Source organism: Rutidosis leptorrhynchoides, chromosome 3 (assembly GCF_046630445.1).
Source record: "Rutidosis leptorrhynchoides isolate AG116_Rl617_1_P2 chromosome 3, CSIRO_AGI_Rlap_v1, whole genome shotgun sequence".
Taxonomy (NCBI): Eukaryota; Viridiplantae; Streptophyta; class Magnoliopsida; order Asterales; family Asteraceae; genus Rutidosis; species Rutidosis leptorrhynchoides.
In genome coordinates this window covers 372,034,073-372,106,161 of record NC_092335.1, presented here as the reverse complement: position 1 = coordinate 372,106,161, position 72,089 = coordinate 372,034,073, and the positions used below count along the sequence as shown (strand labels likewise).

The window sequence follows — 72,089 nt, the reverse complement described above, 5'->3', positions numbered from 1 at the left end:
CTCCGAAACACATACGCCAGTTTTTAGGACTAGCTGGTTACTACAGAAGGTTCATCCAAGACTTTTCTAGAATAGCAAAACCCTTGACTGCATTAACGCATAAAGGGAAGAAATTTGAATGGAATGATGAACAAGAGAAAGCGTTTCAGTTATTGAAGAAAAAGCTAACTACGGCACCTATATTGTCATTGCCTGAAGGGAATGATGATTTTGTGATTTATTGTGACGCATCAAAGCAAGGTCTCGGTTGTGTATTAATGCAACAAACGAAGGTGATTGCTTATGCGTCTAGACAATTGAAGATTCACGAACAAAATTATACGACGCATGATTTGGAATTAGGCGCGGTTGTTTTTGCATTAAAGACTTGGAGGCACTACTTATATGGGGTTAAAAGTATTATATATACTGACCACAAAAGTCTTCAACACATATTTAATCAGAAACAACTGAATATGAGGCAGCGTAGGTGGATTGAATTATTGAATGATTACGACTTTGAGATTCGTTACCACCCGGGGAAGGCAAATGTGGTAGCCGATGCCTTGAGCAGGAAGGACAGAGAACCCATTCGAGTAAAATCTATGAATATAATGATTCATAATAACCTTACTACTCAAATAAAGGAGGCGCAATAAGGAGTTTTAAAAGAGGGAAATTTAAAGGATGAAATACCCAAAGGATCGGAGAAACATCTTAATATTCGGGAAGACAGAACCCGGTATAGAGCTGAAAGGATTTGGGTACCAAAATTTGGAGATATGAGAGAAATGGTACTTAGAGAAGCTCATAAAACCAGATACTCAATACATCCTGGAACGGGGAAGATGTACAAGGATCTCAGGAAATATTTTTGGTGGCCGGGTATGAAAGCCGATGTTGCTAAATACGTAGGAGAATGTTTGACGTGTTCTAAGGTCAAAGCTGAACATCAGAAACCATCAGGTCTACTTCAACAACGCGAAATCCCGGAATGGAAATGGGAAAACATTACCATGGATTTCATCACTAAATTGCCAAGGACTGCAAGTGGTTTTGATACTATTTGGGTAATAGTTGATCGTCTCACCAAATCAGCACATTTCCTGCCAATAAGAGAAGATGACAAGATGGAGAAGTTAGCACGACTGTATTTGAAGGAAGTCGTCTCCAGACATGGAATACCATTCTCTATTATCTCTGATAGGGATGGCAGATTTATTTCAAGATTCTGGCAGACATTACAGCAAGCATTAGGAACTCGTCTAGACATGAGTACTGCCTATCATCCACAAACTGATGGGCAGAGCGAAAGGACGATACAAACGCTTGAAGACATGCTACGAGCATGTGTTATTGATTTCGGAAACAGTTGGGATCGACATCTACCATTAGCAGAATTTTCCTACAACAACAGCTACCATTCAAGCATTGAGATGGCGCCGTTTGAAGCACTTTATGGTAGAAAGTGCAGGTCTCCGATTTGTTGGAGTGAAGTGGGGGATAGACAGATTACAGGTCCGGAGATTATACAAGAAACTACCGAGAAGATCATCCAAATTCAACAACGGTTGAAAACCGCCCAAAGTCGACAAAAGAGCTACGCTGACATTAAAAGAAAAGATATAGAATTTGAAATTGGAGAGATGGTCATGCTTAAAGTTGCACCTTGGAAAGGCGTTGTTCGATTTGGTAAACGAGGGAAATTAAATCCAAGGTATATTGGACCATTCAAGATTATTGATCGTGTCGGACCAGTAGCTTACCGACTTGAGTTACCTCAACAACTCACAGCTGTACATAACACTTTCCACGTCTCGAATTTGAAGAAATGTTTTGCTAAAGAAGATCTCACTATTCCGTTAGATGAAATCCAAATCAACGAAAAACTCCAATTCATCGAAGAACCCGTCGAAATAATGGATCGTGAGGTTAAAAGACTTAAGCAAAACAAGATACCAATTGTTAAGGTTCGATGGAATGCTCGTAGAGGACCCGAGTTCACCTGGGAGCGTGAAGATCAGATGAAGAAGAAATACCCGCATCTATTTCTAGAAGATTCGTCAACACATTCAACAGCTTAAAATTTCGGGACGAAATTTATTTAACGGGTAGGTACTGTAGTGACCCGAACTTTTCCATGTTTATATATATTAATTGAGGTTGATATTTACATGATTAAATGTTTCCAACATGTTAAGCAATCAAACTTGTTAAGACTTGATTAATTGAAATATGTTTCATATAGACAATTGACCACCCAAGTTGACCGGTGATTCACGAACGTTAAAACTTGTAAAAACTATATGATGACATATATATGGATATATATATAGTTAACATGATACTATGATAAGTAAACATATCATTAAGTATATTAACAATGAACTACATATGTAAAAACAAGACTACTAACTTAATGATTTTTAAACGAGACATATATGTAACGATTATCGTTGTAAAGACATTTAATGTATATATATCATATTAAGAGATATTCATACATGATAATATCATGATAATATAATAATTTAAAATCTCATTTGATATTATAAACATTGGGTTAACAACATTTAACAAGATTGTTAACCTAAAGGTTTCAAAACAACACTTACATGTAACGACTAACGATGACTTAACGACTCAGTTAAAATGTATATACATGTAGTGTTTTAATATGTATTTATACACTTTTGAAAGACTTCAATACACTCATCAAAATACTTCTACTTAACAAAAATGCTTACAATTACATCCTCGTTCAGTTTCATCAACAATTCTACTCATATGCACCCGTATTCGTACTCGTACAATACACAGCTTTTAGATGTATGTACTATTGGTATATACACTCCAATGATCAGCTCTTAGCAGCCCATTTGAGTCACCTAACACATGTGGGAACCATTATTTGGCAACTAGCATGAAATATCTCATAAAATTACAAAAATATGAGTAATCATTCATGACTTATTTACATGAAAACAAAATTACATATCCTTTATATCTAATCCATACACCAACGACCAAAAACACCTACAAACACTTTCATTCTTCAATTTTCTTCATCTAATTGATCTCTCTCAAGTTCTATCTTCAAGTTCTAAGTGTTCTTCATATATTCTACAAGTTCTAGTTACATAAAATCAAGAATACTTTCAAGTTTGCTAGCTCACTTCCAATCTTGTAAGGTGATCATCCAACCTCAAGAAATCTTTGTTTCTTACAGTAGGTTATCATTCTAATACAAGGTAATAATCATATTCAAACTTTGGTTCAATTTCTATAACTATAACAATCTTATTTCAAGTGATGATCTTACTTGAACTTGTTTTCGTGTCATGATTCTGCTTCAAGAACTTCGAGCCATCCAAGGATCCATTGAAGCTAGATCTATTTTTCTCTTTTCCAGTAGGTTTATCCAAGGAACTTAAGGTAGTAATGATGTTCATAACATCATTCGATTCATATATATAAAGCTATCTTATTTGAAGGTTTAAACTTGTAATCACTAGAACATAGTTTAGTTAATTCTAAACTTGTTCACAAAAAAAAGTTAATCCTTCTAAATTGACTTTTAAAATCAACTAAACACATGTTCTATATCTATATGATATGCTAACTTAATGATTTAAAACCTGGAAACACGAAAAACACCGTAAAACCGGATTTACGCCGTCGTAGTAACACCGCGGGCTGTTTTGGGTTAGTTAATTAAAAACTATGATAAACTTTGATTTAAAAGTTGTTATTCTGAGAAAATTATTTTTTATTATGAACATGAAACTATATCCAAAAATTATGGTTAAACTCAAAGTGGAAGTATGTTTTCTAAAATGGTCATCTAGACGTCGTTCTTTCGACTGAAATGACTACCCTTACAAAAACGACTTGTAAATTATTTTCCCGACTATAAACCTGTACTTTTTCTGTTTAGATTCATAAAATAGAGTTCAATATGAAACCATAGCAATTTGATTCACTCAAAACGGATTTAAAATGAAGAAGTTATGGGTAAAACAAGATTGGATAATTTTTCTCATTTTAGCTACGTGAAAATTAGTAACAAATCTATTCCAACCATAACTTAATCAACTTGTATTGTATATTATGTAATCTTGAGATACCATAGACACGTATACAATGTTTCAACCTATCATGTCGACACATCTATATATATTTCGGAACAACCATAGACACTCTATATGTGAATGTTGGAGTTAGCTATACAGGGTTGAGGTTGATTCCAAAATATATATAGTTTGAGTTGTGATCAATACTGAGATACGTATACATTGGGTCGTGGATTGATTCAAGATAATATTTAACGATTTATTTCTGTACATCTAACTGTGGACAACTAGTTGTAGGTTACTAACGAGGACAGCTGACTTAATAAACTTAAAACATCAAAATATATTAAAAGTGTTGTAAATATATTTTGAACATACTTTGATATATATGTATATATTGTTATAGGTTCGTGAATCAACCAGTGGCTAAGTCTTACTTCCCGACGAAGTAAAAATCTGTGAAAGTGAGTTATAGTCCCACTTTTAAAATCTAATATTTTTGGGATGAGAATACATGCAGGTTTTATAAATGATTTACAAAATTGACACAAGTACGTGAAACTACATTCTATGGTTGAATTATCGAAATCGAATATGCCCCTTTTTATTAAGTCTGGTAATCTAAGAATTAGGGAACAGACACCCTAATTGACGCGAATCCTAAAGATAGATCTATTGGGCCTAACAAACCCCATCCAAAGTACCGGATGCTTTAGTACTTCGAAATTTATATCATATCCGAAGGGTGTCCCGGAATGATGGGGATATTCTTATATATGCATCTTGTTAATGTCGGTTACCAGGTGTTCACCATATGAATGATTTTTATCTCTATGTATGGGATGTGTATTGAAATATGAAATCTTGTGGTCTATTATTATGATTTGATATATATAGGTTAAACCTATAACTCACCAACATTTTTGTTGACGTTTTAAGCATGTTTATTCTCAGGTGATTATTAAGAGCTTCCGCTGTCGCATACTTAAATAAGGACGAGATTTGGAGTCCATGCTTGTATGATATTGTGTAAAAACTGCATTCAAGAAACATATTTTGTTGTAACATATTTGTATTGTAAACCATTATGTAATGGTCGTGTGTAAACAGGATATTTTAGATTATCATTATTTGATAATCTACGTAAAGCTTTTTTAAACCTTTATTGATGAAATAAAGGTTATGGTTTGTTTTAAAATGAATGCAGTCTTTGAAAAACGTCTCATATAGAGGTCAAAACCTCGCAACGAAATCAATTAATATGGAACGTTTTTAATCAATAAGAACGGGACATTTCACATCGGACCCCCTTGATCCCTATCTACACCTAAATACTCTCTAATGAGATTAACAAAAATACCTCCTCCTATTATTCCCCCTTCCTGTATACCTTTCACCATTTTGGACAGATAAAAACCAACACAGTAGGAGATATTAACAAAGCTTCTAGTGTTTCGAATGCACTTAAGGTAAAATAAATCGTGTAAGGTCATTTTCTCCTTATTGTTACCTCTTTGTGTAATCGAATTTGCTAAGAATCTATGTATTATACGAAGCTCGGCTTTATTAATATCTAAATAGGAGTGTCTTCCTCCCCGCGTAAACACATTAAAATTTGACATACGCCTCCAGATGGCATTAGCGTCAATATTTCTATCTACCCGCTCACCATGATAAATCAAATTTGTACAATCAGGTGATAGTAATTCAGCGGGAGTGTAAATCTGTAAAGCCCTGGCCATGTCCAGCATGGACATCCTGTACATCCTACGACCAAGTAAAATCTAAGAAAACTCTTATCGTCTAACCTATCTACATCCTTATTAAAAGCTATAGTACTCATTAGCTCAACACACCACTCTTTATATACAGGCCTACGAGTGGTAAATAAACGTTCCCAATCAGTAAAAGAAGAGCTGCCATACCTTTGGATTATATGCTGCCTAACTGGGTTAGCTAGGTGGACCCTTTCCAAAGGCTCCCAATCTATTACCCTTGGAACTTCTACATTTTTAGTCCAAAGCTTAAATTTGTTACTTTGGTACGTCAGGTAATCTCTCCAACTTCTATCAATCCTTAAATTGGGATGCAACTGTTCTTCATGAATTGTTGGGTGTTCTATTATATGGTGAACAGGAAATACAACGTAGGCAATAAAAAATTGTGGGTCTGGTTCATAGTATGGTACGTGTTGATCATAATGTTGTTGTTGTTTAGGTTGGTGTTCCGGTTCGTGATATTGCATCTCTGGCTGTGGTTCCGGAGCAGGTTGCCTAGATGATGATGATGCACCATCAGTATCGGTATTTTTCTGTAAAACACATTAAATACAAAATTTGTATATCCAAATATGCATTAGTGTTAGCAAAATAACAAATTAAAACAATTACAATAACATGTTTAATCCATATTAAACTTATACTCATTTTCATATTTTTATCAATTCTACACTTTTTCAAATAAGCATATATGAAAATGTTTACAAAGTTCATAAGCATTCAACTCAAATAACATGTCAAAATAATCATTACTAGCAATTAAACAAGTTTCAAATGACATTTATATCAAATTAATCAAGTTCATGAATTTTAGACTAAAAAAGTCCACTTTAATTCTCAAAAATCATGTTTAGGATCAATGTTTGGATTATTTAGCTACCTAAATATGTTACACTACTTAATTTAGCAATAATTCATGACAAAAATCGGCCATAACCTGTTTATATCAAAAAGCCCCAAATTGCTCAAGAACACAAACCCTAGATTTCTAAAAATTTTGAAGTTTAAGGCTTCAAATCATGTTAAATAGCATCAATCTAGGTTATACATGCATAATATACTATCAATTTAACTCTAATTACACTAGAAATTAACAAAATTAAATTAGGTAAAATTTAGCTCAAGAACACTAAAATTCGAATTTAAAGAGTTTTAGGGGTGAAATCTTTACCTTCCTGCCTCCCCATCTGAATATAGGCATGATTAGAGCAAGAAATTTGATGGATTTTGATTGATCAATGCGAATTTTTGAGAGTGTTTGTGTGTGTTTTAGTTTGTGTATGTGTGTGTTTATGAAGACAGAGAACCAGCGAGCTGCTCTTTTGATTCTGTCTAGTTTTTTGATACCATGCGATCGCATGGCTTTACAGTGTAAACCCCATGCGATCGAATGGGGTCTGGTATTTTTTTTTATAAAAATCTTTAACTTATAAAACAAATAATTAAATTAATTTTAAAATTTTGTTTCTTTTAAGAATGAGGGCGTTTCAGATCGTTGTCCTAGTTCGTCCCTCGACAAAATTTTAAAAATTTGTCATTTTAAAGCGTTGTTTTAAAAGCAAAGATTTTCGGATTTTTTAAATGTTTTTGGCATACTTTAGATCTATAAGATTAAAAATAATGATAATAAAAGTTCTCGTCCCGCACTCGGGTAAAGCAATTTCGGTTCCATGACCTAGTCTTCAACTTACGATGAATTTTAGAAATCATATTTTTAACTTAATGAAATAAAGTACTTTTTGTTTTTAAATTCACACCAAACTTAAATTTAAAATGCATAAAATTAAAAATTCATATTATTAATATTTTTATACATTAATTTTACAAACTTATATTGAAAATATTAATTTTTAAAAACAAGGTAAAAATAAAATTAAAAATCTTTTTGGTCTTTTATCCCACTTTAATCAATCAAATATTATCAAAAATATACACCCCTCTTTTGGGTAAAGTAATTTCGGCTAAATTACCTAGTTTTACTCCTGACGAATTTCTGAAATATTTTTAGATTGATTGATTAAAGATATTTATACCTTAAGAATAAACGGTAAATTTCGCAGTGATGTAATAAATTTTTTTGTATGATATCAATAATTTCGGTTTCGCATACCTAATTTTATTGAATATCAATTTAATACTTTATAGCGAACGATTCAGCGTTTATTATCAAAAGGTTAAAAGCAATAAATAAAAATAAAAAATGTACATACTTACCTGTGAGATAGAATTCTCAGAGACCTGCTTTAGCTGACTCATAGGAGAGTCGTGTGATTTGGTTTTCCATAGCTACATAAGCGTAACCTCGATTCTTCAATAACTTTTCTTCTAAACATATGAACGATCCTTCTCTGCATAGAGTAACAAATTCGGTATTTGAATATGTTTGATTGTTTGAACATTTACCTTCATGTGACCATTTTCCGCATTTATGACATCTTTCAAGGTGTCGTGCTCTTCTTTTTGTTGCGGATTTTGATTTTCCTTTACCAAAATGTGTCTTATGATGATCTTTCCCGAGTTCTTTCCTTACTTCGTCCATTTTTCCTCTTATGAATTATACCAGTTCACTCGGGAAGATGTTATTATTACGTTTAGTAATTATAGCATGTAGTAGTAGACCATGGTTCAGATCAAAGGAATTCTTCATCTCGTCAAACCTAAAAGAAATAAAAATTCAGAATGGAGGGAGAAGACTAGTTCTTTAGGGTCTGCTAGGGAAAGACCATGCGGATTCCATTTTCTAGAACTACACAAAAACAGAATATCTAACTCTAACAGAAATATATATTATCCTTAAAAGATTCGAATCTTCCCACATTTAGTTAGCTGTGGTGTCGAAATTGTGATTAACTTCATCTTCAACTTCCATTGGATTATCTATGTAATGTTTAACTTTGTGACCATTAACCTTAAATTCAATCTCATTTGAATTTATTTCTACTGTTCTATATGGGAAAACTCTTTTGACTATGAATGGTCCAGACCATCTTGCTTTCAATTTTTCAGGAAATAGCTTGAATCGTGAATTGAAAAGAAGAACTATGTCTCCTTCTTTAAATTCTTTTGAACTTCTGATTCTTTTATCATGCAATTTCTTCGTTCTTTCTTTATAGATTAACGAATTTTCATATGCTTCATGTCTTAACTCTTCTAATTCGTTTAATTGACTTAACCGTAGACGTCCGGCTTCATACAAATCAAGATTACATGTCTTCAAAGCCTAAAATGCTTTATGCTCAATTTCTACTGGAAGATGACATGCTTTTCCGTAAACGAGTTTAAATGGTGTGGTGCCAATTGGAGTTTTGTAGGCTGTTCTAAAAGCCTAGAGTGCATCCTCCAATTTCATGGACCATTCCTTCGGATTTGATCCTACGGTTTTCTCTAGAATACGTTTTAATACTCAGTTGGTATTTTCAACTTGTCCACTTATTTGTGGATGATAAGCGGTTGAGATTTTATGAGTTACTCCATATCTTTTGAGAACTTTCTCAAGTTGATTATTACAAAAATGAGTACCCTGATCACTTATTAAACCTTTCGATGTTCCAAACCTTGCAAAAACACGTTTTAAGAAGTTGACTACAACTCGTGCATCGTTAGTTGGGAGAGCTTGTGCTTCCGCCCATTTAGATACATAATCAATGGCAACGAGAATGTAGAGATTATTATGAGATTTTGGAAATGGACCCATAAAGTCAATACCCCAAACGTCAAATACTTCACATACTTGAATGACATTTTGTGGCATTTCATCACGTTGACTTATTTTTCTGGCCCTTTGACAAGCATCACAGGATTTACAAAGAAGGTGCGCGTCTTTGAAAATTGTAGGCCAATAGAATGCAGCGTCGTAAACTTTTCTTGCGGTAAGTTGAGGCCCATAATACCCTCCTGTTGGTCCTGTGTGACAATGGTTTAAGATTTGACTAGCTTCATCTTCGAATACACATCGGCGTATTATTCCATCGGGACAACTTTTAAACAAATGTGGATCTTCCCAGAAATAGAGTTTTATATCACTAAAGAATTTCTTTCGTTTTTGGTACGACAACCCTTTTTCAAGGAATCCACATACTAAGTAGTTTGCATAGTCTGCAAACCATTGAATTTCATTATAATCGATCTTCAAAAGATATTCATCAGGAAAGTTGTCTTGTATAGCCGATTCATTTAGAACTTCTAATTCAAGATTTTCAAGACGAGAAAGATGATCAGCTGCGAGATTTTCTGCTCCTTTTTGTCTCGGATTTCAATATCAAACTCTTGTAAGAGTAAGATCCAACGGATTAATCGTGGTTTAGCATCTTGTTTTGAAAATAGGTATCTAAGAGCAGAATGGTCGGTATAGACCACCGTTTTAGCTAAAACGAGATATGAACGAAATTTGTCAAAAGCAAAGACAATAGCAAGGAGTTCTTTTTCAGTAGTTGTGTAATTCGTTTGTGCTCCTTGTAACGTCTTACTAGCGTAATAAATAGGTTGAAATCATTTTTCAATCCTTTGACCTAAAACGGCTCCCATTGCAAAATCGGTTGCATCGCACATAAGTTCAAATGGTAGATTCCAATTTGGAGTTATCATGATCGGCGCATTAGTGAGTTTTTCGTTAAGAATATTAAAAGATTTGATGCATTCATCTGAAAAGATGAATGGAGCATCCTTTTCTAGGAGTTTATTCATAGGAGTGGCAATTTTAGAAAAATCTTTTATGAAACGTCGGTAAAAACTGGCATGCCCTAGAAAACTCCTAACTCCTCTAACATTGGTGGGATGTGGAAGTTTAGCAATTACATCTACTTTAGCTCTATCCAATTCAATTCCTTCCTTTGAAATTTTATGACCAAGAACGATGCCTTCTTTAACCATGAAATGGCATTTCTCCCAATTAAGTACTAGATTTGATTGCTCGCATCTAATAAGCATTCGTTCAAGATTAACTAGACCTGATTCAAAAGTATCACCGAGGACTGAAAAGTCATCCATGAAAACTTCCATGCATTCTTCTATCATGTCATGAAAAATCGCCATCATGCACCTTTGAAAGGTTGCAGGGGCGTTGCAAAGTCCAAATGGCATGTGTTTGTAAGCAAAAGTACCATAAGGGCATGGGAATGTGGTTTTCTCTTGGTCCTCGGGTGCTATTGGAATTTGAAAATATCCGAAGAAACCGCCAAGAAAACAATAGTAACTGTTTCCAGCTAACCTTTCCAACATTTGATCAATGAAAGGTAAGGGAAAGTGATCTTTTCTGGTGGCGTCATTTAATTTTCTATAATCAATACAAACTCATTTTTTTCATTTGTGATGACAGTCATGCCACCTTTCTTAGGTACGCATTGAACTGGGCTTACCCATGGACTATCAGAGATTGGATAAATTAAACCTGCATCTAGCAGTTTAATAATTTCTTTCTTAACAACATCTTGTATATTAGGATTTAGTCTTCATTGGCGTTGCACATAGGTTTTATAGCCTTCTTCCATAAGGATTTTATGTGTGCAATATGAAGGACTTATGCCTTTAATGTCATGAATCTTCCATGCAATAGCTGGTTTATGAGCTTTTAGCACAGAAGTGAGTTGAGATTTTTCATTTTTCGTAAGAGAAAACGATATTATTACAGGTAATTCAGATTTACCATGTAAATAAGCGTATTCCAAATGGTTTGGAAGTGGCTTTAACTCTAATGTCGGTGGTTCTTCTATCGATGATTTGTATCGATATCTGTCTTTCTCTTTTAGCATTTGAAGTTCTTCTGTTGTTGGTTCGTATTCATTAGCCATGAGTGTAGCTAACAATTCAGCTTCATCAATTGGTTCAGTTCCTTCTCCTAAAGAACATTCTCCTGTTCCTTGTAATTTTGGAAATTCTTGTAACAATTCTGCATGTGAATCTATAGTTTGAATATAATAACATGTATCATCTGCAGATTGCGGTTGTTGCATGGCTCTATCAATAGAAAAGGTAACACTCTCGTCCTCTATACTTAGGGTCAGTTTCTTACCAAACACGTCTATTATTGCTTTAGCCGTGTTTAAGAATGGTCTTCCTAATATAAGAGGAACTCGAGAATCTTCTTCCATTTCCAGAATAACAAAATCTACTGAAAATACTAAAGTACCAACTTTAACTAGCATGTTCTCCATTATCCTTCTAGGATATTTTACTGATCGGTCGGCTAGTTGTATGCTTATTCGTGTTGGTTTTAATTCTCCAAGGTCTAGTTTAGCGTATAATGAATATGGCATTAAATTTATACTAGCACCTAAGTCTGCGAATGCTTCTATTGAACTAAGACTACCCAGAAAACATGGAATTGTGAAACTTCCTGGATCTGATAATTTTTCTGGTAGCTTATTCAATAGCACTGCAGAACAATTAGCATTCATTATAACAGCCAAGAGTTCTTCCATTTTCTTTCTATTTGTGATTAGATCTTTCAGAAATTTAGCATATCTTGGCATTCCTGATATCACATCAATGAAAGGAAGATTGACATTTATTTGTTTAAACATATCCAAGAATTTGGATTGATCGGCTTCAAGTCTTTCTTTTCTCATTTTACTTGGGTAAGGAAGTGGTGGTTGGTATGGTTTAACATAAGGTTTTGCCTTAACTGTATTCTCTTCATTAACCTTTTCAACTACCGGTTCTTTTTCCATCTCTTGCTCAGATTGTGGTTCCTGTGTAGTAGGAATGGCTTCATCAGAAATTACAGGTATTTCAGGTGGTTTAAGTGTAATACCACTTCTTGTGGTAATGGCTTTAGCTGTTTCATTCCGGGGGTTAGCATTTGTATCACTAGGTAGACTCCCCGGTTTTCTTTCACCTATCAACCTTGCTAGGTTACTTACTTCTTGTTCCATATTTTGAATAGAAGCTTGTTGATTTCTAAATGCTTGAGCATTTTGTTCATTTGTTTGTTTCTGAGATGTGAAAAACTGCATTTGAGATTCAACTAGCTTCGACATCATGTCTTCTAATTTTGTCTTTTTATCATCGGTTTGTGGTGGTTTAATTGGAAAAATAGGTCTTTACTGGTTGTAAGTATTATTAGATACTTGCTGATTACTAGGACCTTGTTGGTTGTTGTATGGAACATTTCGGTTATAATTCTGATTTTGATTGTAGTTTGGTCTTGGCGGTTGATAATTATTCTGATAATTATTTCCAGGCCTTTGGTTCATGTATGAAACATTCTCTCTTTGTTCCATTGTTTGTTCAATACTGAGACAATCTTTTGTCAAATGTGGTCCTCCACACTGCTCTCAACTAATTCGTATTGCTTGAATATCCTTAGTCATCTTTTCCATTCGTCTTTTGAAAGCATCTATCTTCGTAGAAATGGAATCAAAGTCATGGCTAGAATCGGCTCTAGCCGCTTTAGATGATCTAACGATATCTTTTTCTTGATGCCACTCATGTGAGTGAGAAGCAGTGTTATCAATAATTTTGTAAGCTTCAGTTGTGGTTTTCTTCATAATGGAACCACCAGCTGCTATTTCGATGTATTTTCTTGTAGTGATGTCGCATCCTTGATAGAATATTTGTACTATTTGATAAGTGTCTAAACCATGTTGCGGACATCCTCTTAACAACTTTCCAAATCTTGTCCACGCCTCATATAGAGTTTCATTTGGATTTTGCGTGAACGTAACTATTTCTCCTTGAAGTCTCACGGCTTTAGATGCTGGAAAGAATTGTTTAAGAAATTTTTCAACTAAAACATCCCATGTATAAATCGCCCCTTCAGGTAACGATTCTAACTAATCTTTGGCTTCTCCCTTTAAAGTCCAGGGAAATAACATGAGATAGATCTATTCATCCTCCACTTCTCGGATTTTAAATAGAGTACAGATCCTATTAAAGGTTTGAAGATGTTCGTTTGGATCTTCCTTCGGTGCACTACTAAATTGGCATTGATTAGTTACCATGTGTAGGATTTTTCCTTTGATTTCATAATCTGGCGCATTAATGTCTAGTTGAGTAATTGCATGACCTTGGCCAGTGCGTTTAGCTCTCATTCGGTCTTCCATACTTAGAGGTTTCAGATTTTACATGATTGAAATTGTTGAATCTGAATCACTAGAGGATTTTGACTTAATGGTTTCTTCCTCGACAATCTCTGGATGAGTTATTTGTGGTTCAGGATGAATGATTAGTGGTTCAGGATCTCTGAATTGTCCCTGAATATCCTCCGGATTCTCAATTGTGAGGTCGGGTTCAAAAAATGAATTATCGGAAATTTGAATTGGAGTACTTGGTCGACTAGATGATGATTCTAAAGAAAAATCAACGGCGACAATATTGGCTAGATGTCTTGATCGAGTTACAGGTGGTGAACGTATGAAAGGTGGTGAACGTTTTGCTCGGTGCATTCACAGAATATCCTATTAGTTATAAAAGATAAAAATTATATAAGTTATCAAATTAATAGACTTTTCTGATTTTGCCCACGTTTCGAATAGCCAATAGATGCAGCAGGTAGCCAGGACCCTTTAAATCGGAAGCCCACAACTCGCCACTAACAAATCCAACTATTACTACGAATCAGAAAATTTTGGATGTCTATCAATTTAACCACTTAAAATAATTTTTTCGTCGAAATTTTGAAGAAAAAATCTTTGTCTTAAAAACTAGAGGGTCGAGAAATAAGAAAGAAAAAGAATGCGTCGTAAAACGTCGAAAAATAAAAGGTCGAAAAATAAGCGTCGAAAAATAAGAAAATGCAGCGTCGAAACTTAAAAGTCTAAAAACTAAATATTAAAACTTACGTCTAAAGGTATTAAAGCTTAAAGGAATTCTAAATCCAAAACGACAATAACTTAAAAAGTACTAAAATCTATTAAAATATTAATGCGATAAGCGATGTCATAAATTTCTAAAGCGTCTAAATCTTAATCTAAAGAAAAAGCACTTAAGGAATTTTACGGCAAATCTTAAGAATCTAGAGATATAAAATAACTACGACAAAATACTAATTTTAAAATTAATTACGAACAAAAAATATACAAATTACGAATAAACGATTAAAAAGATATAAATATAAAAAGAAACTTAAATTGATAAAAAAAATACAATTTTATAAAAATATTAATTTTATCTTATTATTTTATAAAAGTATTAATTTATGTAGTTAATAAAACTAATTAAAACTTAAAATACAAAATTAATTAAAACTTAAAACTAATCATTATTTAAACTAAATCTTAATTAACTAATTAATTAATAATAATAATATTTAAACGTAACCCTAATCCGTACGTACTAGGTTCTGGGCGTGTCAGACATAACCATGCGGTCGCATGGATTTTCTACACTGCAGCCATGCGATTGCATGGCTTGCAGATTCAAATAAGATGCAGGCCCAAAATCGCAGGTTCAGTTTATTTTTTATTTTTTTACTTTTTACTTTATATTCTTTACTAAATTTATATAAGTAATATTTATAACAAGAATTTTTTTTTTTTAAAAACTAAAGAAAAATACTTTTATACTTTATAATATATATTTTCTTTTTACACACTTATATATATACATATATATATACATATATATATATATATATATATATATATACATATATATATATATATACATATATATATATATATATACATATATATATATATACATATATATATATAAACATATATATACATATATATATATACATATATATATATATATATATACATATATATATATATATATATATATATATATATATATATATATATATATATATTATGTTTTTATATTTTTGTATTTTTAACAAAATATTTTTACAAAATAAGAAATATTATATTTTTACAAAAATATCTTAAAAACTAATTTTTTTTATAGCGTTTCGCTTCAGCCTTCCCCGGCAGCGGCGCCAAAAATATTTGATGTTATGCGAGGTGTATACGAAATAGTTATATTTTTACTACGAAATACTATTAAATACGATACAATTTTACACAAGTTATTTATTTATTTATAGAGTGGATATACCTAAACCTTGCTACAATACTATAGGCAGTTTACCTAATCGTAAAGTAGTGTAGTTTTTAGTAAGTCCGGTTCGTTCCACAGGGATACAACAAAATTTAACGCTATATTTATTTTAAACTATATTTGTATATATATATATATATATATATATATATATATATATATATATATATATATATATATATATATATATAAGTAGTATTATTATTATAAAAAGGGGGTTTTACCGTTTAATGACCGGTTTGTCGATTTTAAAACTTTAGTCACAATTAAAACCTAATGTAAAATATTAAATATAAAAATAACTTAATTTAAAGCGTAAAGTAAATAACGATAATAAAAGTGCGATAATTTAAAGTGCGATAAATAAAATGACAGTAAATAAAAGTACGATAATTAAAAGTACGATAATTGAAATTGCGATAATTAAAAAGTACGATAATTAAAAGTGCGATAAGATATAAAATAAAGGAATTATGCTTATTTAAACTTTCATAATCATGATGTTCGAGGTGTTGATTTTAGTTTATTACCATGGGTTAATTGTCCTTTGTCCTGGATTATTCGATATGTCCATCTGGTTTTTGTCCATAACAGTCCATCAGTCATAAATATAAAGTGCGAGTGTCCTCGTCAAATTATCCTTATACCCGAAGTCAAATATTCCAACTAATTGGGGACTTAAACTGTAATAAGGTTTAATACATTGTTAATGATTACACCAGGTTATCGACTGTGTGCAATCCAAGGTTTTAATACTTTATTATCAATTACACCAAGTGTCCTTGTATGTAATCCACCCCTGTTTTAATGAGTCCATTGACTATTAATCTATTCCCGTGTCCGGTTAAATGAACGATTATTAGTATTTATAAATATCCCGCCCATCGTGTCCGATCGAGTGTATATGGTTATTTATAGATACGTCAAATTGTAAATCTCTATATTAAATTAACGAACTATCATTCAATTAAACAAATATAAAGCCCATTAATAGTCCATAGTCCAATTTCCACAAGTGTCGGTCTTTTGTCCAAACCCCAATTATGGTACAAAGCCTAATTACCCTGTCTTTAATATTTAGCCCAACATCATAATTACTTCGGCTTAAATAAGCATAATAATAATTTAGCTACGAGACATTAATTTAAAAGGGTTGAACATAACTTACAATGAGTATTAATAGCGTAGCGTTACACGGATAGAATTTCGACTTACAAACTTACAACATTCGCTAACATAACCTTATTATTATTAAACTTAAAGTATAATTATAATTAAAATATAAATATAAATATATATTTGAGAGTAAGAGAGATAGTTGATATATTGGTGTATTACTCGTCGCCCAAACTTGCAATTTATAGGACCTGGCCTGGAATCTTCAGCCATGCGATCGCATGGATTTTACTCCTCCAGGCCATGCGATCGCATGGCCCCCTGGGACAGCTCACATTCACTTATCTTCTTGTTTGCCGACGGTTTTTAATATATAATATAATATATATATATATATATATATATATATATATATATATATATATATATATATATATATATATATATATATATAAATTTAAGAATTATTTATATATTATATTATATTTGTGCATAGTTGGCTTGTTATTTTAGCTCCGTTGCGTCGCGTGTTGATAGTTGGTTCATGTCCCGGTTTCGAATTTTCGAACGTCCTTTCGTACAATTTAATATCTTGTACTTTGCATTTTGCGGCTCGTACTCTTGTAATTTTGAGACGTTTCTTATAAATAAATTGAACCACTTGGATTGTATTTTATACTTTTGAGCTTTTTGGTCGTTTGCGTCTTCAATTCGTCGAATCTGTCTTTTGTCTTCACCTTTTATTATTTAAACGAATATCACTTGTAAATAGAACAATTGCAACTAAAAGCTTGTATTTCTTGAGGGATAATTCTATGAAATATATGTTTGTTTTTAGCATTATTAGAAACGTTAAATTCCTAGTTGTCGCAATCGACTACTTTACAAAATGGGTCAAGGTAAAACCGTTAAGCACGATCACAGGAAGGAAAATCTTAACCTTTGTATGGGAGGACATCGTTTGTCATTTCGGTTTACCAAGAGATATAGTCAGCGACAACGGCACACAGTTTGCACACAATCCATTTAAAGACTGGTGTGTAGACATGGACATTCAGCAGTCATTTACTTCCGTAGCCTACCCAAAAGCCAACGGACAAGTCGAGGTCACTAACAGAGACATTGTTGCCGGCATAAAAGCAATACTAGGTAAACACCGACAAGGATGAGTGGATAAACTCCAACATGTACTATGGGCACACTGGACAACATCGAAAGACAGTACAAACGAAACTCCTTTCAGTCTGGTATACGTCACCGAAGCGGTTATCCCGGCTGAAGTGCTTATCCCAACCAACTGGATAACAACATTCGATGAACAACAAAACGACGAACCATTACGAGAAAACTTGGATGCTCTAGAGGAACGGCGGACAATAGCACATATCCGGTAAGCCGAAAAGAAGCAAAAAATCGCAAACCACTATGACAAAAAAGTCAAGCCACTGGACTTTCAGTTAAACGACTTGGTGTTACGTAGCAACGAGGCTAGCCGGCAGCAAGATGTCGAAAAATTGGGCCCACGATGGGAGGGACCTTACAGGGTTATCGGCATAACTGAGTACGGAACATACCACCTGGAAACACCAGACGGAGTTTCGATACAACGCCCTTGGCACGCCTTTCATTTAAAGAAATATCATGTGTAACTTATCAGCAACCGGGAGGCCTGATCACCCACTCAGATGGCAGAAATGCAAAACACTTATGTACTCAAATCATTTTTATGTATAAGTCGTCAATAAAGTTTCATTTTATATACTTATGCACTGTAACGACTCTGAATATGACAAAAACGAAATCAAAGGTTTTTGGCATATTCCAAACCTACCGCCAGAAGAAATGCCTTCTAGCTTTAGTTGGTAGGACGACACCTCTTGAAGAACCTTCTCGAAAAATGAGGGTGTCCGGCCATATCATTGATGGTCCGGTTTTACCGTATAAACAACTCGACAATACTCACGCGTAGTCTAGATATCTACATTTTTGTCATGACACTACTCGTAACTTAAGGCAAAATAAACTAGTTTACACACAAGACCTAAGAAAATGAAAAAAAAATCACATTCATAACAATAACACAACCGAGTGCATATCTCTACGGTTGGTAATTTACAATATCCTCTACTGATAAGTTCTCGTCCCTACAGATTTTATCTAACTCTTCAAAGCTAATCTGGCCGAGAGCCTCATGTACCCGCTGGCAGTCCTGGACACAGGTAGCGCTCAAATCAATTTTCATCTTTTGGGCCACGCTACCAGACGGAAAGAAGCACTGCACTGCCCTCAACACCTCAAATGTAGTCAACTTCTTGATAGCCTCAATAGAGGCATTAAACGGCTAATGAACAATGGATGACTTCAAAAGGCGGGCAAAAAGCAAAGGTATACCATGTTGAAGGTGGGTAAGTTCACCCAACGTTGCCGACACCTTCTCTGATAACTTCTTATTGTCATCAGAAAGAAGGGTGACCCTCTCCTGTTCCCGCTCAAGCGCCACCTTCAACGCTTCCTGAGCTTCCCGAGAAATACGCAACTCATCCTGGGTGGGCTCCAAGGCTTCCTTTGCCGATGCCAGCTCCCTCTCAAGGCGAGTAACCATCCCTGACAATTCTGCCACACGACGGTTTTCGTTCCCAAACATCACACAATGCTCGTGAATGCGACGAGCATCAGCCTCGCTCTGGTTCAGTTCATTTGCCGCAAGATGCTGAGCAAACACGGCAAACTGAGAACGCAAGCGCTGTGCCTGAGTGGTGGAAAAAGCAGCCAGTGCCTCTTTCAGAGCTGGAAAAGTTATGAAGTCCAGATACTCCCTGTAAACCGGGTAGTCTGAAGCATCACAGTGTAAAATATCACAGAATAGCTTGACGTTACAGTCGGTCAAGACGTAAACATTCTGCCCAGCATTTGTTGTAAGCTGGGGGCGAGCATCCGAGGCCTTCACGGCGGGTTCTTTGCTGGGACGGTGCCCTTGAACCGACTCCCTTTCAGTAACTAGTTTTCCCTCAGCCACCCGACTCTCCCCCACAACCGGCTCAAGTCTCTCCCGGGGAGCAGCCCCCTCTAGCAACGGGACGATGGTGGCAGATGCCTGCATCCCTGCAGAAGTCGCGCCAGCATTACCTATGCAAAGACGAAAGAAAGTGACGTAGTCAGCACAAGATATTATTAGACAAACAAAAGTGAGCATGTGTCAAAGGCATACCTTCAGATGCTACAGTGTGACGACCCGGGAATTTCCGACCAAATTTAAACTTGATCTTTATATGATTTCGATACGATAAGCAAGTCTGTAATATTGAAGTCTTAAAAATTTTGAACTATGTTCATATATTCATTTACCCTTTGACAAATCCCGATGATTCACGAACCAGTGTTTGTAACTATGTATATATATATATATATATATATATATATATATATATATATATATATATATATATATATATATATATATATATATATATATATATATATATATATAGATAGATAGATATTTTTTGTGTATATATATATTGTTATATTAAATTGAATTGTTTAAAATATATAATTAATAAATGTATTTACTTAGTAAAAATTTATTATTTAAAACTATTCTTATATATATAAAGAGCATATTGAATAAATATGATTTTGGGACCTATTCTGTAAACGTATGTAACACTCAGTTGACATTTCTTTAGTGTTCATAATGATATAGTACATATGTATGAAGATTTAAAATGAAATTTAAACTATAAATCGATTACGAAGATTTTAGACTTCATGAAAATATTTTTACCTTTCTAAGAGTAAATACTAGTACTCCGTACATATAAATTGGAACATAAAATAAATAATTATTGAACCTTTTTGGTCAGGTTTCAAACAGTTAATGAGTGAAATAATTAAATACATTTAATCTAAAAATATGGGATTTTTAGAAACACTTTTATACGTTAGCTGTTTAGCAATGGACACGATATAACCAATCGGACTAAACTGTCGGTAGAATGGACAAACAAGATGCTGCTAGTACACGTTTCTTAAAGTTTTATTATGTGATATTTGATTATTATATTATTATTATTGAATTATTGATAATATTACTTTAACTATATATGTATGTATATGTCGTACCTATATTAAAACCAACACCCACTATCTCTATATCCTATCTCTTCCCTCTGTATATTAATTCTATATCTTGTAATAAACTTGCATTCATATTCATAATCATATTCATATACATATACATGCATATGCTCGATCAACCAACCTCATCCTCAAAACCACCTTTCACCACCATTAACGACCACCTTCATCAAGCTCGATCACCACTTCCAACCAACAACCACAACCATCGGCTTCCACCATCAACAAGCACCTCGGTCTCTTATATATATCTATACATGCAATTCATGCTTAATCAAACCAAACCCATTTGATTTTGGCAAAAACCCAAGTTGAGCGCTCGTTAACTTTGCCTTTCTCTTGTCTCTTCATAAACCCATTTAACCATCATCAACCGAAACCCACTTGCAAAGAAAACTGCCATAACAAAACCATCTAATCTTCGACTATTGTAAACCACCGGGAAACACAACCACCACTGGTTCTTTCACCATGATAGATCACCCTCCTCTCTCTCACTATCTCTCTTTCTATTTATGATTTTTATTGTAAACGAATCTAGTAACCACCAAAACACCACGGTTGTTACACCCGTTATTTATTACTATACTGCTGCTATTGTCGATCCTTAACCAACATCAAGAACCACCATACACAACCATCACCACGAGCCACTCACCATCGACCACCACATCAAACCGTATTATCCACCTTCAACTTGAGCTACTCGATTTCTTTCCTTGCGATTGTTTTGTTGCTTATTGTTCAACCCACCATAACCGTCACCAAGAACAACCCTACACCTTCCTATCTCTTTCTTCTCTCTCTCTCTCTCTCTCTCTACATTTTTTTCTTTCAAACCACCATGGTTACAGCTGCGAGACTATTACGATAGCTACTGTTGCTGTTATTCTGTTTTGTCGAGACTTAAAACTATCGTAAGGCCTTTATTAAAGTTATAGATATTATAAAGTGTCATATTAACTAATGCAAATAAATCATTGCTCTTTCCCGTATACTTTTTCATTAGTGGCCGATTTATCATAATAGAAAAACCCACTTGTGATTTTGGATGGCTTTAATCAAAATCATTAATTTCTTTTGGTGGGCTAATTATGTTAAGTGATCATACTATATGGACGTTTGGTGAATGGGTCATGATCCAATTTTTTTTTTGGTTAGACTACAACAAGATTAAATATTTCATTTGGTGGTGATTATGAAATGAATGATGATGGTTATGTTTAACGATGATGATGATACTCGATAATGATCGTGATGATGTAGATGATCATGATGGTGATGATACCGTATGATGATGAGATGTCAAACGTTGATGATGATGCTATGATAATGATAATGATTCACGATATGTTAATGGTGATGAAGATGATAATAATTAGGATGATGATGAAATGATCTCGGGATGTTTTTTTTTTTTTTTTGTTTTGAAGAGGAAGAGTGAAACAGAAATAGAGGTTAATAGGAATTAGGGGTGAAGTAAAACAGAAAGAACGGGACAGCTCAGATGGTTTAAGGGTATGTATCTTGAACAAGAGGTCGGGTGTTCAATCCTAGGCTGCAGCAAGATTTTTTTTTTTAATTAAATAACCTGCTGTTGGGTCTATTATTGGGCTAGAATTTCATGTTGGGCCAAGTTTCTACTAGGCGGAGAGCCACCCACTATTTGTTTCGGTTGGGCCAAAAGTAATTGGGCCGTACATGAATTAAATGGTTAGGAATTGCTGTTGTGCCAAAACAGATAGTTTACGGGTTATATCTTTATGAGATGGGTGTGTATCAGAAAAACTGAAGTGATGGAATGGTTGAGAGGATTGTTGGGGTTTTGAGAGGTCACAGGTTCGAGTCTCGTCTGGGACATTTTCTTTAGAAAAAGCTTGGAAAGGGTATACATTTTTATTTTATTCTATCATTATTATTATTAGTAATGATTATTATTATTATTATTGTTATTATTGTTATTATTAATTATTATTATTATTATTATTAGTGTTATTAGCATTGTTATTATTAGTTGTATTAAAATTTACATTTTAAAAAGATTACCTTTATTATTTAAACCTATCATTGTTATTAATAGAATCTTTACTATATAAAAATGAATATAGGAAACATATATGTTATTAATATAAAAATAATATAACTAATAAATATATATAAATTTGTTCAGTTACAATTACATGTGTTAATATATATATATAAATGATATAGGTTCGTGAATCTGAGGCCAACCCTGCATTGTTCAATATAGTCATATGTATTTTTACTACAAAATACATTAGGTGAGTTCATTTGAATCCCTTTTACTCTTTACATTTTTGGGACTGAGAATGCATGCGCTTTTATAAATATTTTACGAAATAGACACAGGTAATCGAAACTACATTATATGGTTGAATGATCAAAATCGAATATGCCCCTTTTTATTAAGTCTGGTAATCTAAGAATTAGGGAACAGACACCCTAATTGACGCGAACTCTAAAGATAGATCTATCGGGCCCAACAAGCCCCATCCAAAGTACCGGATGCTTTAGTACTTCGAAATTTATATCATGTCCGAAGGAGGATCCCGGAATGATGGGGATATTCTTATATGCATATTGTGAATGTCGGTTACCAGGTGTTCAATCCATACGAATGATATTTTTGTCTCTATGTATGGGACGAATATTTATGTGAAATGAAAATCTTGTGGTCTATTAAAATGATGGAAATGATTATTTATGTTAAACTAATGAACTCACCAACCTTTTGGTTGACACTTGAAAGCATGTTTATTCTCAGGTTTGAAAAAAATCTTCCGCTGTGCATTTGCTCATATTAGAGATATTACTTGGAATCAATCATGAAATATTTCAAAAGACGTTGCATTCGAGTCGTTGAGTTCATCAAGATTATTATAAAGTCATTTATAAAATGGATATATTATGACATGGTATGCATGCCGTCAATTTTCGATGTAATTAAACATTGTCTTTTCAAAAAACGAATGCAATGTTTGTAAAATATATTATATAGAGGTCAAGTACCTCGCGATGTAATCAACTGTTGTGAATCGTTTATAATCGATATGGACTTCGTTCGGATGGATTAGGACGGGTCTTCACATACAGACGGCTCAATCTGATGCCTGGTGCGACGGATCAGCCCACCCTCTGAAGAACCGCCATTGGAAGACTCCAAGTCTTTAGGAGACGGCGCCCTATGACGGCGGGAAGATGTCGGGGCCATATCCTCAACACGGTCAACTCGTCGCCCTCAGAACCTCCGACACGGTCAACTCTGCATAGATTATAAAACGTCATTCTATAAATCACGACTACATAAAAAAGAATAAAGAACATTACACGGATAAATACCTCTCCCACCTCTGCGAGCAACAAGAATCCTATCAGAATGGGTCCAGTTGTTGCTAACATTGGCCATTACCAGCACTTGCTCATCATAAGACCGTCGAGGAATCATCAGGCCGCTCAACTGGTCAACCATCGCTTCGCCCAGCTCAGACAGCTGTCTCAGCTGTTGTACAGTCACCGACCTAAACAGATAGGACTGGGTGTTCCTTAACGGAAAGTCGGAGCACTTAGCAAAAACGAATGATTGTACCCAGTTATCTACAATCACCGGTGCTTCCCCAAGAAAATTGATCTCATCAGTAAAAGTGTACCATCCTCAACACGGTCAACTCGTCGCCCTCAGAACCTCCGACACGGTCAACTCTGCATAGATTATAAAACGTCGTTCTATAAATCACGACTACATAAAAAAGAATAAAGAACATTACACGGATAAATACCTCTCCCACCTCTGCGAGCAACAGGAATCCTATCAGAATGGGTCCAGTTGTTGCTAACATTGGCCATTACCAGCACTTGCTCATCATAAGACCGTCGAGGAATCATCAGGCCCCTCAACTGGTCAACCATCGCTTCGCCCAGCTCAGACAGCTGTCTCAGCTGTTGTACTGTCACCGACCTAAACAGATAGGACTGGGTGTTCCTTAACGGAAAGTCGGAGCACTTAGCAAAAATGAATGATTGTACCCAGTTATCTGCAATCACCGGTGCCTCCCCAAGAAAATTGATCTCATCAGTAAAAGTGTACCATCCTCTGCGATAGGACGATAGCCGGAAAATACTTCTGAAAATGTTCAAGCTTAGGACCAATGACTAAACCATTGAAATACATTTCAAAAAGCACAATCGCACGAACCCCATTCGGATTCAAACGTGCAACACTAAGGCCGTAGAAGTTTAGAACCTTCATGAAGAAGCGAGTAAATGGGTATCTCAGATTTGAGACCTCAAAAGGTCTCAAATAGATAGCACAATGATTTGGTGGGGGCCCACAAGCGTTGTTGTGACCTGGGTATCACGAACCCCAAGCCTCGTAATTGAGGGCATATATAATAAATCCTATCAAGATAGGCTTGATCAACGTTTCTAGGCTCACGTAATACATCATGAAGAATATTAGCAGGTCTGGGAGGCATATTGAACGAAGAAGGAAATAAAGAAAGATTCAAATCGAAGAAGATAAGAAAACTATTTCTCTGTATTATGCAAAATGATGACTATCGAAAGTAGAAAAAATTGAATGAAGATAAGTGGTCATTTATATAGGCAAAAATCCTATGCGGGTCCCACAAAACTCAAAAGGGTGCATCGTAACACGAGAAGCACTTTACTATGGCTGAGACAGCATGCAATGCGCATTAATTGCATGTCAAATCACGCGTGTGGGTCATGTTACCTTAAGTTTGGCAACGCAGCTGTTCCAGCCGACCTCACCAAACTGGGGGGGACTTAATGATACACGTAATGATCCGTCTCAAAATGACACTAACAAGTAGCGCCCGGCTAGGATCTTACCCGGCACGGTTCATCCAGGAAGAAGGGCTCCTTCCTGACATCATCCGGCATCATCTCAGTAAGTTGATCAGGAGATTACTTGTGATCATACCATGAAAGGGACAACGCCGGACGAACGACTAGTCGGGAGCATCATATAAAAACTCGGCCCGGATGGCATGCACCTTACTGGCATCATATAGCCTGTCATGGTGACTAGCACCGTGATGAAACACTTGGAGTAAATAGAAAGCAAAACCTTCCCGATTGAACTAAGTGGTCCGTGACATCTTAGCCGGGACCAACATGCTGCCGGTACCGTCACTACTTCCCGGTCCAACATTCTAACCAGGTATAAAGATACCTTCCCGGGACAAGCGCTGTCCCGGGACAGATACTTCATCTCGGAACGAGTACTCGATCCCGGAATAAACGTATAAGCAAGTTGCACACCACGTCAGCCCACGAATCTAGGAAAGTTTGTTAGGATCTGCTCAATTATTCCCATGAAAGGGAAAGGTGCCACGTCACCCCTCGGGATTGGCAAAGTTTATTACAACCATGAAAGGGACATGTGCCACGTCACCATTCCCTCATAACATCTATAAATACACGAACATGATCATTTATTCAACAATACTGGATGCATTAATGTTACTCTGCCCAAATTAATTACGATAGCATTTCTCTAGTCGTTAACACAATTCTGATCAATACTCTGATCGTCATCGGAATTAATCTTCACTTTTAGATATTAACTTATTCAATTCCGATTGAATAAGGTTAATCTAATCGATTGTTTTACGCCCTTGGAATCCAGATTTCAAATCAGGGTTTGCACAATTATTGGAGTTAAAACATTCGATCCACTCTTTTTCCCAAATCAAGCACTCAAACCCGAAATCTATTAACTAGACGATTTTGGTTTGATCAGCGAGCATGTGTCTCACCCCAAAGTTTGCAAACAATTAATAAATAGTAAAAAGTGGGGCTATGAAGTTCACCTTAGTATCAAGTAAGTTATTCCACGCAAAGAAGAATGAACAAAGTAAGTGACCGGAGATCTCAACCTAGAGATATAACGTTTGGTCAGTTATTTGTCTAACAGACAAAAAGTATGTTTATTAATATAGCAACTATATTAACAGTGACAGTTCACGAGAATAGTTCCTATTTCTCGAAAGTTTCTATTTTTGAAAAGTTACTATTTATGAAAAGCTTCCACTTATAGTAAGTTTCTAGTTTTATAAAGTTCAATCCTTCACAAAGACGTTGTACAACTTTGCTCGAACTTCGTTGCTATCAATTAAGTCGGGGATGACCAGATGTATCCGGGGGCCTAGGACTCTTTATCAGGAACTAAGTCATGATATTCGAGATCCACAAGCTTGTCCCATAAATGGCAACCTAGACATCATCCCCTTACGACCGTAAGTAGCGGTGAAGTTCGTATATATTGTACATTATCTTTTGATTATAACCTTCACGTATTATAGGCGTATAGATACGATACGTTAATATATTATTATTATACTACACGTACAAGTTTATAATTATATTATATACAAAATCTTTATTTTTATCTTGTAAAACAAGATAGTTATAATATATAAATTAAATATATTTAACTTACCTTATAAAGATATTAAAATATAATTTTAATGAAAATTTATAAAAAATCCCGCATGTGTCTAATAATGGATTTCAAAATCTTGTTTTAATCATAACTAATTCGTTTTAAATCGAAAAAACATGTTCCATATATGCGTTTTTAAAGGTTTCGAATGAAGAATCCAAATATGAACTCAAAATAAGAAAATAAGACTTTTTAAGTTTCTGAAAAATTAAGGTTTTAATAAATACGAATTTAACCACCCTTAAAACAAGATTAGCAAGTTTAATAATTAAAGATACTGAATATATTCATATCTATATGTTATGTTTTAGTAAAATAAGTTGAAAAAAGTAGATCTACCTCAAAAGAAGATGAACGAAATGAAAAACAGTAAAATCCGGCGGCGGTGGCGGTGGCCGGAGCTACGGCGCCTCAAGGCGGCATGTGGTGGTGGTCGACCAAAAATAGCCGATGGTGGTGGTGATGATTTCGGTCGGCCGAAATCAAGGAGAGGGGAGGGAGAGAATTTTTGTAGGTGTTTTTGATTTTGGAATGAATGAAAAACTAAGGAGCTATAGGGTCTATTTATAGGATAAAGATTAGAGTTAGGTAACTTTTTCTTCAAGACAAGTTAAGGTTTAATTAGGAAGTTTCTTAGAAAATATGCTCTAGAATGTTCCATTTATTTATGAATAAAATCTTGTTTATTTATTTTAAAAAATTTTGATCTTATCTTAAAGACTTGATAATATCTTTTTCTTTAAGAACACGTTTGGCATATTCTTTACTTGAAAAATTCCAGAAAAATACAAATGATTTCTTTATTATTATTAAAACAGATTTTAATTAAATATAAATAATAAATTTGGTTTTTAAATAATTTATCATTTAATTAATTAGGTTACCTTATAGTTTTATAATTTATATAAATGCACCTTACTATTTAATAATTTGTAATATTAACTAAACTTAACTATATAATAAATATAAACTTTAATTAATATATAGTGTTGTCTAAAAATTTATATTTAGTCAACCTTGAATAATTTATATAGTAATAACATATTAACCACTATATTAATTAAGCATGCAGAAATTCTATGGGTAAAATAGTCATTTCGGAATGGAAAAATGAGGGTTGTTATAGTAGTTGCTGACCTTCAGCATCCATTGTGAGCAGCGCCGCGGCTAGAAATGGCGTGCCGCACCTTAAGGCTGACAGAGGTGGTCAGCCAAAACTTAAAAAATATATATATATATATATATATATATATATATATATATATATATATATATATGTGTGTGTGTGTGTGTGTGTGTGTGTGTGTATATATATATATGTGTGTCTGTGTGTGTGCGCGCGCGCGCGCTTGTTAAATAACGGGTTGAGTCGTTACAAATAAACCACTGTTCTCTCTCCTGATAGCTGATTCTAACGTCTTGCGGCCTAACAATACCGCATAAACAAAACCGTTTTTTTCAGTCATGTCAGCATTGAAAGTTGATTATGAAGTATCTCTCCCAAGTAGAACATAATGGCTGGAAAAAACATGGATCAGTTGTTCCAAATAAATTTAAGTTTCTCGATTAAAACTTTGTAGCTCGTGTTCAATTCCGCATCAATATCCAACAAAGTTTCTAATACAAGTCCATCTAAACATTATCATTTATGTCATTTGCGATACTCTTTCTTGTACCTTAGTCACCGACTATTTGTATAACAACTGGCGGTATGAGAGGAACCCTTCAACCAAGAGGTTGTGGGTTCAAGCCTCACTTGAGGTAGTGAGATGTAAATATTCGTGGTTTCGTGTGTAGTGTAGGTTGCCTTTCAAAAAAAAAATAACAACTCTTGTTGTAACCTTATAAATTTCTCGTTTAATTTAAGAGAATTTTCTTGTCACGTAAAACATTTATCTTAATTAAAATGTGACAATGTTAATACAGTAAAATGAATACAAATATATGAATATAAATTTTCTTTTACGAAAAAAAAAAAGAAGTAATCAATCGCTCTAAGTATATGTTATTGAGTTTAATTAGATTTAGGGACTAGAAAATAGATCTAACGTGAATGTGCTGAAATAAATCTAACAAGCCCTAAACGCCTAACTGATTATATCTATAAATCTAGTTGTAATATGATATGACCAAATCCTAACCAACGTTGGAAAACTCTAAACTAACACCTTGATACAATAAACATGGAGAGATGAACCAAACGGAACTGACATCTTTGTTCAACACTACCGAGCAATCAATAGTATAAGTAAAACAGCAACCAGCGACCAGTGTTTAATGAGTGAAAATTTGTGAAAATCTAATCAAAAAAGTAAGCACCCCTAACCCCCTTAAGAGTCCCACGAAACACCCGACATCGAATACATTGAAAACAACCGAACCCGATTCACCTAAAATTACCGGATTAATCTGCTATAAAAATATCTAGCTTCAACCCAGATCTCAAGAGGATAATTTCTCAAGAACAAAACAGATCTAATAACTTGAGTAATCTATTAATAGAGGAACAAACTAACCGCATATGATATCACATCGAAGTTCAGCCTTGAATCAAAAGAACTGAAAGAAGTTTTGTAGGGATGTCATTGGGTCGGGTTTTGGTCGGGAGACCCGAACTCGATTAAAAGAACCCGTCCCAAACTCGGAGAATACCCATCGAGTCCCCATCTAGTTACTTAGTAGCGGGTAAATGGGTATCGGGTTCTCTTTTATATACTAATTAACTAGCGGGTAAATGGGTATCGCCACGCGTATATTATCAACAAATATACATATATTATAAAATGATATTTGTATATAATATAAGAGTAAGAACTTGCGGGCATTGCCCAACGGTTCTCCCCATTTACTTTGTGTCATGGAATAGGGAGAGGTCATGGGTTCGATCCTTAGAGATGACATGATTATCTTTAAACCAATTGAACACCAATAATGGTGGTATATATTGACCCTATATGGAGGTTTTACCGGATTCGTTCACGGTCCCCTACTCGGAACCACTGCCCGAATGGATGTGTTCACGGGTACCGTCGATCGGGTTCGGGTTTACGCCCGAACGTGTGTGTTACGTGCAAATGATGAAGGTCGTTGAAAGAAATGATCTACTGATGTCAAAAAAATCGCCGTTCAAAAAAAAAATATATATAAGAGTATACGGATTCGGGTCTATTTCGAGTATACGGGCCTGCTAATCATGTTTATATCTAAAACCATCTCAAAGACCCTCCAAACCCGATCCAACTAAATATCTAAAATCATTCTCATAGCCGGTCCTAGATAGATGGACCCGACCCGAACCTAGCCCAATTATATCGGGTTCGGATTTTCCCAACGGGGACCGGTTGTTTTTGCCATTCAGTAGTGGCAAGTGGCAACTCATTCGAGCAGGATAGGTGACTAATTGCACCGATTAAACTAATACAGTCAAACTTTAGGGACTAGAAAGTAAAATTTTCGTAGAATGTAGCCGTTGTTGTGATATCCGTGGGGTCCGCAATTATCACCCATCCATCCCTCCCATTTCCAAAATAAACAAACCAAAAAATAAAGTGGACGTTGGGAGATTAATCAGTCTTCTTCACAGAAACAAAATTACGGAGTATAAAAACCTCCCATTTTTAAACTTTGTATACTAAATATAAGTAATAATAATAATAATAATAATAATTCTTCAAGAAATAATTACACCCAATTCTCACAACCTTTTGTTACTAGGGTTCTAACTTCTTCTATCTCTATCGATAAATTACGCAAAAAAATGGGTGAAGACGCAGCAGCTTCTTGTTTGATCCGTTCAGTTTCACAGCCATTATTCGCTTCTTGCGAACTGAAAGAGGTTAGTTATCAATAATTTCATCTCACTTTTTAAATTGTTTCTTCAAGGGTTTTGTTGGGTTATCACTTATAGAGATTCTATTGTATATTTGTTTGTAATTTTAGTATCAAGATTCATACTTTTCTTGAAATTTGTTGGTTGCGGGAAAGATTCTGTATCTGTACTAATGTTTTGATCAAAAACCCTAATTTTTATCTGGGTTATTAGGGTTTATGTTTCTGATTTTGAATCCGAATTGGGTTTACATACTTTCTTGAAATTTCTGGATTTTGAATCCGAATTGGGTTGAATTACTTTCTTGAAATTGCTGGATTTTGATCAAGATTCATGAATATATGGTTTTTGTTATGACTTCTATTTTACAAGGTCAGATTTTGACTTTTTATAATCAAATAGTGTAGTGGTGAATTTATCTGTGAACTTTTGCTTAAGATTCAATTTCAGAATTTGTTAAACATTAGGTTTACATGTCAATGCATATTGTATGTATACTTCTTGCATATGCCATCATTAACACTTTTATCTGAAAGGGCCAATTTTTTACTTTTAGAAAGTCAAATATCATAATTAGTGTTAGTTCTATATGTTCATTTGCCTACATTTTATTGCTGACTTTGTTGTATGTATATGATTTCTGAGACTATACTTGATTTGGATTAAGATTATGTATCTATGGTCTATTTGTAAAAACTTTTGCTTATGTGCAACAAACAGGGAGACCCACTTCGAGCCCTAACAACATCGATTTCATTCGGGCGGTTCATGACAGAACCATTGAATTGGGAAAGATGGTCTTCGTTTTCTCACAATCGAATTCTAGAGGACGTTAAAAAATACTCTATACCTGGTGCTGTAGCAGAGAAAAAAGCTTTTTTTGAGGCGCATTATAAGAACTTTGCAGCCAAAAAACTACCTCAAAAAGAAAACCATACTCCTAACTACTCACCACAAACAAATGTTACCATCTCCAATACACATTCACCTATTGGCAACACACGTATAGATGAAAACGTGCTGGTAGAATCGGAGATAGCATCAAACGAAGACGTTTGCTCAAGAACTAGTAACAATAATAATCTAAGTTCCTCAGATTTCGTTTATGATGATGAAAGTGTGGGCGATGTGGGACAAGAAAGCACGTCAGCAGAGGCTAATAATGATAATAAAATGCACAACAAGGTATGTAAAAGTATTTTGAAATCCATTGACTTTAATCTAATGATCAATTGATGTTAAGTTATGAGATGTTAATGTTGAGTAGTATTATTTTTGTTTACAGGGTGCTGCGAGTGATGCAGATAATAAATTATTCGGGCCTGAAATTTCGTGGGTCAGAAATGGAGCTTACAAAAAGATTCAAAATTCTCGAAAAGTACGAGCTGCCGAAATTCGCCCCAAAACGGTTGCATTAATAAAGAACGAGACGTCTTCGAAAATTTTAGGTAAACCTAAAGACAGTAATGTAACCAGGGTAAAGAAAAATTCTCAAGTACTACCAAGAACAGAAAATAAATGGTAATATTTTTTAATACCTTATTAAATTAAATACATTATATTATAAAAAAAAAATCAATTTGAGTGACTAAGAAGTTAATATGGTTGTATTTTGCAGGGCTAAACCACTGCTCGATTGCACGACAAACGGTAACAGAACTGGTGTCTTGAAATCTCTTTCAACAAAGTAAGAACCTGCTAATTTTTGTTGAATTAAACTTACAGGAATATAATATAATTTGTTGTACAAAGTTTAAAAGTTATATGTGAATGTGATAATAAGTTGATATATTGTATCAGCCAATCAGAAGCACCAAATGTATGTAAGAAACCAAGATCCACTACAACGTTTTCATCATTTAGTTTTAAAAGTGATCAAAGAGCAGCAAAACGTAAAGAGGTATGTCTCAATATCACATATTTATTAACGTTTTACAATGTTTTCATGTTATTTAATTTTTAATTTTTTGCTATCATTTTGTAGTTTTTTGAGAAGCTTGCACAAAAAAGCAACACTGAGAAGATGGAAGAGACTAAACTTCAACCAAAATTGAAGGTTTTTTTTGTTAACTTAATTAAACCATAGTTGGTGAAAAACTTAAAACTATTATAGTTGAATGACTAATACAACCTTAAAAATGTTGTTTCTGTTACAGGAGAAAGCAAGGAGTGGCAATAAAGAGTTGCGATGCAGAACTACACTAGAAGCAAAATGCGAAACAAGAGTGGATAAGGTAAGGTTATTGAATTTATCAGCACTGATTTATAGATTATACATATATAATATTAAATTTACTATGATTCAATAAAATTATAAAATTATGTTTCGTTTGTTGCAGGTTTCAAAGACACAACTCGGCTCACCAAAGCCTAGAAGGAAGCCAACTCGTGAGCGAGTTCAGGAGGATACTTGTTCTCAATCTCCTTGGAAATCATCAAGTTTGAAGACAAAGAATTTTATAGAAATAAATAAGAAAAAACTAGTTAGTCTTATGGCTTGTTTGCCTGCAAAGAAAATGCTTGAATCGAACATAATGTCAAGAAAATAAGTGAAAGTTTGGTTGTGTTTCTGGAAGTGTTTCTTTTTTATTGATTCGAACATCATCATTTTTTGAAGGTTAGACGATGCAATAGCTTATGATTTTCAATACAGGTTTTGGGTGTAATGACAGTATTATTACCATTATGGGTAAATGCTTAGTTCAACCATCATGTCAAGAAAATAATTTGGTTGTGTTTTGGAAGTGTTGTATTTTCCTTTTATTGATTCTTTCAACATCATTTTTTAAGGGTTAGATTCTACAATAGCATATGATTTTCAGTACAGGATTTGTGTACAATGTGCATTATTACCGTTATGAACATTTTGATAAATCCACTAAATTCAAAGCTTATACGATACAAATCAAAGGCATAATTACGATGGATCTTTAGGATCCATGGCACTGACACTCCCTCTTCATCAATGATATGTCCTAAATATCTCATAATTGCTCTTCTTTTTGTTGACAACCAATTTGTGTGTTTGAAGAATCTGTAGGACTTCGGCTAAGAGTGTCAGATCGATGTTCCATTTTAAGTCCATTTTAGAAAAATATTTAGTGCCTTGGTATTAATGAGAAACGGTAGCTCAGTTCAGTGCACTTTGACTTATTCAAATAATACCGCTACTCAATTTATAAACAATCCATAATCGCCGAGAGGGTCCTTTTTCTAACAAAAATTACCAGGCAATGCACTTTGACTTATTCAAATAATACCGCTACTCAGACGTTTCTTTTACCTATTGTTGGATCTCATCTTTATGTACAAGCAGATAGCTATCAGTGGCGGATCTAGGATTGTTGGTCACTGGTGTCACCGACTAAAATCCCAAAAAAAAATTCTAATAGATGGCTTATTTCAGTGGTGTCACACAAAAAAAATTACACTATCCACTGGTATCACTAGTTAAAAACCCAAAAATATTTCTACTGCATCGCGTATTTCAGTGGTGTCCTGTGCAACTACTGGACACACTAGGTCCGCCCCTGATAGCTATAAAGGTCCGCCCCTGATAGCTATAAGGAGGGACACCAGACACAATCACACAAATAGGCCCGATTCCCTCCAACAAATGAGTGGCATGTTCAATAGCTCAAGGAGGAGGTAGTCCTTGCAGTATTAAAAATAATTTAAAGAATCGTGATAAAATAGCATCCAATTGAGATTGTTGAACTGTAACAAGAGTTGCTGAATGAAATTCATCTTCGAATCTTATAGACCTTCTAACCAAGATCGCAAGGAATGGTAATCTTGGTGAGAGCAAATTCACTAACAACTCAAACAAAAACAGATAACTAAATACAACTTATTAACTCGCATAAAAGTGAACAAAGAAAATACAAATCAAGTGAAGATCTAGCATGCTGGAAATTCTTTATGACAAAGCAAGCTTCAGAATAAAACACTAACTTGTAAATAGAATTATTACCACTTTCTGATAAACTTAATTTTTTTCCTAATGATCTTTCGGGCCCGCTCACTAGTGGGCGGGAGCGACAAATCTACTTCACTTTCACATTCTTTTGCTCGTTTCTTGGAGTTGTTCTTACGACGTACCTTCACAAAAGCTCCATCCAACTCCTGATTTAAAATATAAATTAGTTACTTGTTAATAACAAAAAAAAAAAAAAAAAAAAAAAAAAAGAGGTATACATGTCAAATGGTCTCACAATATTTTACCAACAACACGCATCCATATATAATCTCAAACTATATTACCTGACTTTGACTTTGGTCTTTACTTGACTCCTTGGAGGTCCATAACTGTTCTAAATTGTAGTAAGCTCTTGCTTTCTCATCAAGCGCATGGACTATCAACGAACCTGAAATGATTATAAATGATTATAAACACTCCAACCTAACGATGCATTTTAGCCAACACAATCTACTACACACTGTCGAAGTAGCCACGAGTTTATTTTTTTCAATTAGATTGACATTGTCAGTTATTTAAACAATATCAAATGAAATAATGTATACCTGTATCAACGACAATCCAGTTTCCACCTTCTTCCCCCTCTACACTCGGTAGCAGCATCCTCTTCGCTCCAGTTTGCTTTTGCTTAACCTAATCCATATATCAAATTACCACTTGACACTAATTAACATGAATTTCAAACTATTATTAAACAATGGTGAACAGCATGTGTCGTTCGTTGTTACGGTCCATAACTTTTAAGATCGAGTATAAACGATACAGATAGCTTAAGGTAGTACACTATCTAGCCTCCTTATGTAAGATGAATTATTAAAGATAAAATTTGATAATCTGATTATAGTAATAATCTTAAACATATGACCTAAAAGTTTACATTGAATAATGATGGAAGTAAAATCACTTCATTAGGCCTCAAATTTATGTAATAATCAATATCTGTAATTAGACAAATTCGAGTAAACATAGTTTGAATGTTCATCTGCAATATTAACCTAGAATAAAATAGAAATGATATTAAATTGAAAAATTAAAAAAAAATTAATAATTAAACCTGATAAATTAGGGCTTGAGCGATATTACGAACGTGCCATTGAGACCGGCCGGTAGCAACAACAACATGATTAGCAAAGTCTGAATGATTTGTAACAGGAATCACCCTGACGTCATCAGCTCTAACATCTTTTAATATTTTTTCAACTTCTTCTAATTTCAGTAATTCGGTAAAGCTGCCGTTTCTTCCGATAGCGTTAACTACAGACGTTGAAAAAGAGCAATTGAGATCTGATTTCCATTGATGAATAGCTTTGGAAGATAGAGATAGAGCTCGGTGTTTTAACGTTTGCCACATCATCTCACGGTGACGGCGGAATAGAATTTGGAGATGGTTTGTTGATTGTGATGAAGGTGTTGCCGGAGTAAAATTGAGGATTTGGGCCTAATGATTTGGTATATTGGGCCTTATTTAAATGTGCATATGAAGTTTATAAGTTGGAAATTGGTCATACACTTGTTATTTTTGAAAGTGTTTAATTCTTTAAAAAAACATCATAATTGTTAAAATGCTCTCTTATCACACCCCATGCACCTTCGCATAGTGCGTGCAAATCAGTGCGTGTTACCGAAATTTTCATCAAGACAACCTAATTTCTGACGCGTCACGCACCATGCATGGGTGCGTGGTGTGAGTTGTACCAGATTTTTGAATTGTCGTATCTTTTGACTCGCAGCTTCGACTAAGTTACCTTTTTATGAAATATTGAATTTTCTCGAGATCTATCTGTTAGCAAACTGTCTTAGGTCGTATAATATTTGGGCGCATTTGTTTAATTGGTGGAATATATGTTCGGTTTTACATTCCTCGATTTTGAATTCTCTTACAATTGGTGTAACGGTTTGCGCATTAAAGCGATGAAGTTTTGGTACTTAATTGGTCCAGCTACCATTTAGGCGATTTGGATGGCAAGGAATGAGGCTTTATATAACGGGGTCAACACGTGTTGGGCCGGTGTGATTTCTCGTATTAAGTTGAAAGTGTTCTAATGGCTTGTTTCTTCAAAGATATGTGAGAATCACCCATTTTACATATGGAATTGTGAACCAACATTGCTCCTGTAGAGAAATGGGGGACACATGCTATTTTGTTTTTGTTCGTTTTTATATCTCCTTGTATGCTTGTATAATTTTTGATGGTTTGCATCCTTGTATGCTTGTCCACAAGCTCGTTACATTTCTTTTCTGCAACTGTTTACATACATTTTTGTTGAAATATGAAGCAATAATCGTTGGAGGATGATTAGTCGATTGAGAGTTTAAAGACGACCCCCTTGGTGAATAGGAGGGAATTACGTTGTCGAGTAAATTTTCTTCACCGTTATTGGCCCCACCCTTTTGTCTTCTAGTTTCTCACATCAAATGGATTTGGCAGTTTTGTTCTGAAAAACACTTTTAACCATAACTTATTGATAGATTTTTCTCAAAACTATCAAACCGAACAAAACAAAATACACCTCTACACTACTCATACCCAGGACTAATACTGGTAAGACAACCCGCAAGCAAAAGATTACAAACCTCAACGAATGAAAATCGTAGACAAGGAAGTAAGACTTTTGAAGTAAGCATTGATGCAACATCTTACCAGAAGATAACCGAGTTTTATAACTATAAATAATATCAAAATCCAACCATTTAGTGTCATAGTAACATTGCATCCTATACATACAATGAATAACTACTACTTATATTGCTACAATGTAACATTCATTCGCCCGTTTGTACTAATAAAGAGTATTTCATCAACCTCAACACCCTCATCCGAAAGGAAGACCAGTTTTCCCTCTCATTTATGGTGTGCAATACACCTATAAATTCTATCAAAGGTAATGAATGGTACAATCAACACTATAAGAAGATTAAACTGAAAGGGGAAAACAAGCCCTTTGGCCATGTTACAAAATCGCTCATACTTACCCCCCAAGTGGTCAATATTCATTCTAAGTATACCACAGATAGTGCCCCATAAAGTTTCATAAACCGTTGAATTTATAATGGGTGTTGATATATCCACCATCTTTTTTGATACATCACCATAATTTAATTGTGTGTTAACAGATTGTATTCATCTTTTTGGATGCATTCACCATAGAATATGCATTAACATGTTATATTCTGTTAATGCACAATTATGATGGACGTATCAAAAAAGATGGTGGATATATCAATGTCCATTTATACTGGCAACGTTTGCTCACCACCAATCAGGAATTTTCAGTCTTCGAACTCTATGTACAGCGAGTCTTTCAGCGGGAACTTTGCTCCTGACCTGTCTCCATATCATGTTAACTGCATCGTCTTTTTGTGCAGGAAACTGATATTCAAAATGATGTGCGATTTCTTTAAGCCGACTCCACATTTGAACCCATCTTTTTTCAGGTATTTTCCTGAGATGTTCAACCATATTACCTGGAATCAACGCTTCTTCTATAGAAAAGAATAGTGAGAACTTGGTGTAGTCTAGTTCAGACTCAAATGGCAGCTCGATATGGTCGCTCACAATCACAGGGACACAGTGGCTTGCGATTGCATCGAACAATCGGTTGGAGGAAGGAGTGTCTCCTGCTGGATGTAAACAGAATTTTGACGAACGCATGCCCTGCGTAGACTGATTACACCATAAGTTTAAAGTAAGATTAATAATGAGCAAACACAATTTTTTAAGATTCATAATTTGCAAAAAAAAAAAAAAAAAAAAAAAAAAAAAAAAAAAATAGGTGAAAACTTACAGCATTTATGCCTTCACCGGTAGCATAGCCTGCTTCAAAATGGACATCTTCATAACCTTTTAATATTTTTTCCAGCTTGCGCCGAACTTTGCCTTCCTGCACCACACATTATAATCTCATTTTCACTTACTCTGCTGTCTCCAATGAAAAATCTTCCATATCTGCCCAAGAAAATTGCAACAATGTTTGACACTTTGATCACACTTATTTTAATGTCATTGCAAATATTTTATCTTTCAAAAGCAAACTGTTTTTTTCAAAGAGACAAATAAAGTGTTTGACCATATATTCTAGGAGGTTTTATACATTAACACACTTTAAATAGCTTTTAAAGTGTGTGACCATATCCCTTTAACCTTCTATTAAAGTTACTCATTTTACCCAATCGATCGAGCAAATGGGTCCAAGTTGCCACCTCTAACAATGTGTGAATAGGTAATCAACTTGCCAATAATTAGTAAGATATGTTGCAACTTTTATGGGACAGATAGAGTACCATAAAATATGCAATAGTCATTCATGTTGGTAGTGACGTACAGCTTTTCTCGCGGTTCTTCCTCGAAAGAAAAGAAGAGTGGCACGTGACTTGAAAGGGTTTGGGGGGTTATCATTCACGTAAGACTCCACAACATGCTTATAAGGGGCAACTACGTCTTTGCGTAAATTTGACATGCTTTTAGGGAACCGTCCAAAATCGGCAACAATGAGAATAGATGCATTAACCTGTTCCCTAAGAAATCTGAAAGCATTGGGATGGTGCATTGGAATTACATGGTCTCTTCCAGAAGTCCTTTGCCAATAAGTAGATTCCCTCAAAAATTTAAGGATGTCAACCTGAATTTAAAGTATCAGATTTATAACAACTCTAGTATGCAAGTACTTAACGATTAATTAGTGATACGTTTTACTCAAGTAGACAAGTAGTTTATAAAGTTATCCTTATCGAGGGATTATGTATATGTGAAAATCACCGAAGTATTCGATTTAACAAAAAAAAAAAAAAAAATGTAGCATTGTCAAATGCAAGCTACAATAGAATGATTCTAACCTGCAATTGGGGATCAAATTCATTATTTGATTATCTGTTTATTGCTACTTAAAGTTGCAATTATCACTACTAGTAATTGATAACTTAAAGGTCAAACAATCAATTCTTGTTATTAGTTAGATACTAGTTTCAAGAAACTATCAATCAAGATTACGAGTTAAATGTTACATAAGTTACATACAACCTTGCCCTAATTTCATCCGCAGATTATTCAATTTAACCCAAATTGTAGCATTATCAAATGCAACCTACAATGAAATGATCCTAACCTGCAATTGGCGATCAAATTCATTAGCTGGATCCGTCATATTAGTCCCAAACTTATTAAAACTCAACGACGAAAAAAACGGAACATAAAACACATCAGCCTCATCACCATTCAAAACCCTAACCGCCTCACTACTCTCATTACCATCATTCCCATTCAATAGCAACAGTGACGTCATCATCCAATACTCCACACTATGTTGTTGATGCAATCCAGCGTAGTCCGGCCACACCGGAATATTCCCGGCGGTCACCGGAGAAGTATCGTTTCCGGCGATTTTACTGCTCATCATTCCGACATTAAATTTTTTGGGTAAATCGTACATGTAAACCCTAAGCGGTGATCCAGTACGACATGGTAATTGTGTGACATTTTTTGGCAATGTGAAGAATGAAAACTGTGATCTGAAATCAAGGTTTCCGATTGAGATTGAGTATGTGATGAAAATTGTTGTGAGGACGATGATGAGTGATGCGATTGATTTACCTATCATTTATTTAGTTAGGAAAAAAAATCGATTTTTTCCAAGAAAATAACATTTGTAAAATTCTAGCAACATAAAAACGGTACGATTTGGTTGTACTTCGTCTTTTATATGTGAAGTCCACCGACACCTCGGATTGAAATCGATGAATTTGGGTGTAGGTATATTTGTAGGTGACTATTAGACCCCTAGTATCGGTTTGAAAATGAGTTGTGGCCAAGGTGATGTGTCAAGCAAGCAACACCAATTTTAAAGTATTGGGTCATTGTGAGGAGCATTGTTTGGGGCTTGAGTTGCCCTGCAACGGAGATGGCAACAGGCGTTGCTTGTTTCTTTATTTTTTTAATTTAAAAATATTATTTTATACCCCTTTTTAATACTTAACACAATTATATTTTAACACATCATCACAATAATCCCAACCCACACCAAAAACTCACACCGCCACTACTCCACAAAAACAACCCACACGTCATAGTCATCAAAAAGCAACTCACGCCCCTAACCCACGCCCCCAACCACTACAAGTGGTCTTAGTATAGCATTGGAGTTTATGTGTACACCATTAGATATGTGTGTAATATGTACTTATGTGTCAGTATTATAATATGGTTATAATCTTATACGGCACAATTTCTATAGCATCTTTACTACGTAGTAGTTGTTTACGAATAGAAAATCTTAGTAATTATAAATATTGATTAGTGATTGATAAGGCTAGTTTGTTAAGCTTAAATGTAAAGTTAGTGGTATGGAGCATAAATACCACTTAACCACATAGAAATCGTAAGTCTTTTCTTCATAGCTCACAATCACACACACTTAAAGTGTTTTCATCTCCAGATACTCTCTAGCACATTGTTTAAAGACTAGGTTAATTTGGGACATCAACTTGATCCATATCAAGTTGATTATTAAAGAAGTCGTGGATAAATCTAATTGTGATTGAATCCATTGACTAGATGTTGTACATGTTGGTGCATAATCTCAAGTTCTATTTTGTAATAAGTTCTATTCGTATTGTATTTTCTATTTCAGTCGTGTAAGGACTACGTTATTAATACATTGTGTTTGGATTGTTTAATATAATGACGTGAAATGGTTCGAGCATTTTGGTTGGCTACTCAGACCATCGACCGATGGTAAAGACCATCGGTCGAGGGACTATCACCATCAGCCGTAGGTCAGAGACCACCGACCGATGGTCACTGTGATTATATATAAATACGGGTTTTGGGTATCATTGTTAGGTTACACACCCAATACCCTTTAGCCGTCGTAATTCTCTGTGATTACAGTCCCAGACCAAACTCCAACCGAATACAAACCTGTCGGCGTTGATTATATCAATATATTGTTGATTAGATTGATCCCGAAAGTGAAACTCGTATTCGATTCACCCTAGTTATTGTTTTCCGCCTTTAACCTAGGTTTTACGTTTGATATAAGATCCAAATAACGTCTACAAAGTGGTATCAGAGCTGTGGCTTCCTGATCAAAACGTTTTTGAGTCGAATCAAGTGTTTTTTGTTTTAGGATTTTTGGTCTAAACGGGTTTTTGAGTAAAAGTTGAGATTTTTACGTTTAATTCTTGTGTTTTTGTGTTTATTATTGTTACTGGGTGTTTTTCTGAAGTTTCTACCGGTTTTGTTTAAGTCTAGAACGTCAAAATCGATCAAAATTGAAGTTTTTATCGAAAACCCTAGCTTTTTCTGCCCAGAATTCGTAAGAACTACCCTCGGCCGATCGTCTCTGACCATCGACCGTTCGTCATACACAATCGACCGATCGTCTCTTATTGAACCGGAGGACAGTCTTTCATAACATAGAATCGTTTGTCTTTACCATCGGCCATTCGTCTCTTGACCATCGACCGATCGTCACCTACCATCGGCCGATTGTATCTTCCATCGACCGACGGTCATAATTCTAAGATTCAGTTACAAAGTCTACACCATCGACCGTTAAACCGATTCTCATAGACCTCCGACCGATTGTCACAGACCTCCGACCGATTGTCTTGTCCTTCGGCCGATCCTCTTTTGGGACAGAATCTTATAATTATATTTAATTAATCTTAATCAATCTTAATCAGTTAAAATGTCTGACACAAACGAACAAGTGATGAATGAATACAGTGCATTAGTTATTGCAACTGGACTACAAAAGCTATTACTGAATGAAAGTGAATCTGGTTCTTCGAATAAAGTACCTAGACTTGACAACCTTAAGAACTTATTGGACTGGAAAGTTAGGTTTGTTATTTACTTAAACGGTGTCGACTCTAGACTTTGGGAATGTATTGAGAATCCGTATGTATGGCCATACGGAGCAGATGGTGAACCCAAAGAAATTTCACAGTTTAGTCCCACAGAGCGTGAAGAGTACAATCTTGAGTGTAGCTGTTATGCTCAGCTAACCCAAGCATTGTCAAAGGAGATTTTTCAGCAATTTAAGAACCGAAACAAGACATCGTATACTATCTGGTTGGCTCTTCAATCAGCAACAGAAGGAACAACTACTTATAGTGCGACTAAGGGTAAGGTTTTGAAGGATGAATGGAGGGTGTTTGCAGCTCTTCCATCAGAATCTCTAGGAAAGACTTTGGAAAGATATCGATTATTGGTTGCAGAGATGGCAGATTATGGGATTGAGGTGCCTGATGTGTGACGATCGCTCCAAATCCATATGGACGAACACGTCATTCATCGATTTCATTGCGAGGTATTTGACCTCTATATGATACGTTTTGTAAACATTGCATTCTTTTGACAAGGCACACCATGAATGAATATTTAAATCAAAGGTTTTCGACATCTGATGATTTTTACATATAGACAATCACCGTAATATAATAATTTACAATAATACTTCCGTTGATAATGCAGTCAAAATAAGATACATGGTGATGATTTGGTGAATGCAACGTTTCCTTGAAAAATATGCCATGTATGACTCCATGCACATAGCTTGTCTAACATATAAGCAAACAGCAGAAGACTTCTAGGGAACCTGAGAATAAACATGTTAACAAGTGTCAACACAAAGGTTGGTGAGTTCATAGTTTTAATGTTGCGCATAATCTGTATATAAAGGTGGATCACAAGATTTCAGTTGTTCAATCCAGAAAAGTTTATCAAAATATTCTACGAAATTGAGCACCCTGGTAACTAAATTTAACGTATATATAATTTGTACCCTTTGTATAATCATCTTAATAATACACGAAAACCAACGTGTACGCTTCTGAAATAGCATACGTCCGTTAAAAGGCTAGTGCTCTAGCTCGGACGGGGATATCAAGCCCTATGGATCCATATACTACTACTCGCGCCCACCAGTTCTTATAACTGGCAGTTAACAGTTACCAAAGCTAAGGGATTTTTTGTTCAAACTCAGTGTAGAATTTAGTATGTACTTGTATCCATTGCGTTTAAAATAAAGTGCATGTATTCTCAGCCCAAAAATATATATTGCAAAAGCAATTAAAAAGGGATCAATGAAACTCACCTTAGCAGCATATAAAGTCGTTCACCAAAATGTGATCGAAACTCGGATTACCAAATAACCGTAGATCTCAACGTATCAATATTGAGATTCAATATTGTAGGAAAGTACGTAGACGCAACATAGATGATAAACACTAGATTTGATTCACAAATATACCCTCGAACATTACCCATAACCTCCTTGGCAATAACCCATAATTTCCTTAGCTCTATCCCGCTCAAAAACTCATTTTGAAGGTGACACGCTCATAACCTCGTCGTAGTATTTTAGGTATATATACTACTAATAATAATATTATAATAAGATTAATAATAATAATATTAATCTTAATAATAATAATAATAATAATAATAATAATAATAATAATATAAAAAAAATAATAATGCGGAGGAATGAATCGAGCTTTTATAGTATGTGGCCTGCTACAGTACCTCATGCGATCGCATGAGTTTTCAGTGTTTTTGCCATGAGATCGCATGGTCGCCTTATCCGTTTTTGTTTGCTAGTTCGTCGACATCAAATAGTGTACTGTAGCAAATAGTGTTACTGTAGCAAATAGTGTTTACTGTAGCATATAGTGTGTTACTGTAGCACTGTAGCAAAATACGGTTCACTGTAGCAAATAGTGTTTTACTGTAGCAAATAGTGTTTTACTGTAGCAAGTCATTTTACTGTAGCAAATAATATTTTACTGTAGGAAAGTCGTTTTTACTTGTACATATATATATATATATATATATATATATATATATATATATATATATATATATATATATATATATATATATACATACATACATACATATAATTGTTCATGAATCGTCGAGAGCAGTCAAATGTAATGAAACAGTTCTAAAATTTTGAGATTCAACTTCATAGACTTTGCTTATCGTGTCGGAAACGTTAAATCATTTAAAGATAAAGTTTAAATTTGGTCAAAAATTTCCGGGTTGTCACAGTACCTATCTGTTAAAGAAATTTCGTCCCGAAATTTGAGTGAGGTCGTCATGGCTGACAATAAAAATGTTTTCATGACGAATATGAGTTGGTAAATAGAATTTTATCACCATTGAATAATACGGATAAAACAATCCGATTACTCGAAGCGTATGTGAGAAGTTATCGTAATAGAGTGAAATGGAGAATAGAGATTCGTCTTATCTCTTGATGTAGTAATAACGATTGATTTTTGGAATTTAAGGAATAGAAAATCTTCATAATTTAAATAAGATTTGATTCTTCGGAATTTAAGGAAATTAGGATTTCCTTTGATTAAATGCGTAATCTGCCTCGATTGCTATGTCTGATATTTTGCTATAAATTAACCTCTTCCATTTCATTTATTCTCACCACTCCTATAATCTTCTTTCTTATTTCATACTTACAAAAGATTTGTGAAAATGCTTCATCCAGTTCTGATTCTTGATATTTTGTTGGCTATCATATCATTCATTCTTCTTTTTCATCTGCCACCAGAGGAAGTTATTTTCTTCTACCATTACCTTGGGGTTATAGTGTTTTTCAGTCTCCCGTGTCTTTATATTGCTATACGCATTGATATACACGGTTTGTAAATTTCGGGGTTGTTATCGGGCTTATATTCTCCTTTATATTTCGGAGCTTCATGCTTTCGTTTTCTCTTCCCGACTTTAAGTCAAGCGAATAATGGTTCAGAATTCATAGGTATGAAATTTTGGATAAACAATACTAACGTTCTAAGAAAGAAATTGTAATGGCACGATCTTGATTTGTCAAATTACCAGAATATCTGGTAAAGACCGAATCATCAAGAAAAATATTTTCTTGATATGTTTAGAGATTAGAATGTAAGAGTCGTGTAACATGGCACATAATGAGGGTGGAATCTGTGAACCCTTATCACATTCTATTAGAAACTCAGCATGACTTACTGTAATATAATCACGTTGATCAAGTTTCATTATATTATACTAATTCATGCTTCAGTTCCCAACACTACTTCAAAACATTAAATTATTTTTGAATTTTTCAGATGTTAGAAACTAAAATAGTTTCTTTTATGTTATAACACAAATAGCGCGAAGAGATGAATGATTTCAAATAAGAATGGTTATGAAAATATCTTTAGAAATATCGATGATATTTATAATGAAAGATATGATGATATCTTAGAATTTCTATTATTGAAGGATGATGAAGAAGACTTGTTCATAAAGGTTTAGAGTCAGGAGCAAGGTATTCGTTAATGACTTCAGCAGACACTGAATCATTTGAATTCTTTGAAGGCACGTTTAGTCTTTATGATTTGTCCACAGCCTTCTTCATAGTTTGCTCCATCCATTTTCCAGTTCCAAACCTTCTCTTTTTCTGTGCTTTTCCAACACACTACTCTTTATCATCCAACTTTCGACTATTAAGGTCGTTTATAGTTTTTTTTAGCAAAATACAGTTTCACTGTAGCAAATAGTGTTTTACTGTAGCAAATAGTGTTTTACTGTAGCAAAGTCATTTTACTGTAGCAAATAGTGTTTTACTGTAGGAAAGTCGTTTTTACTTTTACATATATATATATATATATACATACATATAATTTTTCATGAATCGTCGAGAGCAGTCAAATGTAATGAAACAGTTCTAAAATTTTGAGATTCAACTTCATAGACTTTGCTTATCGTGTCGGAAACGTTAAATCATTCAAAGATAAAGTTTAAATTTGGTCAAAAATTTCTGGGTTGTCACATGATGAAAAGGCAGTAAGGGTGTTGAAAGATGGACTTCCAGAAAAGTGGGATCATGAGATAGAAAAGATTCAGAACAGGTACAGTTCTTCAGGTCGTCCGTTGACACTAACAGCTTTTACTTCGAAGTAGATGGAGAAAGACATTCAGGATGAAGCAAAGAGAAAGAGACTTGGTTCTGTAGCTGCTGCTGCATCAACTTTAGCTTCATCTTCTGGTACTCATGCTCCACTACAGACAGCATACATATCAGCCAATGCTTCACAAATGTTTGCACCATCGTCTCAGTCCGGCTACTTTAATGCTAAATTACAAGCTCAAAATTTTACAATTAAGATGATTGAAGATTCTCCGATTCAACAGACTCAGACTCAGACTCCTGTGTTTCAAACTGAGAATATCAAGAAGAGATCTCGCGAATCTATTTAGGAAGATATGGCATTGGCAGCTATTGTTGTTAACTCATACAACGATATGATTGGTGGACAAGTGCTTAATAGTCATCTTGAAAATGAAGACTATGATCAGATTGATGAGGACGAGCTTGAGAGAATGGATATACTCTACTGTATGGGTAGCATTATGAGACGTGCTAGAAAGTACTTGAAGAGATCAGGATAAATATCGTTGAGTTTAAATCGAGATTAGAAGTTTGGTTTTGATATGTCAAAGGTTAGGTGCTACAATTGTGATGAATATGGTCACTTTAAGAAAACTTGCACGAGACCACCCAAGCCTGGTTTTCATGATCCTTTTCACCAGACAACCATCTCAGTTACACCACAACATGCAATTGTAGAGAAAGAATCTTCGAGTTCTGTTCAATCCAAGGCTTTGACTACAACGTATGCGGATGAAGTATGTGAATGGTCCATCTCGGTAGATACACAAAAAGCTAACGTTGTGTTTGTAGGTAAAAGCGAAGCAGAAATTGAAGAGGAAAGAATTGTTCGGAAAAATGCAGGTTGTACGGGTAAGGATAATCCGAATTGCACATGCTATGTGTGCAAATGTGATGCTAGGTTGAAGAGAGCAGAAGAGCTCATGAAATTTTGCTTCAGGAAGAGGATTAAAGATAGGTTGTATGATAAGTTTAGCAAAGCTAAGGACTTATCAGATCTTGAGTTTATTACTGACTCGTCTGATGAAGAAGAAGGGATGAGTTGTCATGTTGGTACTTGGTTCAGGAAAGAGCTTGAACATTTGCTCAACTATGATCTTAAGAGTGGTGATAAGAAGATTGTTACGGTTCAGAGTCCAGTTTGTTCAGATCAAGGTGAAAGTAAAGGAGGTTATGAGGCTGATTACTCAGATAGTACGAGCTCAGAGTCAGAATTAGAATCAGATGCAGATTCTCAGGTTGGAAGAAATGACTATGCATTCATGGCCAACACGTCCGGTAATGATAAGGTCTGTATTGACTCATTTTCTAATTGTTCTAAATGCATTGGTTATGAACAGGAAATTGAGAGGCTTGAATGTGTTATCACTAAGCTTAATGAAATATCTGTTTCATGTGAGACTTGTCCTAAGCTTAGAATTGACCTTAAGAATATAAGTTTGGAGAATCAGACTAATAAAAAGAACTATGATGATGCGCTTTTCTACCTTAATAAATAGAAAGACTATGTTGATGTGATTAAGTCTTTAGAAAATCAGGTAGGTCACTTAAAATCAACTATTATAGATGATGGAAAAGTGATTACTATGTATTTGGGACAAATAGAGACTCTTAATGCAGAAAGGGATTCATTTAAGTTGAAATACGAGTCTGAGAAAGCTAGAATTGACAATTGGCAGAGGATGTCTTATGTGAAACAGACTTTGAATCCTCTCAAACAGTAGGGTTTAAGTTATAACCAGGTTGCCCCACCACTTTTAGGTGAGTATATTAACAAATCGGTTGAGAAAAGTAAGGGTCCAGTTGTAGAACAAGAATATGGTAAGCCTAAAGAAACACCTGTTGAGAGTTCTGGTAAGGTAGTTGAGTCAGAGAAACCTTTAGATGTTGTCTATGAAACAGAGTCAGATACTGATATCGACACTGAGAAAGATAGCAAACCTTTTAAGCTTGTCACTAAATCGGTTACCATTCTGAAAAATTCTGCTAATACTAGTAAGATGACTGAAAGTCAAAAGGCTCAGTCTAAGAGCACTGTGACTCCCAAATAGAATAAGAAGAACACTCAGGGAGTGTCACCTAAGTTTTTCAGTAAAGGAAGGATAGACGAATCAGGCCCTAAGGTAGAACAACCACTAATAGGTGCGAGTTCCAATTCTGGTAATGTGTCCAAGTATGTTCCGCCTGGTCGTCGACAGACTGTTAAGCAACAAGTCTCGTCACCCCCTACGACTAGACAACGTACTGAACCACCTAGGAGACAGTTTTCACCAATAAGACGCAAATTGTTTAACTCTCATGATGTTGATAATGTTAACTGCTTCAATTGTGGGAGGTTGGGACACAGGGCTATGAATTGTAGACCCATTCGACAGACACCCAGAAGGAAGGTTGATCTTAGTCCAAATCGTTTCTTTAATAGGAGATCACCTTCAACAGTGTTTAATTCTTCTTCTGTGAAAACAAATGATAAAAAGGTTTTACAAACTAATGATTACTATAGAAAACCATTACCGAATAACACAGTTTGGAAACCTAAATCAGAAGTTAAGGGTGTTCAAAATCATGAAGGTCCTTCTAGATCTAAAGGACAATGGGTGGAGTTGCCAGTTGTTGGTGTTGATAGGAAACCCACTGCCATTAGGGCATGGGTGGCCCTTTCTAACTAATCCTCTTACTTTAATGTGCAGATCGCCTACAATCTATGCTGCAGTACTTGGATTATTGATAGTGGGGCGTCCAGGCACATGACAGGGAACTTGTCTTTGCTGTCTAATGTGAAAACAGTGGATGGAGGACCAGTTTCTTTTGCAGGTAGTGAAGGAGGATTTATTACTGCTCAGGGTGTTATTGCTAATGAGAACGTTAGCTTTGATAAAGTTAATTATGTAGAGCAGATGTCGAACAATCTGCTTTCAGTTTCACAAGTTGCTGACAAAAAGTATACCATCGCATTTGATGATAAGTTTTGTTATATTTTGAGAAAAGAGTTTGTTATTTCGGAAGACATGATTCTGATGACAGCTCCTAGGTGCAAGGATCTCTATATCCTTGATATGCATAAGTCTCATGTTAAAGCAGCTACATGCCATCAGGCATTTGTTTCTAAGGCTACTGAACAGGAGTCGATTATCTGGCATAAGCGTATGGGTCATCTGAGTATAAGGAAGATGAATAATCTTGTCCACAATGAATTAGTTGAAGGTGTGAATGTTAAGAGTTTTCATATTCCTGAAGGTTGTCTTCCGTGTAAGCAAGGGAAACAGACTAAGAAGTCACATACTGCCAAGAAGCATCATTCAGTTAATATTTCTTTGGAATTGCTGCACATGGATCTCTTTGGTCCAGTTAACTGTAAAACTCTCACCGGAGAGTCTTATTGCTTGGTAGTTACAGATGAATATTCCCGTTTCTCGTAGGTTGTGATGTTGAAACACAAGTCAGATACTTTCGATCATATTAAAGTTTTGATTCTGAAGCTCGAAAGTTTGTATAAGTTGAAGGTTAGAAAGATTCGTACTGATAATGGTATGGAATTTAAGAACAATCAGATGCTGCTGTTCTGTAATGAGAAGGGGATACAATAACAGTTCAGTCCTGCTTATACACCTCAATCAAACGGTGTTGCTGAAAGAAAGAATAGGACTCTAATTGAAACCGCAAGAACAATGCTTGCTGATTCATATCTTCCAATTGTTTTCTGGGGTGAAGCCGTGAGTACTGCATGCTACGTGATGAACAGAGTTCTGGTGGTGAAGAGACATGGTAAAACATGTTATGAACTGTTACACAAGAGAAACCTGAACATTAAACATTTCTAACCCTTTGGTGCACCTTGTACTATTCTGGTACGAGACGCTGGAGAAAAATTTAATTCAAAGGTGATCTCTGGTATCTTCTTGGGATATGGGAATCCAAACAAACGGGTGTATAATACTGAGTCCAAGTGTGTGGAAGAATGTTATGAGGTTGATATTCAACGCAATGCTCCACCTCATGTCAGTAAAGGATTCGCATGGCAGTTTGAATATGATAAGTTATTTGATTCATTCAATCTTCCACCAGATGCTACAGATGAAGAAGTTCTGACTCAGATATTGTTTGATTCTTAAAACTCTTCTGAGAATGTTTTCACTATTCCAGCACAGGTTCAGAATCCAGTTTCTAGCTTGCAACCAAGTCCACAGAGTGTTAGAGGTGATTTTGATTCTAATGAGAAAGGGGTAGTGTATACAGATGAAGATAGTGAGCTTGAAGATGACGAGGAAGTTAGTCGAACACAACTGACAGAGGAACATCTTAATCCTCTATATAATCAACCACCAACGGTAACAGTGACTGACCCGCCAACTGAAGCAGGTGGTGTACGTATATCCAATTGTGTTATTCTGCCACCTAAACGTATTGATGATTATTATGTGGATTCAAGAGGAATTCCTCACATTAGTATTCCTCAAGCGAAGTCTAACGAAGCTTCTACATCTGGAGTTCCGATTACATCAGAGATTCCAGTGACAAGTGTAAGTTCAACAGTAGCAAAAGATGTTCAGACAGAGAGTGCGAATGTGGTAACAGCTTTTTATTCAACGTTGAATACGTCAGGAAGAATATTTGTGCATGCTCACTCATGTTATGTGTGTCAAATCGAACCTAAAGATGCTTATGAAGCATTGAAGTTTGACGAGTGGGTTAGTACAATGTAAGAAGAGCTGTTACAATTCAAATATTTAAAGGTTTGGAAGCTAGTCAATCAACTACATGGTTGTGTGCCCTATGGTCTTCGATGGGTTTTGAAAAATAAGAAGGATTGATGTGTGCGAGGCGTACTAGGAAATAGTTATATTTTTACTATTAAATACGATACAATTTTACACAAGTTATTTATTTATTTATAGAATGGATATACCTAAACCTTGCTACAACACTTATAGGCAGTGTACCTAATCGTACAGTAGTGTAGTTTTTAGTAAGTCCGGTTCGTTCCACAGGGATCTTTTAAACAAGCTTAACGCTATATTTTTAACTTATATTTGTAAAAATATAAAAATATATAAGTAATATTATTATTATAAAAAGGGGGTTTTTACCGTTTAATGATCGGTTTGTCGATTTTAAAACTTAAGTCGCAGTTAAAACCTAATGTAAAATATTAAAAATAACTTAATTTAAAGCGTAAAATAAATAATGATAATGAAATTGCGATAAATAAAATGAAAATAAATAAAGTGCGATAATTAGAAAGTACGATAATTAAAAGTGCAATTAAATACAATGACAGTAAATAAAAGTGCGATAATTAAAAGTGCAATTAAATATGAAATATATAAATTATGCTTATTTAAACTTCCGTAATCATGATGTTTGACGTGTTGATTTTAGTTTATTTCCATGGGTTAATTGTCCTTTGTCCTGGATTATTCGATATGTCCATACGGATTTGTCCATAATAGTCCATCAGTCATAATCATAAAGTGAGAGAGTGTTCGTCAAATTATTCTTATTCCCGAAGTCAAATATTCCAACTAATTGGGGATTCGAATTGTAACAAGGTCTTAATACTTTGTTTAATGAATACACCAGGTTATCGACTGCGTGTAGACCAAGGTTTTATTACTTTGTTAACAAATACACCAATTGCCCTTGAATGTAATCCACCCCTGTTTTAACAAGTCTATTTACTATTAATCCCGTTCCATGTCCGGTAAAATGAACAATTATTGGTATTTATAGATATACCGCCCACCGTGCCCAGTCAAGCGTATGTGGTTATATATAAATACGTCAAATTATAAGTCTATATATTAAATTAACGAGGTATCATTTAGTTAATATAAAGCCCATTAATAGCCCATAGTCTAATTTCCACAAGTGTCGTTCTTTTATCCAAACCCAAATTATGGTCCAAAGCCCAATTACTCAATTTTAGTATTTAGCCCAACATCATGATTACTTCGGCATTAAATAAGCATAATAATAACTTAGCTACAAGACATTAAATTAAAAAGGTTGAACATAACTTACAATGATTAAAAATAGCGTAGCGTTACACGGACAGAATTTCGACTTACACCCTTACAATATTCGCTAACATACCCTTATTATTAGAATTTAAAATTAAAATTAAAATTATAATATAAATATAAATATAAATATATATACGTTGATAGATAGGAAGAGAAAAAGATGGTGTAAAACTTGCTCAAAACCGCGAAATTTATAGGCATGTGGCCTGACTTTTTGGGTCATGCGACCGCATGAAAATGCTATGAAATATATGTTATGAAATATATGCTTGTAAATAGAACAATTTCAACTAAAAGCTTGTCTTTCTTGAGGGATAATGCTATGAAATATATGTTTGTTTTTAGCATTATCAAATATTCCCACACTTGAGCGTTGCTTGTCCTCAAGCAATATTGCCTTGAAATAAAAATACTAGAATCACTTCTTTATTCTTCACACTTTGTACATCAGTGATTTCTATACGGCAGTATGAACAATGTAAGTAACGATGTGGTTTACAGTCCCACATGACTATGAAAATTTAGATCCTTAAGGAAATTGGATCTTTATGAAAACATTTGATCTTTTGAAAATTCAATCTAGCTTTTACCCTAGATAAGTTTTCCGGAATAACCCTTCACCGGTGTTTGCAAAATGTTTTTGTGGGTTTGGTGGGTTTCAGATTTGAAAATTTTAGCTCAAAACTTGCGGTTTGGTGTCACCCACTTACTAACCTTGTATTGGGAAAGCAACACGTCTAGTATACTTGCTCCGTATATTACCTTTCGGTAAACTACCGTCCGGTTGTAAAGGAAAGCGTTGAACAAGCAACTGTTAAGGCAATGTCCCCTGACATGCTTTTAATTATGGTCTATAACGTGTCGGATGCAATTACTATCCTTTGTAGGAGCAATAGTAAAGCTCACCCTATAGTTTTTCGGTCTGGCACAAGGTCCTGTCTTTGACCATGCTATGCAACCACCATTCTTACGGTTGAAACCCGATTTAGTTCAGGTGACCTAATGAATTCCAGATGAATTCCTAGGATTTTACATTCAATGGTAATGAATGCATTGAAAATGGGTTTTCAGAAAACAAATCGGTTTGTAATTTAATCAAAATATTTTCTCGTTCAAGCTCGAGTTTAGATGTCTGATTCATTAGTCTTATCAATCTAATTTGCACGGCACCCTCCCCATTTTACGAGACAGATCCTCTCATGGTTAGGATAAGTCTGACCACTTGGCGACCCTGTTTGATGCTGAGGTCCGTGGATTTCCAGCTGATTTTCGAGAAAACTTTTCAAGGTTTTTCGTAGACTCTACAACTGGTCTGGACGACAACTTCATGACCTAAATCAAGAAGCGCGTTTCTTTTTCGGAAGACTTTACTTCCTTTTAATGATGGAATTGATTCATCGTGTAGATCCATCTTTCTTTCAAATATATTATAGTAAATCGGGTAAAACTGATTAGTTTAGTCCAAAGCAAAAGTATCTTCAATTATTTGTTACAGAAATATGTGATATATGTTGAAAATAACTTGGTAAATTTTTCTCACACTTGGCTTTTATTTTGCTTTCTTTGCCTTTTTATTTTTCAAAATTTTCAATTAAATGAATTCTAACATTTTGGGTTGTTTCTCAATTTATGTCCTTTCCGAGGTAACAATAATTTCGGTGTTAACATCTAGTTTTATCGTTCATAAATATGTATAAACATGATTTTGAATTCATTTAATTGAAAATTTTGAAAAATTTTACTAGAATTGGGTAGTCAGTATATAAGACTAGGGCTGTTTTTTATTATCAGAGAGCACTAGATTCTAATACAACTACTGCATTACTAGTATTTTTAATGGTAACCAAGTGTATAAGTTAAAATTTTAAAAATCCGAAAGAATTTAACCCCTTCCCACACTTAAGATCTTGCAATGCCCTCATTTGCAAGAAATCAGTAACAATTTAAATTATTGAGGGTGATTAGCGTAGAAAAATGATTAAATTTTACCAAATTTTCAAACATATTCGCGTTTGTTTGCTGAATGATAAATGATGCACATTATTTGTTCATTCCGTCTTGTTGTTACATCACATTTGTTTTTCGTTTTGTCGTCAAAATCAGCTTTTACTGAACTTAATGCCAGTCTTTGAAAATGTGCTGTTTTACCCTGTTGTATATATGAAATAAAATACATACAATACAAATATAAACATGCATGGTAATTTGAAATGGGACTTAAAATTCCACTTTCAAATCAAATATGAAATATTAGTACAAAATAATATAAATATTAAACAATACATTAATGTATCACAATATCATATGTTTAAACATAAATAAATAAAAATAATAAAAATATAAAAATCATAAAAATCACCAACAGGAACGATATCAATCTGGATAGGGGTTCCAGTTCATGTTGTCGTCCGGGTTCCATGGTTGGTGATAGGTGTACTGGTAGGCCCGGTTAGGGTCGTAGAGAGTATATGGTGGTCTCATCTCGGGCTGGTGTGGAGGATAGTAAGCGGTCGGGTTAGGACGTAGTGATCCTGAGGTGACAGCCGGCTCATGATCTGACGCTGATGATAGTCCCATCTATCATGCTGTCGTTGCCTGGAATGCTCGTAATCATTCTTGGCTTGCCACTGCTCCATCCGACTAAATCTCTCCCCGTTTGTCATATCTATCTCATCTACACGCTGGTAGACGTCAGTCATAGCCTCCCTAATGACATCCCTAATGTCATCTGCTTCCTCCATTTCCTCATCTGATCTTCTCTCTACCTGTGGATGACGACCTTCATAGGGTACTACCTGGTTGCGTCTGCTTTTTAATACCTTAGTACCCTGATAGACCTTCAATCCTAAAGGCTCAACCTGTTCCCTACATTCCAAAAGTGGACCCCCTTGGTCCCTATCTATACCCAAATACTCTCCAATGAGAGTAACAAAAATACCTCCTCCTATTATTCCCCCTTCCTGTATTCCTTCTACCATCTTAGACAAATAAAAACCAACACAGTAAGGGATATTAACAAAGCCTCTTGGGTCTCGAATACACTTTAGGTAAAATAAATCATGTAAGGTCATTTTCTCCTTATTGTGACCTCTCTGTGTAATCGAGTTAGCCAAAAATCTATGAATTATACGAAGCTCGGCTTTGTTAATATGTAAATAGGAGTGTTTTCCTCCCAGCGTGAAAACATTATAATTTGACATACACCTCCAGACGGCGTTCGCGTCAAAATTCCTATCTACCCTTTCACCACGATAAATCAAATTCATACAATCGGGTAGTAGTAATTCACTAGGAGTATATATCTGCAAAGCCCTGGCCATGTCCAGCATGGACATCCTGTACATCCTACGGCCAAGTATAAATCTAAGAAAACTTCTATCATCTAATCTATTTACATCTGCATTTAATGCTATAGTACTCATAAGCTCAATACACCATTCCTTATATACAGGTCTACGAATGGTGAATAAACGTTCCCAATCGTGAAAAGAAGAACTGCCATACCTTTGAATCAGATGCTCCCTAACTGAGTTAGCAAGTTGGACCCTTTCCAAAGGCTCCCAATCGATTACCCTCGACACTTCTACATTTTTCGGTATCAGTTTGAATTTGTTACTTTGATATGTTGGGTAATCTCTCCAGCTTCTATCGAATCTCAGATTAGGATGCAACGTGTGTTCAGGAATCGTTGGGTATTCTACTGGCGGATGCATCGGAAATACTATAAAGGCATCAACAAATTGTAGCGGATCATAATATGGAACGTGTTCATCAGGTTGTTGTTGTGGTTCCTGTTGTTGCTCCGGTTCAGGGTCATATTGCATTTCTGGTTCAGGTTCTGGAGCAGGTTGCCTGGATGATGATGTTGCACCATCAGTATCTGTAAATCTCTGCAAAATACATTAAACACAAAATTTTTGCATCCAAATATGCATTAGTGTTAGCAAAATAACAAATTGAAACAATTACAATAACATGTTAAATCAAAATTAAACTTATACACATTTTCACAATTTTTTACAATTCTACACTTTTTCAAATAAGCATATATGAAAATGTTTACAAAGTTCATAAGCATTTAACTCAAATAACATGTTAAAACAACCATTACTAGTAATTAAACAAGTTTCAAATGGCATTTACATCAATTTAATCAAGTTCATGAATTTTATACCTAAAAAGTCCACTTTAATTCTCAAAAATCATGTTTAGGATCAAAGTTTGGATCATTTAGCTACCTAAACATGTTACACTACTTAATTTAGAAATAATTCATGACAAAAATCGGCCATAACCTGTTTATATCAAAAAGTCCTAAATTGCTCAAGAACACAAACCCTAGATTCCTAAAAATTTTGAAGTTTTTGGCTTCAAATCATGTTAAATAGCATCAATCTAGGTTATACATGCATAATATACTAACAATTTAACTCTAATTATACTAGGAATTAACAAAATCAAATTAGGTAAAATATTGATAAATATAACAAAAATTAAGAATTTTAAGAGTTTAGGGGTGTAATTTTTACCTTCTTGTTGAAAAATCCGAACCTAGACATGATTGTAGCGGATTGTAGGACGAAATTTGGTTGAATTTGGTAAAAAAAATGGTGATTTCAGAGGTGAATTGGTGAGATGGTTCGTGTATATGTGTGTGTATTGTGGTAACAGAGAGCAGCTCGCTGAGCTTTATGTTTCTGGCCAGTTTTCCAGCCTCATGCGATCGCATGAGGTTACAGGGTAAATCTCATGCGATCGCATGAGGTCCCCCTTTTTTTTTTTTTTTTTTTTTTTTTTTATAAAACCTTTAACTTATTAAAACAAATAATTAATTAAATTTAAAATTTTATTTCTTTTTAGGATGAGGGCGTTTCGGATCGTTGTCCTAGTCCGTCCGTCGACAAAATTTTAAAATTTGTCATTTTTTTAAGCGCAGTTTTAAAAGCAAAGATTTTTGAGTTTTTTTTAATATGTTTTTGGCTTACTTTAATTCAATAAGATTAAAAATAATGATAATAAAAGTTCTCGTCCCTCCCTTGGGTAGAGCAATTTCGGTTCAACGACCTAGTTTTCAACTCATGACGAATTTTAAAAATCAAATTTTTAACTTAGTGAAATAAAGTAAATTTTTACTTTTAAAATTCACACCAAACTTAAATTTAAAATGCATAAAATTAAAAATTCATTTTATTAAAAATTCATACCAAATTTATATTATATTTTTGTTTTTATACATACAAACTTATATTAAAAATATTAATTTTTCAAATATTTACAAACTTAAAAATATTGATTTAAAAAGTTTGCAATATTAATTTAAAATTAATTTTAAAAACAAAGTAAAAATAAAAATTAAAAATCTTTTTGGTCTTTTATCCCACTTTAATCAATCAAATATTATCAAAAATATACGCCCCTTTTTTCGGTAAAGTAATTTCGGCTATATTACCTAGTTTTACTCCTGACGAATTTTTGAAATATTTTGGGTTGATTGATTAAAGATATTTATACCTTAAGAATAAACGGTAAATTTCGCAGTGATGTAATAAATTTTTGTATGATATCAATAATTTCGGTCGCAAAACCTAATTTTATTGAGTATCAATTTAATACTTTATAGCGAACGATTTAGCGTTTATTATCAAAAGGTTAAAAGCAATAAAATAAAAATAAAAACTGTACATACTTACCTGTGAGATAGAATTCTCAGTGACCTGCTTTAGCCCACTTATAAGATAGTCGGACTAATTGGTTTTCCATAGCTACATAGGCATAACCTCGAACATTTAACGATTTTTCTTCGAAACATATGAACGGTCCTTCTCTGCATAAAGTAACGAACTCGGTATTGGAATATGTCTGATTCGTCGAGCATTTTCCTTCGTGTGACCATTTTCCGCATTTGTGACATCCTTCAAGGTGTCGTGCTCTTCTTTTCGCTGCGGATTTTGATTTTCCTTTACCAAAATGTAACTTATTATGATCGTTCCCGAGTTCTTTTCTTACTCCGTCCAATTTGGCTCTTATTACTGATACCAGGTTACTCGGGAGTGTGTCATCATTACATTTAGTGATCAAAGCGTGTAGCATTAGACCATGGTTTAGTTCACAGGAATTCTTCATCTCATAAAACCTAAAAAAAATAAAAATTCAGAATGGGGGGAGAAGACTAGTTCTTTAGGGTCTGCTAGGGAAAGACCATTCGGATTCCATTCTCGAGAACTACACGAAAACAGAATATCTAACTCTAACAGAAATACAAATTACCCTAAAAAGATTCTCCCCACACTTAGTTAGCTGTGGTGTCGAAATTGTGATTAACTTCGTTGTCAACTTCCATCGAACCATGTATGTAATGTTTAACTCTGTGACCATTAACTTTAAATTCAATCCCATTTGAATTTATTAACTCTACTGTTCCGTATGGGAAAACTCTTTTGACTATAAATGGTCCAGACCATCTTGATTTCAATTTTCCAGGAAATAGCTTGAATCGTGAATTGAAAAGAAGAACTCTGTCTCCTTCTTTAAATTCTTTTGAACTTCTAATTCTTTTATCATGCCATTTCTTCGTTCTTTCCTTATAGATTAAGGAATTTTCATATGCCTCAAGTCTTAATTCTTCTAATTCATTTAGTTGACTTAACCGTAGACGTCCAGCTTCATGTAAATCAAGATTACATGTTTTCAAAGCCCAAAATGCTTTATGCTCAATTTCTACTGGAAGATGACATGCTTTTCCATAAACGAGTCTAAAAGGTGTGGTTCCAATTGGAGTTTTGTAGGCTATTCTAAAAGCCCAAAGTGCATCCTCCAATTTCATGGACCATTCCTTCTGATTTGATCCTACGGTTTTCTCTAGAATACGTTTTAAAGCTCGGTTGGTATTTTCAACTTGTCCACTTGTTTGTGGATGATAAGCGGTTGAGATTTTATGAGTTACTCCATATCTTTTGAGAACTTTATCAAGTTGATTGTTACAAAAATGAGTACCCCGATCACTTATTAAAGCTTTCGATGTTCCGAACCTTGCAAAAAGACGTTTTAAAAAGTTGATTACAACTCGTGCATCGTTAGTTGGGAGAGCTTGTGCTTCCGCCCATTTAGATACATAATCAATGGCAACGAGAATGTAGAGATTATTATGAGATTTTGGAAATGGACCCATAAAGTCAATACCCCAAATGTCAAATACTTCACATACTTGAATGACATTTTGTGGCATTTCATCACGTTGACTTATTTTTCTGGCCCTTTGACAAGCATCACAGGATTTGCAAAGAAGGTGTGCGTCTTTGAAAATTGTAGGCCAATAGAATCCAACATCGTAAACTTTTCTTGCTGTAAGTTGAGGCCCATAATGCCCTCCTGTTGGTCCGGTGTGACAATGGTTTAAGATTTGACTGGCTTCATCTCCGAATACACATCGGCGTATTATTCCATCGGGACAACTTTTAAACAAATGTGGATCTTCCCAGAAATAGTGTTTTATATCACTAAAGAATTTCTTTTATTTTTGGTACAATAATCCTTTTTCAAGGAATCCACATACTAAGTAGTTTGCATAGTCTGCAAACCATGGAATTTCACTATAATCTATCTTCAATAGATATTCATCAGGAAAGTTGTCTTGTATGGCCGATTCATTTAGAACTTCTAATTCGAGATTTTCAAGACGAGAAAGATGATCAGCTGCGAGATTTTCTGCTCCCTTTTTATCTTGGATTTCAATATCGAACTCTTGTAAGACTAAGATCCAACGGATTAATCTTGGTTTAGCATCTTGTTTTGAAAATAGGTATCTAGGAGCAGAATGATCAGTATAGACCACCGTTTTAGCTAGAACGAGATATGAACGAAATTTGTCAAAAGCAAAGACAATAGCAAAGAGTTCTTTTTTAGTAGTTGTGTAATTCGTTTGTGCTCCTTGTAATGTCTTACTAGCATAATAAATAGGTTGAAATTGTTTTTCAATCCTTTGTCCTAAAAAGGCTCCCATTGAAAAATCACTTGCATCGCACATTAGTTCAAACGGTAGATTTCAATTTGGAGTTATCATGATCGGCGCATTAGTGAGTTTTTCTTTAAGAATATTAAAAGATTTGATGCATTCATCTGAAAAGATGAATGGAGCATCCTTTTCTAGGAGTTTATTCATAGGAGTGGCAATTTTAGAAAAATCTTTTATGAAACGTCGGTAAAAACCAGCATGCCCTAGAAAACTCCTAACTCCTCTAACATTGGTGGGGTGTTTAAGTTTAGCAATTACATCTACTTTAGCTCTGTCCACTTCAATTCCTTCCTTTGAAATTTTATGACCAAGAACGATGCCTTCTTTAACCATGAAATGGTATTTCTCCCAATTAAGTACTAGATTTGATTGCTCGCATCTAATAAGCATTCGTTCAAGATTAACTAGACATGATTCAAATGTATCACCGAAGACTAAAAAGTCATCCATGAAAACTTCCATGCATTCTTCTATCATGTCATGAAAAATCGCCATCATGCACCTTTGAAAGGTTGCAGGGGCGTTGCAAAGTCCAAATGGCATGCGTTTGTAAGCAAAAGTACCATAAGGGCACTTGAACGTGGTTTTCTCTTGATCTTCGGGTGCTATTGGAATTTGAAAATATCCGGAAAAACCATCAAGAAAACAATAGTAACTATTTCCGACTAATCTTTCCAACATTTGATCAATAAAAGGTAAGGGAAAGTGATCTTTTCTGGTGGCGTCATTTAATTTTCTATAATCAATACAAACACGCCATCCTATTACAGTCCTAGTAGGAATAAGCTCATTTTTCTCATTTGTGATGACAGTCATGCCACCCTTCTTAGGTACGCATTGAACTGGGCTTACCCATGGACTATCAGAGATTGTATAAATTAAACCTGCATCAAGCAGTTTAATAATTTCTTTCTTAACAACATCTTGCATATTCGGATTTAGTCTTCGTTGGCGTTGCACATACATTTTATGACCTTCTTCCATAAGGATTTTATGTGTGCAATACGAAGGACTTATTCCTTTAATATCATGAATCTTCCATGCAATAGCTGGTTTATGAGCTTTTAACACAGAAATGAGTTGATATTTTTCATTTTCAGTAAGAGAAGATGATATTATTACAGGTAATTCAGATTCATCATGTAGATAAGCGTATTCCAAATGGTTTGGAAGTGGCTTTAACTCTAATATCGGTGGTTCTTCTATCGATGATTTATATCGATATCTATCTTCTTCTTTTAGCATTTGAATTTCTTCTGTTGTCGGTTTATATCCATTAGCCATAAGTGTAGCTAACATTTCAGTTTCATCAATTGGTTCAGTTCCTTCTCCTAAAGAACATTCTCCTGTTCCTTGTAATTCTGGAAATTTTTCTAACAATTCTGCATGTGAATCTATAGTTTGAATATAATAACATGTATCATCTGCAGATTGCGGTTGTTGCATGGCTCTATCAACTGAAAAGGTAACACTCTCATCCTCTATACTTAGGGTCAGTTTCTTACCAAACACGTCTATTATTGCTTTAGCCGTGTTTAAGAATGGTCTTCCTAATATGAGAGGAACTCGAGAATCTTCTTCCATGTCCAAAATAACAAAATCTACTGGAAATACTAAAGTACCAACTTTAACTAGCATGTTCTCCATTATCCCTCTAGGATATTTTACTGATCGATCAGCTAGTTGTATACTTATTCGTGTTGGTTTCAATTCTCCAAGGTCTAGTTTAGCGTATAGTGAATACGTGATGTCAAAGCAGAGGGGTATAAAATACTATTAAATTTTTGCAGGAAAAACTATTAAATACGATACAATTTTACACAAGATATTTATTTATTTATAGAATGAATATACTTAAACCTTGCTACAACACTTATAGGCAGTGTACCTAATCGTACAGTAGTGTAGTTTTTAGTAAGTCCGGTTCGTTCCACAGGGAAATTTTTAAACAAAGCTCAACGCTATATAATATTATTATTATAAAGGGGGGTTTTTACCGTTTAATGACCGGTTTGTCGATTTTAAAACTTTAGTCGCAGTTAAAACCTATTGTAAAATATTAAATAAATAAAAGACTTAATTTAAAGCGTAAAGTAAATAACGATAATGAAATTGCGAATAATAAAAGTGCGATAAAATAAACTTGCGATAATTAAAAAGTACGATAATTAAAAGTGCGATTAAATAACAATAAATAAAAGTGCGATAATTAGAAGTGCAATTAAATATAAAATAAAGGAAATTAAATATGAAATAAAAGAATTATGCTTATTTAAACTTCCGTAATCATGATGTTTGACGTGTTGATTTTAGTTTTATGCCCATGGGTTAATTGTCCTTTGTCCTGGATTATTTAATCTGTCCGTCTGGTTTTTGTCCATAACAGTCCATCAGTCATAAATATAAAGTGCGAGTGTCCTCGTCAAATTATTATTATACCCGAAGTTAAATATTCCAACTAATTGGGGATTCGAATTGTAACAAGGTTTTAATACTTTGTTTAATGAATACACCAGGTTATCGACTGCGTGTAAACCAAGGTTTTACTACTTTGTTAACAATTACACCAATTACCCTTGAATGTAATTTCACCCCTGTTTTAATTATTCTAGTGGCTATTAATCCATTCCCGTGTCCGGTTAAATGAACGATTATTCGTACATATAAATACCCCGCCCATCGTGTCCGATCGAGTGTATATGGTAATTTATAGGGACGCCCAATTGTAAATCTTTATATTAACATTAACAAACTTTCATTTAGTTAAACAAATATAAAGCCCATTAATAGCCCATAGTCTAATTTCCACAAGTGTCGTTCTTTTGTCCAAACCCCAATTATGGTACAAAGCCCAATTACCCAATTTTAGTAATTAGCCCAACATCATGATTACTTCGTTTTAAATAAGCATAATAATAACTTAGCTACGAGACATTAATGTAAAAAGGTTGAACATAACTTACAATGATTAAAAATAGCGTAGCGTTACACGGACAGAATTTCGACTTACACCCTTACAACATTCGCTAACATACCCTTATTATTAGAATTAAAATTAAAATTAAAATATAAATTATATATATATATATAAATTTTACGTATGATAAGAGAAGAAAAAGATGATGATTTTGATCAGAATTCGGTTGGCTTTATAGGCAGTTTTCAATTTTGGGGCTCCGCGACTCGCGGTGAAAACCTCTTCAAACTCCGCGAGTCACGGAGGTTACTTTTACAGCTCAGTCCTTGGAGTTTTTCTCTGCCGACGGTTTTTTTTTATAAATATAATATATATATAATTAATATAATTAATTATATATTATATTATATTTATATACATAGTTAACTTGTAATTTTTAGTCCGTTGCGTCGAGCGTTAAGAGTTGACTCTGGTCCCGGTTCCGGATTTTCGAACGTCCTCGCGTACAATTTAATATCTTGTACTTTGCGTTTTGAATCTTGTACTTTTGTAATTTCGAGACGTTTCTTATCAATAATTGGAACCTTTTTGATTGTCTTTTGTACTTTTGAGCTTTTTGGTCGTTTGCGTCTTCAATTCGTCGAATCTGTCTTTTGTCTTCACCTTTTATTATACAAACGAATATCACTTGTAAATAGAACAATTGCAACTAAAAGCTTGTCTTTCTTGAGGAATAATGCTATGAAATATATGTTCGTTTTTAGCATTATCAATACGGCATTAAATTTATACTAGCACCTAAGTCTGCCAATGCTTCTATTGAACTAAGACTACCCAGAAAACATGGAATCGTGAAACTTCCTGGATCTGATAATTTTTCTGGTATCTTATTTAACAGTACTGCAGAACAATTAGCATTCATAGTAACAGCCGAAAGTTCTTCCATTTTCTTTCTATTTGTGATTAGATCTTTCAAGAATTTAGCATATCTAGGCATTCCTGAAATTACATCAATGAAAGGAAGATTGACATTTATCTGTTTAAACATATCCAAAAATTTGGATTGCTCGGCTTCAAGTCTCTCTTTTCTCATTTTACTCGGGTAAGGAAGTGGTGGTTGGTATGGTTTAACATAAGATTTAGCCTTAACTATGTTATCTTCATTAACCTTTTCAACTACCGGTTCTGTTTCCTTATCTTGCTCAGACTGTGGTTCTTTTGGAGTAGGAATAGTTTCATCAGAAATTACAGGTATTTCAGGTGGTTTAAGTGTAATACCACTTCTTGTGGTAATGGCTTTAGCTGTTTCATTCCGGGGGTTAGCATTTGTATCACTAGGTAAACTTCCCGGTTTTCTTTCACCTATTAACCTTGCTAGGTTACTTACTTCTTGTTCCAGATTTTGAATCGAAGTTTGTTGATTTCTAAATGCTTGAGCATTTTGTTCATTGGTTTGTTTCTGAGATGTGAAAAATTGAGTTTGAGATTCAACTAGCTTCGACATCATATCTTCTAAATTTGGCTTTTTATCATCGGTTTGTGGTGGTTTATTTTGAAAAATAGGTCTTTGCTGATTGTAAGTATTATTGGATACTTGTTGATTGCTAGGACCTTGTTGGTTGTTGTATGGAACATTTCGGTTATAATTCTGGTTTTGATTGTAGATCGGTCTTGGCGGTTGAAAATTATTCTGATAATTATTTCCAGGCCTTTTGTTTATGTATGAAACATTCTCTCTTTGTTCCATTGTTAGTTCAATACTGAGACAATCGTTTGTTAAATGTGGTCCTCCACACTGCTCACAACTAATTCGTATTGAATGAATATCTTTAGTCATCTTTTTCATTCATCTCTCGACAGCATCTATCTTTGCAGAAATGGAATCTAAGTCATAGCTAGAATCGGCTCTAGCTGCTTTAGATGATCTAACGATATCTTTTTCTTGGTGCCACTCATGTGAGTGGGAAGCAGTGTTATCAATAATTTTGTAAGCATCAGTTGCGGTTTTCTTCATAATAGAACCACCATCTGCTATATCTATGTCTTTCCTTGTAGTGATGTCGCATCCTTGGTAGAATATTTGTACTATTTGACAAGTGTCTAAACCATGTTGCGGACATCCTCTCAATAACTTTCCAAATCTGGTCCACGCTTCATATAGAGTTTCATTTGGCTTTTGCGTGAACGTAACAATTTCTCCTTGAAGTCTTACGGCTTTAGATGCCGGAAAGAATTTTTTAAGAAATTTTTCAACTAAAACATCCCATGTATCAATCGCTCCTTCAGGTAACGATTCTAACCAATCTTTGGCTTCTCCCTTTAAAGTCCAGGGAAATAACATGAGATATATCTGTTCATCCTCCACTTCTCTTATTTTAAATAGTGTACAGATCCTATTAAAGGTTCGAAGATGTTCATTTGGATCTTCCTTCGGCGCACCACTAAATTGGCATTGATTAGTTACCATGTGTAGAATTTGTCCTTTGATTTCATAATCTGGCGCATTAATGTCAGGTTGAGTAATTGCGTGACCTTGGCCACTGCGTTTAGCTCTCATTCGGTCTTCCATACTTAGAGGTTCCAAATTTCCCATGATTGAATTTATTGAATCTGAATCACTAGAGTATTCTGATTTAATGGGTTGTTCCTCAACATCTCTGTTTGAATGATTGGTGGTTCCTGAGGAAAGATTTGTGGTTCAGGATCTCTGAATTGTCCCTGAATATCCTCCGGATTCTCAATTGTGAGGTCGGGTTCAAAAAATGGATTATCAGAAATTTGAATTGGAGTACTTGGTCGACTGGATGACGATTCTAAAGAAAAATCAACGGCGACAATATTGGCTAGATGTCTTGATCGAGTTACAGGTGGTGAACGTACAAAAGGTGGTGAACGTTTTGCTCAGTGCATTCACTGAATATCCTATTAGTTATAAAAGATAAAAATTATTTAAGTTATCAAATTAATAGACTTTTCTGATTTTGCTCACGTTTCGAATAGCCAAAAGATGCAGCAGGTAGCCAGGACCCTTTAAATCGGAAGCCCACAACTCGCCACTAACAAATCCAACTATTACTACGAACTAGAAAATTTTGGATGTCTATCAATTTAACCGCTTAAAATAATTTTTCGTTGAAATTTAAAGAAATTTAGAGAAGAAATAGAAAATTCTATGTCCTAAAAAACTAGAGTGGCGAGAAATAAGAAAGAAAAAGGGCGCGTCGAAAAACGTCGAAAAATAAAAAGTTGAAAAAAATAGGCGTCAAAAAAATAAAAATAAGAAAGTAGCGCGTCGAAATTTAAAAAGGAACTAAAAACTAAGAATTAAAAGTTGCGTCTAAAAATATTAAAGCTTAAAAGAAATACTATATCCCAAACGGCAATAACTTAAAAAGGTACTAAAATATAAAAACGGTGTCGCAAAATTCTAAAGCACCTAAATCTTAGTCTAAAGAAAAAGCACTTAAGGGATTTTACGGCAAAGCCTAAAAATCTAGAAATAAAAATAACTATGGCAAAAACTATGACTTAAAACTAAATACGAGCGAAAAATACAAATATTACGCTAAAAACAAATAAAAAGAAACAAAATATAAAAATAAACTTAAAGTTGTAAAAAGTACAATTTTTATAAAAATATTATTTTTATATTATTTATCTAATAAAACTATTAATTTTATATATTTATTAAAACTAATTAAACTAAAAATACAAATTAAATAAATAAAACTAAAACTAATATTATAAATTAATTAACTAATAAACCCTAATTAAGGTTTTAATAATAATAATTAAAATATACTCCGTAATTAATGAAGTTGCAGAGTCAAACCTGGCGTGTCAGACATCCTCATGCGGTCGCATGAGTTCTACGCCTCTGGGCCATGCGATCGCATGGCTCTTGGATCCGGTTCAGTTGTTGGGCTGCTACAGTGTAGTGGCCCGTAAACTTTTATATTTTTTTCTATTTTAATTTTTTGTTTTAATATATATATATAAAATATATGTAAAAATTAAATAAAAACTTAATTTTTAAATAAAAATAAAAACTTTATAATTTTATATATATTTAACAAACTATTAAAAATTTATAATTTTTTTGTTTTTCTTTTCTTTTTATATTTTTATATTTTCAATATTTAAAACGTATTTTTACAAAAGCGTATTTTTACAAAAGTAAACTAAAATTTTTTATATATAGCGTTGCGCTTTCGGCGTTTATGTCTTCCCCGGCAGCGGCGCCAAAAATACTTGATGTGTGCGAGGCGTACTAAGAAATAGTTATATTTTTACTATTAAATACGATACAATTTTATACAAGTTATTTATTTATTTATAGAATGGATATACCTAAACCTTGCTACAACACTTATAGGCAGTGTACCTAATCGTACAGTAGTGTAGTTTTTAGTAAGTCCGGTTCGTTCCACAGGGATCTTTTAAACAAGCTTAACGCTATATTTTTAACTTATATTTGTAATAATACAAAAATATATAAGTAATATTATTATTATAAAAAGGGGGTTTTTACCGTTTAATGACCGGTTTGTCGATTTTAAAACTTAAGTCGCAGTTAAAACCTAATGTAAAATATTAAAAATAACTTAATTTAAAGCGTAAAATAAATAACGATAATGAAATTGCGATAAATAAAATGACAATAAATAAAGTGCGATAATTAGAAAGTACGATAATTAAAAGTGCAATTAAATACAATGACAGTAAATAAAAGTGCGATAATTAAAAGTGCAATTAAATATGAAATATATAAATTATGCTTATTTAAACATCCGTAATCATGATATTTGACGTGTTAATTTTAGTTTATTTCCATGGGTTAATTGTCCTTTGTCCTGGATTATTTGATATGTCCATACGGATTTGTCCATAATAGTCCATCAGTCATAATCATAAAGTGCAAGAGTCTTAGTCAAATTATTCTTATTCTCGAAGTCAAATATTCCAACTAATTGGGGATTCGAATTGTAACAAGGTCTTAATACTTTGTTTAATGAATACACCAGGTTATCGACTGCGTGTAGACTAAGGTTTTACTACTCTGTTAACAATTACACCAATTACCCTTGAATGTAATCCACCCCTGTTTCAACAAGTCTATTTACTATTAATCCAGTTCCGTGTCCGGTAAAATGAACAATTATTGGTATTTATAGATATTCCGTCCACCGTGCCCAGTCAAGCGTATGTGGTTATATATAAATACGTCAAATTATAAGTCTATATATTAAATTAGTGAGGTATCATTTAGTTAATATAAAGCCCATTAATAGCCCATAGTCTAATTTCCACAAGTGTCGTTCTTTTATCCAAACCCAAATTATGGTCCAAAGCCCAATTACCCAATTTTAGTATTTAGCCCAACATCATGATTAGTTCGGCATTAAATAAGCATAATAATAACTTAGCTACGAGACATTAAATTAAAAAGGCTGAACATAACTTACAATGATTAAAAATAGCGTAGCGTTATACGGACATAATTTCGACTTACACCCTTACAATATTCGCTAACATACCCTTATTATTAGAATTTAAAATTAAAATTAAAATTAAAATTATAATATAAATATAAATATATATACGTTGATAGATAGGAAGATAAAAAGATGGTGTATAACTTGCTCAAAACGCGAAATTTATAGGCATGTGGCCTGACTTTTTGGGTCATGCGACCGCATGAAAATCAATCTTCCTGGCCATGCGATCGCATGGCCCACTGGGACAGCTCAACTTTAGTTGTTTTCTAGCTTGTCGACGTTATTTTTAAATATATATAATATATAAATAATTTATATAATTATTTAAATATTATATTATATTTATGTGCATAGTTGACTTGTAATTTTTGCTCCGTTGCGTCGCGCGTTGAGAGTTGACTCTGGTCCCGGTTTCGGATTTTCGAACGTCCTTGCGTACAATTTAATATCTTGTATTTTGCGTTTTGTACTCTTGTAATTTTGAGACGTTTCTCATCAATAATTTGAACCACTTTGATTGTATTTTGTACTTTTGAGCTTTTTGGTCGTTTGCGTCTTCAATTCGTCAAATCTGTCTTTTGTCTTTACCTTTTATTATTTAAATGAATATTGCTTGTAAATAGAACAATTTCAACTAAAAGCTTGTCTTTCTTGAGGGATAATGCTATGAAATATATGTTCGTTTTTAGCATTATCAAGGATGAACAGGGTATCGTTATCAGAAACAAAGCTAGACTGGTGGTAAAGTGATATCAACAGATCCCTGAAATTGACTATGATGAGGTTTTTGCTCCGGTTGCACGACTGGAAGTAATTAGGATTTTCTTGGCTTTTGCATCCTTCATGGGTTTTAAAGTTTTTCAGATGGATGTCAAAAGCGCATTTTTGTACGAAGAGATCAATGAAAGAGTGTTTGTTGAACAACACCTGGTTTTGAAGACCCGCATTTCCCAGAAAAGGTTTATCGACTTGAAAAGGCACTTTATGGTCTTCACCAAGCTCCTAGAGCATGGTATGCAACATTGTCCAACTACATGATTGAAAACGGTTTCAAGAGAGGTGTCATTGATCAGACACTTTTCATCAAGAAAAAGGGACAACATCTCATGTTAGTGCAGGTTTATGTGGATGCTATTATCTTCGGGTCAACAGATCAGGGAATGGTTGATGAGTTTGAGAAAGTCATGCAGCAGAAGTTCAAGATGAGTTCAATGGGAACGATAAAGTTTTTCTTAGGTCTACAGGTAGCTCAGACGGATAAAGGCATCTTTTTGCATCAAACTAAGTATGTAGCTGATATTCTGAAGAGGTTTCAAATGGAAGCAGAAAGACCCGCTAAGACTCCGTTGTCTGTAAATCATGGGATATCTCCTGATTGTGAGGGTGCTTCAGTGGACCAAACGTTATACAGGGCAATCATAGGTTCTCTAATGTATCTTACAGCTTCTTGACCAGATATCATGTTTACAGTTTGTCTATGTGCTCGTTATCAAGCAAATCCTAATGTTCATCATATGTTAGTGGTTAAGAAGATACTGAGGTATTTGAAAGATACACCGAGCTTAGGGTTATGGTATCCATGTGAGGATGGTTTTGATCTTACAGCGTATAGTGATTCGGACTATGGAGGTTGTAAGAAAGATTTTAAGTCAACATCAGGGGGTTTTCAGTTTCTGGGAAGTAAACTTGTTACCTGGCAGTGTAAGAAGCAGACAGCTGTGGCTCAGTCCACTTGTGAAGCAGAATACATTGCCGCGGCCAGCTGTACATCTCAGGTCATCTGGATTCAACAGCAACTACGTGACTACGGTTTGCAAATTTCTAATACTCCTATTTATGTTGATAATACTGCTGCCATAGCTGTCACTAAAAATCCCGTAAATCATTCTAAAACGAAACATATAGGGATTAAATACCATTTCATTAGAGATTGCTATGAGAAAAAGCTGATTGATGTAGTGCAGATAGACACTACAGCCCAAAGGGCTGATCTCTTCACAAAAGCTTTTGATAAACCACGCTTTGATTTTCTGTTAAAGGAAATAGGTATTAAATTGCTTACTGACGTGGTTCCTGAAACTGAGGTTCCTGACACAGAGGAACTTAACCAAGAGACTGAGTTGTGAAGGTTTTGCAACTGCTTGTATAATATGTGTAGCTTTGCATGGTAGTTTGTAGATCATCTGCATGTTTACTTTCCATTTGCATGATAGATTAGTTTTTGATGATGTTTCTGCATGTTTGCTTATGTTTTTAGATAGTTTTATGCTTTTGTACAGAGAAAACCAAAAAGCCATAAAAAACAGAAAAACCAGAAAAGCAAATAA

At 34.4% G+C, this 72,089-nt stretch overlaps 3 protein-coding genes across 5 annotated transcripts; 1 reads left to right on the top strand and 2 right to left on the bottom strand.

The window, feature by feature from the left end:
* The first annotated feature begins 31,279 nt into the window (after positions 1-31,279).
* On the top strand, positions 31,280-33,992 carry LOC139897628 (protein WVD2-like 7). The gene is made up of 8 exons (XM_071880321.1): positions 31,280-31,407; positions 32,122-32,586; positions 32,687-32,922; positions 33,020-33,088; positions 33,202-33,301; positions 33,386-33,457; positions 33,558-33,635; positions 33,741-33,992. Exons 1-8 carry the CDS (start codon positions 31,330-31,332, stop codon positions 33,948-33,950), a joined length of 1,308 nt encoding a protein of 435 aa, XP_071736422.1. The 5' UTR covers positions 31,280-31,329; the 3' UTR covers positions 33,951-33,992.
* A 1,230-nt stretch (positions 33,993-35,222) lies between these two features.
* LOC139897627 (protein Iojap-related, mitochondrial-like) lies at positions 35,223-36,828 on the bottom strand. The gene is made up of 4 exons (XM_071880320.1): positions 36,435-36,828; positions 35,926-36,013; positions 35,665-35,768; positions 35,223-35,526 (listed from the first exon to the last, which is right to left on the bottom strand). Exons 1-4 carry the CDS (start codon positions 36,732-36,734, stop codon positions 35,371-35,373), a joined length of 648 nt encoding a protein of 215 aa, XP_071736421.1. The 5' UTR covers positions 36,735-36,828; the 3' UTR covers positions 35,223-35,370.
* Positions 36,829-38,039: 1,211 nt separating this feature from the next.
* On the bottom strand, positions 38,040-41,064 carry LOC139897626 (probable arabinosyltransferase ARAD1). 3 transcript variants are annotated; one of them, XM_071880317.1, is made up of 5 exons: positions 40,483-41,064; positions 39,703-39,999; positions 39,166-39,261; positions 38,635-39,044; positions 38,040-38,244 (listed from the first exon to the last, which is right to left on the bottom strand). In XM_071880317.1, exons 1-5 carry the CDS (start codon positions 40,972-40,974, stop codon positions 38,223-38,225), a joined length of 1,317 nt encoding a protein of 438 aa, XP_071736418.1. In that variant the 5' UTR covers positions 40,975-41,064; the 3' UTR covers positions 38,040-38,222. The 3 variants fall into 3 exon arrangements, with proteins under 3 accessions (XP_071736418.1, XP_071736420.1, XP_071736419.1); XM_071880319.1 differs by having other exon boundaries at positions 39,889-39,999; XM_071880318.1 differs by having other exon boundaries at positions 38,040-39,044.
* Between the last annotated feature and the right edge of the window lie 31,025 nt (positions 41,065-72,089).

Bases quoted from the DNA above. Each gene is read 5' to 3' on its own strand.
- LOC139897628 (XM_071880321.1), top strand. From the start codon at position 31,330: ATGGGTGAAGACGCAGCAGCTTCTTGTTTGATCCGTTCAGTTTCACAG. The intron at 31,408-32,121 runs GTTAGTTATCAA...TGCAACAAACAG, and splicing joins CTTCTTGCGAACTGAAAGAG to GGAGACCCACTTCGAGCCCT. The intron at 33,302-33,385 runs GTATGTCTCAAT...ATCATTTTGTAG, and splicing joins GAGCAGCAAAACGTAAAGAG to TTTTTTGAGAAGCTTGCACA.
- LOC139897627 (XM_071880320.1), bottom strand. From the start codon at position 36,734: ATGATGTGGCAAACGTTAAAACACCGAGCTCTATCTCTATCTTCCAAA. The intron at 35,769-35,925 runs GTATACATTATT...TAATCATTTCAG, and splicing joins CTGGATTGTCGTTGATACAG to GTTCGTTGATAGTCCATGCG. The intron at 35,527-35,664 runs GTAATATAGTTT...ATTTTAAATCAG, and splicing joins AAGACCAAAGTCAAAGTCAG to GAGTTGGATGGAGCTTTTGT.
- LOC139897626 (XM_071880317.1), bottom strand. From the start codon at position 40,974: ATGATAGGTAAATCAATCGCATCACTCATCATCGTCCTCACAACAATT. The intron at 39,045-39,165 runs GTAAGTTTTCAC...TGGTGTAATCAG, and splicing joins CCGGTGAAGGCATAAATGCT to TCTACGCAGGGCATGCGTTC. The intron at 38,245-38,634 runs GTGAGCAAACGT...TAGAATTTATAG, and splicing joins CTGAAAATTCCTGATTGGTG to GTGTATTGCACACCATAAAT.